Source organism: Pelodiscus sinensis, chromosome 5, assembly GCF_052426305.1.
Source record: "Pelodiscus sinensis isolate ZL-2025 chromosome 5, ASM5242630v1, whole genome shotgun sequence".
Classification (NCBI taxonomy): Eukaryota; Metazoa; Chordata; order Testudines; family Trionychidae; genus Pelodiscus; species Pelodiscus sinensis.
This window is the reverse complement of record NC_143056.1, coordinates 30,231,558-30,303,646: the sequence shown is the minus strand read 5'-3', so window position 1 is coordinate 30,303,646 and position 72,089 is coordinate 30,231,558. Positions and strand designations below refer to the sequence as shown.

The 72,089-nt window shown below is 43.1% G+C and overlaps 1 protein-coding gene across 2 annotated transcripts; it reads left to right on the top strand.

The window, feature by feature from the left end:
• The first annotated feature begins 14,084 nt into the window (after positions 1–14,084).
• On the top strand, positions 14,085–45,266 carry GOLGA5 (golgin A5). Of its 2 annotated transcripts, XM_075926685.2 has the most exons (14): positions 14,085–14,611; positions 15,102–15,226; positions 16,114–16,725; positions 20,752–20,973; positions 22,342–22,561; positions 23,444–23,567; positions 24,730–24,933; positions 25,974–26,144; positions 27,231–27,359; positions 34,451–34,549; positions 37,263–37,488; positions 38,434–38,539; positions 40,256–40,319; positions 42,936–45,266. In XM_075926685.2, the coding sequence occupies exons 3-14, from the start codon at positions 16,164–16,166 to the stop codon at positions 43,014–43,016; spliced, it is 2,208 nt and encodes a 735-aa protein (XP_075782800.2). In that variant the 5' UTR covers positions 14,085–14,611; positions 15,102–15,226; positions 16,114–16,163; the 3' UTR covers positions 43,017–45,266. The 2 variants fall into 2 exon arrangements, with proteins under 2 accessions (XP_075782800.2, XP_075782799.2); XM_075926684.2 differs by lacking the exon at positions 15,102–15,226.
• The last annotated feature ends 26,823 nt before the right edge of the window (positions 45,267–72,089 follow it).

Below are 72,089 nucleotides of genomic sequence, written 5' to 3'. Positions count from 1 at the left end.
CCAATAAATGCACCACAAAAAAACTAAGCATATGCTTGGGCGTGGGTGAAATACTCCTAGCCTCAGCTATCATTTCAACGAAAGTCTTCAGATGTTTGACAAAAGAAATACTCTCTTCATTTTGAGACCTTGCTATTTTTTTTACAGATCATTCATCCGTTTTTGTCCCCAAGCTTTTCTCTCTATCAGCATTTACAATGGCATACATTGTTTCCTGTTTGTGTGAATATTGCATCACTATTGTAATTCTCTGATGGAGAAAAGAAACTGGAAAGAGGAAATAAGCAGTGAAGATAATGCCAGAAAAGCGTCACCATCATTTTGGCAGGAAATAAAAGAAAGAATTAGTTGTAAAGCGAGGAAAGGAAAGAAGATGTAACAATAGCAACAGAAAGTTATACTTTTAAATATATTAAATTGATTTCTACTATGCTACAATTAAGTAAAGTACATAGGAGATATTGCACAACTGTTTTATTGCTTGAAACTGTAGGAGGTATGGCTTTGGAGGAGTCTTGTGACACAGGTGTTTTTTATCCTGCCTAATTAGTGTCATACATATTTTAAAACTCCACATTTTGCACCTAGCAAGCTGAGAAATGTTCGCTCTAACTATGGCCACATTTCAGCTAACAATCCCCATATCTGATTAGCTAAGGGCTGGAAGAAGAGTAGTCTCAGGACCAGAGACACTGCTACCTTACATCCTGAAGCAGTCATTTAACTGTAATGTAGCAACAGATAAAGTTGCCAGACGCTTTCCAAGTATTCAGTTCCTTATAATTTTGTCAAGCTTTTTGTCATTTAATTTAAAAATTTCCATGCTAGGTGTCTGCCTCAGATTGAATGTTTTTGGAAACTTCCAGATAAAATAGTTCAGTCATTCCTAAGCAGTGCTGGGCGATGAGGGTGGCCACTCAGGATGATGTGCTGATGAGGTCACATATGAATAGTCTCATGTGACCTTATCTGGGGCAACACAGCAGCCAGTTCAGCCAGGGTCAGGGAGGACAGAGGCACTCACTCACTTGTCTCCAGTAACTCCTCTGGTCTGGTAGGATAAGCATCAGTGTGGGTACCTGGGGGGCTCCCCATTCTCTCTGGGACAGACAGCCCCCTGTAGAAGCCATGGGGAGTGGATAGGACAGGCTGTGCTGGAAGAGGCTTGCGGTGGGTGGCTGAATTTGGTAGGGATTGAAGGTGTGTGTGTGTGTGTGTGTGTGTGTGTGTGTGTGTGGGTGGGTGGGTGGGTGGGTGGGTGGCTGAGTTTGGTAGGGATTGAAGGGGTGTGTGTGTGGGGGGGTGCGCGCAGTTTCTCTCTGGGTGTCCGGGGTTTGGAGCAGTCTTGCTATCTTGTGTGTGTTAGTGTGGAACAGGTCTGGGTCCACCCTCCCTTTTCTTCTCCTTTCCCCCCTAAGATGCACTTGTCCAGAAAAGGGCTTTCTCCCGAAAGTATCCTGAAATACAGGCAGTCCCCGGGTTACGTACAAGATAGGGACTGTAGGTTTATTCTTAAGTTGAATTTGTATGTAAGTCGGAACTGGTACATATTGTAGGGGAAACTCTAGCCAAACATTTCTCCAGAGCTCAGTTTTATTCTCCCACACCTCACTTCCCTCTGTCCTTTATTCTCAAGCTGAGGTGTCTGCTGAGAAAAGCCGCTCCGCGTCTCCCTGGTCTGCTGGGGGGGGGGAGAGGCGCTAGCTTCGCGTCTCCCTGGTCTGCTGGGGGGAAGCAGCTAGTGCGAGATTGCCTCACCCCGTTTGTAAGTAGGGATCCGATGTAAGCCGGATCCATGTAACCCAGGGACTGCCTGTAGTTACCCCACATCTTAACAACAAGCCCGCTATTTCAGGCTCGCTATTCCGACGTCCCTGTAAAACTCATTCCATGAAGAGTAATTGACGTTTTGGAATAGCGGGTTATTTCAAAATTTGGTGTTGTGTACACAGCGCCAAATTATGAAATAAACTATTTTGAAATGAGATTGAAATAAGATACACAATTTGCATAACTCAAATTACATATCTTATTTCGAACTACAGTGCACTGTAGATGTAGCCAAACTTAGAAGGAACTCAGAGGGACTATAAGCTCTGTCCCATATCCCCACCCCCTCTGCAATACTTCACCCCTGTTGCTCTGGCTTATAAATAGGCTTGGTAGAATGCACTTTTTATTTTAATAACTTTGTGTAATATATGTTTTAAGCTTTTTGTCTTTTCATAATTTCACAGTTGTGGGAAATTATGGGGGGAGGCCAGATCATTTTTAATGGCAGTAGAAGTTGAGATTCAAACAGTTCAAGCTTTAAAACTTTTAAAATACAAACAGAGTGAAAAGGTGGGTTAGGTCATATCTTTTTTCGTTTTGGACCAGCTTTGGTTGGTGAGCGATTAGCCCTTTTGAACTCCACAGACCTGGAAAAGAGCTCTTTGGAATTCCAAAGGTTGTCTCCTTCACAAACCATATTTGATCTAATTAAAGATTTTACTTCACTCACCTTATGACTCTCATCCCTGTACCAACATGACTACAACAAAACAGAAAAAACACTAAATGTCAATATCATATGTCAAGATGTACAAAATAAATATCTTAAACTCAGACATGATTAATTGATTTAACTAATCATTTACTCGTCCATTTGTAACCAGCCCAGTTCAGAAGTTTATATCACTAACAAGTTCTCAAGCAGCATTTTCCTTGCTTTCCCTATCTATAAATAATTAATTATTACTGATGGAAATATTTCAGGATCTGTGTGTACTGGGAAATCAACAGCTAATTTCTAAGTTATTTGCAAAAAAAAAAAAACCCCTAAAGATGTCAAGTGCCTAAGTATCCTCTGGAGACACAGTTAAAGTTGCCTCTCTCCCCCAAAAAATCTGAAATGGCAGCAGTGGTGAGTCGGAAGTGGAGAGAGATCTGTAGGAGGGTCATGGGTGAAGGCAAGATACAGCCCCCATCTGACAGCATGGAGGTCACCTTGAGCTAGAGGCCAGCACCCACATAAAGGGCAAGTGCAGCTATGCCAAGGGCAGAGGGCATAGAGGTTGAGAGCGGCTGGAAGCGGAGCCAGTTTGGTCAGCAGCAGCCTGTATGGGCAGCTTCCAGGGTTCTGGGGATCTCTGGGAGCAGCAGCCACCCTGTGCAGGGCCAGGAAATCCCGGGGGCAGTTACTGACACTGCCACACACACAAAGCTGAGGAACCCCAGGAGCAGCTGCGGGGTTTGGGGGGAGGGAACAGATCCACGCAAGCAGGCTGGAAGCAGCAAACCCAGGCAGGTGAGCCTGAGGAGATCAGGCCTCCTACTGGGGCAGCTGCCAGGAGGGGACCCCCACGAGAGCCCGGACACCTGACCTCCCCTGGGCCAGAAAATTCCCTTGCTCGGGACCTCTCCAGTCTCAAGGGGCTGGATAAGGGAGGTTTAACCTGTAGTATGTACGTGTGTTTTTATTGTTTTCACTATTTTTTCTCTGTAATGTTCTTACCTTAAGAATAAAGGTGCTTGCTTAAAAGAACTGTGTGATAAGTTATCTTTGGTAATTACACTCTTTGCTTTCTCTGGGGAGACAAGTAAAGTGGCCTGTTCAGGCTATATGATTTTGCTGGGGAAATCACAGTGTAGGCAGAGAGCTGTGAAGCCTGGAAATGCCTCAAGAGAGAAAGAGATATGTGTATCTGCCCAAGAAAGGTGACAGAAGGAGTCAGAAGCCTGTGGCTATGTCTAGACTGCCCCCTCTTGTGCAAAAAAAATGCAAATGAGGCAAAGTGTGGAATATTGCCATGCCTCATTTGCATAATGAATGAGGCTCCATTTTTGTGCAAAAAACACCCTCTTACACAACAACCATTCTTCCTCTTTTTTTCAGAAAGAACAGCTCTTGTGGAAGAGGGGAGTTTTGCGCAAAAAGGAGCTAAGTAGATGGCTCCTTTTCACACAAAAGCCTCTTGCACAAAAACGGAACCTAATTAATTATGCAAATGAGGCATGAAGATATGCCACACTTTGGCTCATTTGCGTATTTTTTTGTGCAAGAGGGGGGCAGTCTAGACATAGCCCCTGAGTGAATGCCCTTGCTAGACCACAGAGGAGGAATATGGGTGCAGTTACTCTGATTATTGGAGGCTGCTCAAAATAAAAGCAGAATAAGTTTAATCAGAGTTAGTACAAGCCCTATTCCCTTCACATGAAAAGGGATGATTACAAAGACCACTCACCACATCAGAGAAATTTGAAAGTTAGCAAAATTCACACTGTAACCTGTGTTGCAGTTTCAGAGTTAACTGCACCCTGAGAGTGATATGAGAGTGTATCAACCTTAGAGCAGATTGTTAAAAATTAGGTTATAAACCCCTCATTGGTTAGAAGATCTAAATTTAGATCAAGTCAAAGCAAGCGTAGAAATCCTTAGTTCCTTTGGTTTAGGGTTTTTAGCCCCCTCGTATTTATCAATAAACGAGGGAAATAGAATCTAGATGGGGCTACTATAAAGTGGGTGCATAAGTGGTTGGATATCCATTCTCAGAGAATAGTCAATGGTTCACAGTCATACTGAAAGGGCATAACAAATAAGGTTTCACAGGGATCAGTTTTGGGCCCCATTCAGTTCAATATCTTCATCAACAATTTAGATGATGGACAGTATGCTTATAAACTTTGTAAACTTTGTAAATGATACCAAGCTGGAAGGGGTTGTAAGTGCATTAGAGGATAGGGTCATAATTCAAAATAATCTGGAGAAACTGGAGAAATAGTCTGAGGTAAATAGGATGAAGTTCAATAAGGACAAATTCAAAGTGCTCCCCTTAGGGAAGAATAATCAGTTTTACACATACAAAGTGGGACGTGATTGTCTAAAAAGGAGTACTGCAGAAAAGAGTCTAGGGATCATAGTGAACCATAAGCTAAATATGAGTCAATATTGTGACACTCTTTCAAAAAAAGCAAACATGATTCTGGGATGCATCAACAGGAGTGTTGTGAGCAAGGATATGGCTAGACTACAAGCTTTTGTCGGAAAAAGGTACGAAAATGCGCTCTGCATTTTGGGTACTTTTTTCAATTCTTTTGTTGGAAGAGGCTTTTCCAACATTTGGCCCATCTAGACTGGGCCAAAAGTCAGAAAAAACCCTCTTTCAAAAGCCCCCTTCTTCCTCATAGAACAAGGAATACCAGGGGCTTCTGAAAGAGTGCATTTGCTCTTTCACAAAAAACCCTGAAAAACCGCCGCAGTCTAGCCATACCACAAGACACAAGAAGTAATTCTTCCCCTCTGCTCTGTGCTGATTAGGCCTCAGTTGTAGTATTGTGCCAGTATGGGCACAACTTTTCAAGAAAGCAGTGGAGAAATTGGAGAAGGTCCAGAGAAGAATAACAACAATGATTAAGGAGCTAGAAAACATAATTTATGAAGGAAGACTGAAAGAACTGGGTTGGTTTAGCTTGGAAAAGAAAAGACTTGGGGGATGGGGGGAACATGATATCAGCTTTCAAGAGCCTAAAAGGGTGTTACAAGAAGAGGGGAGATAAATTATTATCCTTAACTTCTGATGATAGGACAAGAAGTAGGTTTAAATTGCAGCAAGGGAGGTTTAGGCGGGACATTAGGAAAACCGTCAAGATGGTTAAACACTGGAATAAATTGCCTAGGGAGGTTACAGAATCTCCATCATTGGAGATACTTAAGAGCAGGTTACACAGACATCTGTCAGGGATGATCTAAGATGGTGCTTGGTCTTGCCGTGAGTGCAGTGGACTGGACTTGATGATTTCTCAAGTTCCCTTCTGGTTCTAGTATTTTATGATTTTATGTGCTCTGAGCTGCAGACTCAGTTGATGGGAAGAGACCACTTGTGTGACTCACCTTCACAAGGAGGACAACAGAGCAACAACAAGAGTTTGTAGTCCTCTTGCTGATGTGATGGTTTCTCAATCCAGACATAAGGCATTTCCAGTTGCAAAATCCAACCACAAACCATCTGATATCACTGAGTCACCTCTTTCAGGAAAGATGCAACAATTTCTGTACAGCTCTTCACAATACTTAATGTCCCTCTCCTTGATGGTGAATCGTATAGTCACAGAGGCTCACACTACTCCTGCCCAAATATTAAAAGGCCATTTTGTTTTCCATTTTTATTTCATTTTATTTTTTCCCAAAGCAATTTATCAGTGTTTATTACCACAAGAAAACCAGATGAAAACTGGTGGAAAAAAGCTATTATATTTTCTGGGTAAATATCAGGGATTATTTGGTGGGCAGAAAAATAAGGCAAAAAGTATTCAGTAGATTAATGCTTTGTATTCCATTTATCAATGTAGTTTGCTGCAGAATAAACAGAACTAAAAACACAAGGCCACTTCTGAGTTTAAGAAAACAATATATCTCTAATACCCAAATACATTTGAATAAAAAGTTTACTGTTGTAGACTTAGAACTATTATCCTCTAAATATTTACATTTAAGAGTTGGGCCACACCATTTGCAGCACATACACTCAAACTTCATCTTTTTCTCTTGGTTTTGTTTTAACTTCTGAATACATCTTTGAATTCTGAAACATATTCTGATACAGATTTTTTTTTCTTCCCGTTTTAGTGTGTAAAATCCTTAATCCGTTATCTGCTAACAGTACATTGTGGGTGTGGGAATCATCAGTAAGTTGAGTTGCACACCTATTTTTGTGAATACCTGTTTATTGTATCTATCTTCTAGAATAATACATAGCCTTACTTCAACAGGCAGCTTTGCATATACACACAGGGTACGTCTAGACTACATGCCTCTGTCGCCAGAAGCATGTAGATTAGGCTAACAGGTATAGGAAAATGAAGCGGCGATTTAAATAATTGCGGCTTCATTTAAATTTACAAAGCTGCCGCGCTGAGCCGATCAGCTGTTTGGCGGCTCAGCCTGGTAGTCTGGACACGCGGGTATCGACATCAAAGGCATTTGTCGACCACCCAGGTATGCCTCCTGGGATGAGGTTTACCTGGGTGGTCGACAAATGCCTTTGATGTCGACACCCGCGCGTCCAGACTACCGCGCTGAGCCGACAAACAGCTGATTGGCTCAGCTGGCATCCATGTAAATTTAAATGAAGCGGTGATTATTTAAATCGCAGCTTCATTTTCCTATACCTGGTAGCCTAATCTACATGCCTCTGGCGACAGAGGCATGTAGTCTAGACGTACCCACAGACTAATGTATTATCATAATACCTACATCTGATGCAATGTATTGTATTTTCCTGATTTAAAAAGTTATTTTTCATATATTTGAATGATATAGAAGTAGAATAAAAATAAAAAACATGAATAATACTTTTTGTAAAACTCAGCACATTTTTGGTAAAAATTGATTTAACTGAAAAGGAATGGCCTTAAAAATGGAATACAGATATTACAGGTAAGGTACAACTTTTTGCTCTAATCAAAAACTGCTTTTTGGGCCTAATACAATCATAATGACAAAACCAGAAATTGGGCAGCTTTGTCTCCTGTCCTGCTTCTAACCTTGTATGAGATGAAATGAAGTCCTTTTAAAATATTATTTTAAAGAATGTCTTGTAGTGGAATATAACATGAAAATTGGTTCCTCAACAGTCAGATCTTTTCCGTTATTTTTAGACACAATGAATAGGGTTGCCAGATGGTCTCCCAAAAAGTATCAAACACATGGGCTAAAAATTTGTAGAGAAAAAAAAACCCACTCACACTGAACACACATCCTGTGTGGCTACTACCAAGAGACACCAAGCTGGGAACAAAGGGGGAGGCAGCCACCTGCTATCCAAAGCAGAGAGAGGCAGACCCTGGGCCAACACAATGGCGGGGAGGGAGGAGGCAACCATGGGTAGGAAGGTGACTCCCTCATAGTCAGGTCTTTGGCTGTCCCAGTGGGAAGAAGCAGAAATTCCACCCCAGTCAGTTTTGGCTGAGAGCCCGTGGAAGGAGCCTAAACGCAACTACAAAGCACCTGCAGGCTTCTCTCCTGGACTACGGCACCACAACGCGCTTGAACAGCACTCAGGAGCAGGGATGGGGCTTCTCCTTCTCCCCAAGGTGTCACTCCTCCTCAGACACAATCAGCTGAGGACTCCCAGTGCCAATTGCGCCCCGCCTCCCAGCCACTCCCCCCACCCCTGCCCGGCTTCTGCACACAACCAGAGGCTCCCAGTGCCAATGGTGGTCCTGCCTCCCAGCCTGGGATTCCCTCTGGTTGCATGCAGAAGCCTGGCAGGGGCAGGGGAAGTGGCTGGGACTCCCAGCCACTCCTCCCGCCCGGCTTCTGCATGCAACCACAGGCTCCCAGCTGGGAGGCAGGGATGCTATCAGCGCTTTTGCACGCTACCACAGGCTTTTTCATGCTACCACAGGCTCCCAGCGCCGATCGCAGCCCCGCCTCCCAGCCGCTCCCCTCGTCCCCGCCAGGCTTCCGTTCAGCGGCCAGCCAGAAAAAGAGAAAATATCAGACATTGCACGTGTCCAGTATTTTCTGAATTTTTTTACTGGACAAAACCGCCAATAGAATACCAAACACCTGGCAACCCTAACCATGAAGACCTTTTTGATCCTTCAGGCAGATGAAAGATTGAGTTTTTCCCTGCTATCAGAAAACAGACATTACATTAATATGAGGGAGCTTAAACAAAACAATCAAACTACTTGAACACTTTTCATTTTTAAAACACTATTTATTCTCATGTATAAGACCCCAACATACTTAAAAGTGTAATCCTTTAATTCATTTATAGTCATTTACAATATTTTCCATCATGCTTCTATATAAGGTCTTGTACTCCCTATATGAAGAAGAAAGAGAACCAAAGCATTTGAAAAGTAGATACTGTAATGATTTAAATATCAAGAACATTTGTTAGCTAGTGAGTTTGGCAACATTAGGGCCTGATCTTAGAAAGCCTTAGTATTAAGAATAGGGCTTACTAATCAGTAGAGTAGTTCAAGTGACAGGGATAAACAAGGTGGGTGAGGTAATAACCTTTATTTGACCAACTTCTGATGGTGATAGAGAAAAGCTTACACAGTGCTCTTCTTCAGGTTTAGATAGGCATCTTGCCTGGATCTTGCCTTACTTTTTTGCAGAGGGCTCCACCACGTGTTGGTCCAATTATACTGTTATTACTACAGGGGACAAAATGGAAGACTAAGAGGAATGCGTTTTATATTTATGTGCCAAATAGGATTCTAAGTTCATTACAAACCTCCATGTTTCTCCCAGCTTAAAAAGACAATACAGTGGTTTTCATCTGTAAATCCTCTGATCTTAAAACCTATTAATTTCCCCCTTTTCAGTGATATTCTAGGGGTTTTTTTGCCGGGGGGAGAAGCTGTTTGTTCCATCAGGAGCAGTCAGAGGCCGACTGCGGCAGCTGGCACCCCAAGTGGAACGCGCAATCGGTGTTCCCACCTGCAGGGCCGTCAATGGACATGATGTCATCATGGGGTACCCCAGGCGGCAGCGCCCTAGGCAGCAGCTGAGTCTGCCTATAGCCACTGGCCACCCCCATGTACCATTACAATACACTATGGCCTTTATTGTGTACCCAGTGGAAAGGGCCTCTCTTTCCCTGGCCAGCGTTTGGGCCGGTAGCCTTCCCCTCTTTGCCAGGAGTTTAGCTTATAGCTGGTTTCTGGGATAAAGGTTGCCAGATGGTTTAACCAAAAATACTGAACATGCCTCCCCGTCTCCCCCGTCCCCCCAAAAAAAACACAGAGAAAAAATTCTGTTGAGAAAAAAAAAAGGGGGGAGACCAAAGTTCTTAAGAAAAAAAAAGACCCCAAGACTTATTAAGCAAAAGAAAAGAAAAGAAAAGAAAAGAAAAGAAAAGAAAAGAAAAGAAAAGAAAAGAAAAGAAAAGAAAAGAAAATCCATCATGGGCCCTTTAAGAAATGCTTATGAGGTTCTTTGGCCCTAACAGGCTGCCAGCAGCCATACACTATCTTGTCTTCCTGCTTTGGGCCAGACAGCTCCCCTGCAGAACCAGGTAAGCACCCGGTATTTTCACCTCCTGGCTGGGAAAAAAATCAGAAAATGCTGGACCCCCATCCGAACCCCCAGGCCAATCAGGTGAAGTCTCCTCCCACCCTGCAAGGGTCTCAGCACTTAAAGTCAACCACCAGCTGCTGCTCAGTGGGCAGTTGACTCTAAGTGCAGTGCTTTCTTGCAAGGCTGGGGCAGAGAACGAGAGACTTCACATGCTCCCCCTCCTCAGGCCCTGATTGACCTGGGGGCAGCAGGGGTGCACACATGAAGTCTCCTTCCACCACCAGGGGCACAGGTACCAGCTGTTCAGAACAGCTGGCGGTTCTCTCCGGGAGAGGGGGGGACAAGACTTCGTGCACTTCCCCACCCTCAGACCAATCAGGGTCTGTGGATGGGGAAGCAGGAAGTGTCCTGGCCCTGCCCCTTCTGCTTGAGGCCCCACTCCTTCCAGGGCAGCCCGGGGCCACTTCAAGAATTTCTGAAGTGGCCCCATCAAAAATTATTGCCTACCCCTGTGCTAGAACTTGCAAGCTTTGAAGCAAGGACCTGAAACATAGAAATAGTGGAATCTGGCTGAAAGTCCTTGTAATATTCATTACAGGTGAATTACACCCAAGTAGAACTAATAGATGACTAAATTTGGGGAAGATAAGTTGTGTACTTTTCAGACTGGGGTTGGGCAAATATATTTTGGGAATGACTGAAGGACCAGGAGAGTATGTATTGACCATGGGAATAAAGGCTGGTTCCATGATTAGATAGTGTCTATGATTTAGTAACCCTATGTTCAGTTCCCTGCTTTGCCAGATATCCCATGTGACCCTGGGCAAAACACTTAGGCCAGTGGTTCCCAACGCGGTGCCCATGGGCGCCATGGTGCTCACCGGGCCATTTCTGTGCGCCCGCCGAATGATCGGGGCCAACCCTGCCCCTGGGCACGTGGTGCATGGGCGGTGCCAGCCCCTGGGCGTGCAGCGTATGGGTGGCCTCGCCCCTGGGCGCGTGGCGCAAGGGCTGTGCTGGCCCCTGGGCTTGTGGCGTACGGGTGGTGCCAGCCCCTGGGCGCGCGGTACATGGGCTGCACCGGCTCCAGGTGCATAGCACATGGGTGCTGCTGGCTCCTGGGCGTGGGGCACAGGAGCGGCGCTGGCCCCAGGAGTGCAGCACATGGGTGGCGCCAGCACCTGGCATGCAGCGTATGAGTGGCCCCAGCCCCTGGGCACGCAGTGCAGGAGTGGTGCCGGCCCCAGGCATCTTGTGTAAGAGCATCCATGGAGTGTGGAATAGTGATAGAGATGCAGCCGTGTTAGTAGCACTTTAAAGACTAACAAGATGGTTTATTAAGTGATGAGCTTTCATGGGCCAGACCCACTTCCTCAGATCAATATGTGGAAGAAAATCAGCACAACCATATATACCAAAGTGATACAATCAAAAAAATTAACGCATGTGAAATTGACAAATCGAATTTTAGAACAGAGTGGGGATGAGAGGGGAAGGTAAGTTTCTGTGAGGTAATGACATAGGGGTGATAATAGGGGAAGTTTCTGTGAGGTAATGACATTAGGGGTGATAATTGGGGAAGCTATATTTGTAATGGGTGAGATAATTAGAGTCTTTGTTTAAACCCATACATAAAGTGTCAAATTTAAGCACGAATGACAATTCTGAAGCTTCTTGTTGAAGTCTGGAGTTAAAGCCTCTTTGAAGCAATATGCATGTTTTAAGATCATTAAGGGAATGATCAGTCTGGCTGAAATAGCAGGCAACAGCTTTCTCTCTGCGAGAGAGTCTTATATCTGTTTTGTGTGCATTGATTCTTTGATGAAGTGTCTGAGACATTTGTCCAATGTACATAGCAGACGGACGCTTTAGGCACATGATGGCATAAATTATATTTCTGGATGAACAGGAAAATGTGTTCTTGATCTTATAACTGGCATGGTTAGGTCCAATAACGGTATCAGCAGAGTAAATATGTGGACAATGCTGCCACCAGCGTTTATTGCAAGGGAAAATTCCAGGGTTGGTAATAGTGTGATATGTCCTGTGGTGGTTGGTAAGAATCATCCTGACGTTAGGTGGTTGTCTATGGAGGTATGTCTACACTACCACCCTAGTTCGAACTAGGGTGGTTAATGTAGTCAATCGAAGTTGCAAATGAAGCCTGGGATTTAAATATCCCGGGCTTCATTTGCATCTTGCCGGGTGCCGCTATTTTTAAATCCCCGGTAGTTCGGACGCCGTGCCCGCGGCTACACGCGGCACGGAGTAGGTAGTTCGAATTAGGCTTTCTAATTCGAACTACCATTACACCTCGTTCCACGCCTAATTCGAACTACCTACTGCTCCTGTGCTGTGCACCCGGGGCTGGCACAGCCCATGTACCGCGCGCCCGGGGGCAGGGCCGCCCACGTGCTGTGCGCCCAGGGGCTGGCACCACCCATACGCCGCGTCCCCGGGGGCGGGGCCACCCATACGCTGCACTCCCAGGGGCCGGCACCTCCCATGCACAGCCAGATTCCATTGTTTCTATGTTTCAGGTCCTTGCTTCAAAGCTTGCAAGCTTTAGCACAGGGGTAGGCAATAATTTTTGATGGGGCCACTTCAGAAATTTTAAAGGTGCAATGACCCTTTTTTTGGTGCGGGTTTTTTTTTTTTTTTTGGCTCAACCAATTTTTTTCCTGCTATGTTCAGTATTTTTTGTGAAAGTATCTGGCAACCCTAATTGCCTCCCTACTGGGTACATTACCAAGGCCGGAGGTGTGTGTGTACTGATTCCTCCCCATAGGATCATTTGCAGGAGCAAGTGGTGACATGCATCCAGGTCAGTTTCCCCAAGTGAGCTGTGTAAGAGGGCAGGAGAGTTGCTCTCCATACCTCAGGGCACAGCACAGCTGGGAAAACTGTCTTGGAAGCATAGATAGCTTGGTGTTGCTGTTCCCCTCCCAACCTCTAGGGGGCACAGAGAAATGTTGCACAAGGTCAGGTGCTCTGTGCAACCAGGTCTGTTTCCCCAATGGGGCTGCCTAAAAGAAGGGCAGGACAGCAGCTCCCGACCCTCACAGCAGAGTTCCAGCTCGGGGCCATGTCAGTTTTACTAGCTTATAAGCAGGGGCGGCCAGTCCATATAGGCGAACTAGGCGGTCGCCTAGGGCGCCAAGTTAAATGGGACGCCAAATGGAGGTGCAATATCATTGAGAGGTTTGGAAGTGGGGGCGCCGATTGCATGGTTTGCCTAGGGCGCCAGTTATTGGCAGCTAGTCTAGGGCTGCCCCTGCTTATAAGAGACTTGCCCCAGAAACGCGGGCCTCAGGACATAGGGGCCACATTTTAACCTGCATGGGAAGCTGCTTCCTGAGCACCCGTGCAGCACACAGCACTGACTGTCCAGCCCCCAGTAGGGAGAGTGAACAGGGAAGGTTCACTGGGAGGGGAACATGCAGAGGCAGCTGGGCCAAAGGAGCAGGTTGTGCATGAGCAATGGGGGTGTGTGTGGGGGTGGGCGTGCCCACACACTGCATGTTTGTGTGTCTCTAAAGTGACAATGATTCAGTTGCCTGAAAGAGTTTGGCGCTGTTTAGTCAAGAATGTGTTTTTATGCTGATGTTGCGTTTCAAGTGGCAGTGGTAAACATGACAAAAAATAAGGATTAAGTAACAAACGCCATTCGACGTACACTGTAATTTAAGCACCACAACCACAGCTGGTCAATCCGGAAGTTACACCTATCCCTATTAATTGTTAACATTATTGAGAGCCCGGTTACGCCTACGGCTCCCCAATTGTTTAGAGGCTGCAGGAGAGCCTGGGGAGAAAGAGCGGGAAGCGCTGGGGACCCGGGCGGTAGCCCAGACAGGCTGTTGGCGCGGTGTGAAGCCTGGAAAAGGAAGCGCGCAGCAAGTGTCGCGGTAACCCCGCCAGGAGTGTTGCAGCGCCAGGGCGGCACGATACTGCGCGGCCGGGGGCACCTAAGTTCTGTGAGTACAGAGCGTCCGCTAGAGGCTGCTCTGCGTCATGCCTCGTGAATGTGTGTGGTGGGGGGGGGACTGGCGAGGGTATATGGGCGTTAGACCTGTTGCCCTGAACCGAGTGGGAGGGGCGTGTGAGAGAGTGGGGTCACGTTGAGCAGAGCGGCGGGAAAGGGTTCAGTGCGCATGCTCTGTCAGCGCTGTACACAGAGGCTGACAGTCTGCGGCAGTTCCAGCTCCGCCCTTCTCGCTGGAAACGCTACGGAGTCTCTCTCTGACTGTCTTTGCCCCTCCCTTCTAGAAAGGGCGGGATCTCATGGCAAGGGGCGTGGCCTCCTTCTGACCCTCCTTTCCCGGGGGGGGGGAATTAGCCTTGGGACCTCCGAGCCTCCGTACCACAGGAGGCTGGTTCTGCCGCGCCTGCGCATCTGGCAGCTTGGTCCGGGGAGCGCCGGGTCCCTGTGTCCGTCGAACCACTGGCCACGTCTCCCGGAAGATGGAGTTGAGCTACCGAGTCCGGCCTGCGGCCTCTATGTAGCCACTGCGGCCTCCGCCACCGATTTATCCCCGCACCCGGCCGGCTGCTCCCTGCGGAGGCAGGGCGGGCGGCGGGCGCCGGGACAAGGTGAGGCCGGGGCTGTGTTGGGGCTTAGTTACGCGGGAGACGGGGCGCGGGCGGGCACTCGGCGGGGGGATGGGAAGGGCTTGGTGTGCGCGGGGGGGGGGGTAGGGTGAAGGGCGACACCCCATTCTGAGCCTCTGCTCCTTCCCGCGTGTTGTGCTGCGGTGCCGACCCTACCCCTGCCCCCTCACTCGGGTCCACAGCGCTGCGCCATGGTCTCCTCCAGGGTCCAGGCAGGGCTGTGGGCTCGTATTGGGCACGAAACACCCCCGCCCCTCGCAGCACTGTCATGGCTGGCAGCCTACAGGGCGTCAGGACCAGCGATGGTGCTAAAGGTAGTTGGGTGCCTAGCTAGAGCTGAGGTTCTCGCCTTTCAAAGTCCGGTTCTTTGTGCCCATATGGGCCCTTCTCTCCAGCACGGTTAAAGGGGTTCACGCCGTCCACAAGTTTAGGAGTTGCACTTAGTTCGAACAACAACATTTGTGTTGGGCAGGAATTCCTGCAAGTGCTTCTGGAGAGGTCTGCATGCCACCTCTGCTATAGATTTGAGAGAGTCTGTTTGTGTGTAGGACCACCAAATTCGGTGTGCAGTTTTCTCTTATCGTAAGTTAAAGCAAGGTAAGTTGGTTTTGCCAGGAAAATGGGATGTGCCTGGAATGGGACTGCTTCTCATTAAGCCATACAGAAAAGAGAATCACCAGACAGGTAAAAGGGGCTGGAGGGGCTTTTCACCTGGCCCCAAGCTGCTGTGGTGAGAGAGGACTTGTGTAGTCCTCTCTCTCCAAGGCAGCCTGCATACTGAACCCCTCATTCTCAGCCCCACTCTAAAGCAATGATTTCAATGAAGCCCATACCTTTTTTCATTTTATTTTCCAGCCTCCCTCCCCCCCAGAAAAAGATCCTGAGCAACACTGGATAAATCTTCTAGTGTCAAATAGACTTTTTTTATACTATATTCCTGTGGTTATCCACATTGCTTCATATTTCCCTCTCCAGCCAGTTTCTTATACTTTAATCTCCTACATTTCAGTTAGTCTATAAGGTGCCACAGGACTCCTCGCCACTTTTGCAGATTCAGACTAACACGGCTACCCCTCTGATCCTCTTGGAATGAGATCATTGGGGTTGCCACTGCTGCTAGCAGGTGTTGATGCCCTAAATGACTCTGCTGGTTTAGTAGCAAAAACTACTACTAGGAGGGGTCGTCCATAGGTAGTCCATAGCCCAAATCTGGATTGGCAGACTTTTTTTTTAACAGACCCCCAAAGTCTTTTTATTTACTTATTATTCATTATTATTTTTTAAAAGTACCTTGACCATGAAAATTTGAACCTTTACAAAAAAAATTGACTGTCCTGGGTCTGCATTTTCCTGTAAGAACATTTGATTTGGACACTCTAGTAATATAACATGGTAAAGAATGAAGCAAGGACAAAACTGTAGTTCATAACAAAAACCCAAATCAACATATATTTGTTTTGTAACCATTTTGTGTCTCTTTGCAGCTCATGCTTTTGGGGTTCAACTCTGTAGCTTTTGTCACTAGACATCCGTTATGTCTTGGTTTGCTGATCTTGCTGGAAAGGCAGAGGACCTTCTCAACAGAGTCGATCAAGGAGCTGCAACAGCTTTGAGCAAAAAAGACAATACAGGGAAAGTAATATATGATAATACGGATTTGGAGTCTGCTAGTGAATATCCTGAACTGCACCAGCAAACCAGAGAATTAACATATCAAACATCATCTAAAGCAGACTATATTTCAACTGCAGCTGATAATATTATACACCAGAAAGCTACAATACTAGCTGGAACTGCAAATGTAAAAGCAGCAGCCAGGACGCCTTTAGAGGGCTCTCCTCCAGCCGAGAGTGTTTCCATACCCAGACCTTCTTCCCAGTTTGTGAGAAGGAAAAAGTCTGAACCTGATGATGAGCTTCTGTTTGATTTTCTCAATAGTTCTGAGAAAGGAACTAATGGAAGGATGGACCCTAAAAAGGAAAAGAACAAGGCAGTTCTTCAAAATCACTCTCAGAATTCAAGCATTAATTCTGTGCCTATAAGTACACAAAATATAAAAACTACTGAAGACCATTCTATCAGGAGTCCAAGCCATGGTAGCTATATGGAACTATAGATGTTTATTGAACTTAGGCATATTTAAAAATCACATTATGTGAAGAGTAACAAATTTACGGACAGTAAATGGAATAGATTGTAATAGGAGGGAAAGGTGTTTTAGAGTAATGATAACATGGTTGGGGGTCAAGAACCCCTTAGTCCATCGTTTCCCAAACTATGGGCTGTGGCCGGGGGAAAAAATACTGGGCCTCAGCATGGCTGCTGGGAGGGGAGCGGGGTTGACTGGGAGGAGGTGTGTGTGTGGGGAAAACCAGCTGCCAGGAAGCAGGGTTGAGGGCAGCGGGACTGTCCAGCAGAGATTGGAGGAGCACACAGAGGAAGCAGGGGAGGCGGGAGCTGGCCGGAGGAGATCGGGAGGAGGAGGACAGGAGAACCAGCCTCTGAAAGCAGGGCTGGACAGGGGCAGTGCGGCCGGCCAGGGGAGATCGTGAGGAGAAGCAGGGGAGAATCAGACGGCTGGGAGGGAGTTGGGGGAGCGGCGCTGGTTGGGAGGGTTGTCGGGGGGAGCGGGGCTGGCCAGAGCAGATCGGTGGGGAGTCGGGGGGAACTGGCCGCTGGAAGCAGGGCTGAATGGGGGAGATTGGGAGGAGAAGCGTGGGGTGGGGAGTGAATCGGCCAGCAGGAAGCGAGACTGACCCAGGCACATGTAAACCCTGGCACACGAGTGAGTCCGGCTCTGGGGATTCCATTTTGGCCACCCCACCCCCTCCACCTCCCAATACCCTACCTCGAGTAGTTGCGAACTGCCTGGCTGGTAGACACACTCACGCAGCGTGAGCACATCTACCAGCCAGGCAGTTTGCAGCTACAGACTGATACACCTAATTATAATAAAACTTGCCTAATTAGAAAATACCGGACATTTTGTCTGGTATTTTCTCAATTTGTTTCCCAGACAGAGCCCTCAAACTGGACAGTCCGGTACAAAACTGGACACCTGGCAACCTTACCCCTCCTTGCACCCTAGCCAGATACCCTACCCCCAATCTGCTCCTGCCTCCTGCAGTGCCCGTGCGGCACCAGGTCCCTGAAGCCCTGGCCCAGGCTGGGCAGAGGATGCAGCCGGGTGAATCACTGAACATTTATTCATTTTTAATTATTTTTTTATATGCGTTTATATTTTTGGGCTGCAAAAACTGTACTGGAAAATAACCAGGTTCCAATTAAAGTAAAAAGTTTGGGAAACCCTGATCTAGCCAGCTTTCTATCCATCCTACTGTCCATTTATCCAATCCATATTCCCTGAACTTGCTGGCAAGAATATTGTGGGTGACTGTATCAAAAGCTTTGCTAAAGCTGGCACTGGGGGCTTTGGGAGGACCAGAAACAACTTATTTGAATATTCATCATTTGCTTAATGAATATGCAAATATGTTACCGGTCCTCCAAAAGCTCATGAATGGATTTACTGGTCCCCGTGTCAAAATGTTTGGGAAACCCTGCCTTAGAGCTAACCCCAGCTCTTCTGTTGATTCAAGACTCTTGGAGTAACCTTACCTATCTTCTTCCATTTCTCCATATGTATAATAGGAATAGTACATGCACTGCCTCATGAGTTATGTTAATTGATATCAGTATAGTTAATTGAATATTTAAAGTACTGTATGTGCATTTAATAAATATTGTAATGAAGTTGTTAAAGACTTAAAACCTATAAAGGGAGGGTTAATAACTTGGATATGCTTCTATTTAGAGTTCTTATGACTCTTTTAATGTTTAATCACAGCAAACTTAATATGTATTAATTGTAGATTTGTCACATAGAACTCTGATTATATTTATGAAATGTGGTGGGGTTTTTTTTTTTGTTTTGTTTTTTTGTCCAGTATAGCATCTTGAGTTTGCCAATCATTGGTCTTTTTAGTTAGTATGTCTCTTAGTGCACTGATATAAAAGAGAGCTAGGCACTAGCTTTAAATACATTTATATCTGCACACCTAATTTTACAGTTACTATATTCAAATTTATTTCAGTCATAAAACATACGTTTTATAACTTTTGTGCGAGCTAGTTAGCCCATTCCTATTTTATATTTGTGCATATTATAATTATTGGCATAAATCAAATGGTATTATCTCACAGTTCATTTATACAGTCTTCACATTACCAGATACTAACAGGAAGGGTATAATACTTAGAACATTTTAAGTCTAGGTCAGATGATTCGAGAGGTATTGGACAAATCTTGATTGGATTTATGGTGCTTCTTTCTTGGTGTGTCAGTATTTAGAATTAATGGCCCACCCCATCTCCCTAGGGCACTGTGTGATGTGGACTGTTGAAGGTGGAGCAGGCTTTGTTGGTGAGCACAAGGTGAAGTAAAGAGTGCGGTGACAGTTGAAAACACTAGATTCAAATGGACACCCTTTCCTTGTATTGATTTCAGTCTGCATTCACTGATTTTTTTTTTTTTATCCGGTTATCCATTGTGGATACACTGAATGTGAAATACAATTAACACCTGTAGATCAGGTGGGTTTTTTTTTTACACTCCCTGCATGTCACACTATTTCATATTGACTCCAATGCAAAGTTTTAAAGATAAGGCCCTGAAATGTACACTCATTTGTGTCAAAAATGTTAAAGACTTCAGTAACCCCATACTAAAAATCCAAATCCCAGTCTGTTTTTTTTCTGGTGACCTGTGCAGATGATGGTTGACTGTTGTTTTAGATTACAGTATTCGATTAAAATAGGTGCCTGCTGTATAAAATAGAATTGATGCTTAAAATCCCAGAATTGTGGGAACTATATGCAATTAGGATTTCTAGATTTATGAACTTTTGAAGGAATGTTATCACAGAATCTGAATAGTATTGCAAAGCCTCTGGAATTATGATATGAGGCAAGATTAAAGGAATATTCCACAGCCTACTGTAGTGCTTCAAACCATTGTAACTTCCAGTGTTCTTATAGTAAACATTTATATGGTGAAAAGTGCCTCCGCTTTTCCCCAAAATATTTTGTAATTAAATAATTTGAGGCCAGCTGATTAATAAGCAAGCTGGTGAGGTGATGGGTATAATTGAAGTAATCTTAATAGGCTATGTTATACAGCAGGGCTACTGAACACACACAGCCCACGGGATGCATTCAGCCTGCGTCCTGTTGGTTTGCAGCCTGTGGTACAGTTTGGATTTACGTGGGGCTCAACACACGGCCTGCGGGTGGGAACCAAGATAAAGTAGTCAATATAATGGTCTTCTGTTGATATGTGTTTTAGTAGTTAAATTCCTAGACTGTCATTGCTCATTAAAAGTGCAGTCAGAAGTGTGGAAATTGGATATTATATTGCATTTTATTAATATCAGCAGAACTGACTTAAATGGGGCCTGTGTGTTGTGTAGTCTTGCCTTAATCTTTGTATTTATGCTCATCAGTGTGAAAAGTTATTTGCATATATATTTACATGTATATACAGCCACACTTAAGTTGCAGCCCTCGGCATGTACTGTGATTATCACTGTGGCCCCTGGGGCTTCCAAAGTTGAGTAGCCCTGTTATATAAAGTGAATAAACTGCACCCAGCTATGTGTTTGGGGTAGATTTTTTTTTTTTAAGGCTTGCCACTGATAATATAATACATAAGAATTGAAACTGAGTAGCTCGTACATGACATTAGATGGAAAAAATTACTTTGGAAATATGTTCAAGTGTGTAAGTCTTTAGAAGTTGAACCCCTTGCCAGCGTGAACATAGTCATTTATATTTAAAAAATAACTTTATTTTCCCACCCTTAATATGATCTTTTTGTTAAACCTTTTGCTAAATATGACATCTGTGGCTATTCTCGTTGCACTTTACAAACCATCTGCATTATAGATGTACTAGAATATGGCACTATTTAGGTCTACTTTTTGTGAGTAGCCATTAAATAATTCACTTCAGTGGTGAAATGTCAACTTATATATATAAAATATGGATGTGTAATTGTATGGTTACTCACAATAAGTAGACCAGCAAACAAATATACTTGATTTAACTTGGATCTCTTTGTACAGAAACTCGTGACAACTCTGATTCTGGATTGGGTACAGAAGTAGATGTAACAAAAGGTTCATCACTAAATACAGCAACTAATCCCAACCTATCAGCTAATGAGGATTGCAAATCACACGAACTGTCCAATCTTCGTCTGGAGAATCAACTGCTACGGAATGAGGTTCAGTCTTTAAATCAAGAAATGGCTTCATTAATTCAGAGATCCAAAGAAACACAGGAAGGTAGTCTAGTTTGGAAGCTTATATTTCAAAATATTAACTGGCTTTGAGATTCCAATTCAAATAGAAGACTAGTGCTGCCTTTCCATTTGTGACTTGTGTTCAAATTCAAGCACTTCTAGTTAAATCTGTAGATGTAGCTTGTTCAGTATTATATTCCTTTGGATATTCAGGAATTGCTAAGCTGGAGGGAATGATAAGTATATTTGAGCTGTCCATGCTAAGCTCATTAAATCCCAATGCTTTTAGGACAAAGATGTTCTCATATGGTGGGTAACAGGGGCTTCACTGAAACCATCTGGAGCAAAAAATATTTACTTCAGATAGTTGGAAGGGATAGTCATTCAACAACAAAATAGTAATGTGACAATGTAATGTAAACGCTATGAATGTGAAAGGTTAACTGGTCAATGAGTTATTCAGCAGGTGATGCTTACCAGTTTCAGTTAACCATTAACCAGTGGGGGCTGGAGCAACTCCCTGCCATGGGCAGGGGGTTCCTCCAGCGATTGGGGGGGGGGGGGAGTGGAGGCCACCAGAGACCAGCTGCTCGGGTGTCCCTTTTAAATGGTTAACATTTAACTGGTTAACCAATTACATGGGATTTTACATCCCTAGTAATAGTGATGTTGAAAGGGACACAATCAAGTTTATTATACCTAAAAACTTAGAATGAGTAAAAACAAGATTTCGGAAAGGCCAGTGCTATTAGAAGTGTTTACATGTTCTAAAAAATATCTGTGACCATTTTGGGTACCTGCAATATTTGTAACCCAAACATGTATATGCAAATGTGTAAGACCCAGAAAGTGAAATCTCCGTCTAAAAAATAATAAAAATGTCAAATTGCCTAGACTATATGATCTGATCTATGCCTAAGTTAACTGACATGCAAAAACTAATTAAAAAGCCAATTCAATTTGTAATATTGTTTAATCAAAGCCAGTAATATCACAGGTCAGGGAAGTCTTTTTTAAATAGTACTTCATATGAATTTTGACCAAATAGTTTTAACTTTTACACAAATATAGTGTTCAATTTAAAAACAAAGTACAAACTCAAAAGATGTCATTTTAACACTGAATCATTGATTCTAGTAGTTATGCCTATGTACGTTTATTTTGTTTCAATAGTTTAAATTAAAATGAGTCAACTCTAGTGTCTTTTAAAGTGAGCTCTCACCTTTTTCAGTGTTATATAAGCTCAACTGGTTGAATTTAATTTTTTTTCCTTGTATGGATTGTGGCACAAGTGACATTGTAACCACATGGCATCTAATACTTTTTATTCCCCCGTCCCCAAGACAGTAGATTCGATTGTATGTATGCATATATAAATATCCTTTTTTTTTTTTTTTTTTTTATTTTGTAGAACTAAAGAATGCCAGAGCCAGGGTAGACAAATGGAATGTTGACCATTCAAAGAGTGACAGGGTGGTTCGAGAACTTCAAGCTCGGGTTGATGATCTTACAGAAGCTGTTTCTGCCAAGGATTCCCAGCTGGCTGTGCTGAAAGTGCGGTTGCAAGAAGCCGATGAGCTATTGAGTACTCGGACAGAAGCTCTGGATGCACTACAGAGTGAAAAATCAAGGTACTTTAAAACCCATTCCAAATAGTAGTACAGTAAACTTCCGATAATCCAACACCTTTGGAACCCAGGGGGTGCCAGATTATTGGATATGCCGGAGTATCAGGAGGTACTCCAGAAGGGGCGCTATGAAGGATTGGGGGGAGGAGGTGGCGGGGGAAGCCCTGCGCAGCTGCCAGCAACAGGCCAGCTGGGGCTGCAAGTGGCAGCGGTGACATGGGGAAGCAGTGGCCAACCTGGCAGCACCCCAGATGCTCTGCCCCCGGCTTCCCCAAGTCCGCCTCTTGTCAGTTTCAGCAGCAGCGGAGTTGGGGAAGCCCGGGGCAGAGCAGCTGGGGTGCTTCTGGGTTGGTCCTGCAGCGCTGCTCAGGTGAGGGGCGGCGCTGCGGGACCAACCTGGCAGCATCCCAGCTCCTGCCCCACAGCTTCCCCAATTCGGCCGCTGCTGAAACTGACAAGCGGTAGACTTGGGGAAATGGCGGGCAGAGCAGCTGGGGTGCTGCCCGGTTGGTCCCATAGCACTGCCCCTCACCCCCCTGCTCCAATTGTCTGGATGGCCGGAGCACTTTCAAGTTCCAGTTGGTGCCGGACTATCAGGGATGCCAGACAATTGGAGTCTTACTGTATGTAGGTTGCTCTTGATGAGCTGTACATTTTATTCTTACTATTCTATCTACTTTCTCAACGAATGTTTAAAAAATATATATTTGTAGAATTATTTTCTGCATTAGAAAAGAAAAACATTGCCAAGTGGAAACCAGGTGTACCACCTAGTTGGTGCTGTCTGAAATAAAATAGTTTGGAAGGATTACCTTACTGTTTCTAACTTGACAGCATAGTGTATATACACTTCATTTTCAATGACTTTCTGTAATACTCTTTTAGAATAATACAAGACCAACACGAAGGGAGCAGCCTACAGAACCAAGCCCTTCAAACTCTGCAAGAGAGGCTACGTGAGGCAGACTCCACACTGAAGCGTGAACAAGAAAGTTACAAACAGATGCAGGTTAGAAGTGAAAATGGAGGTAGATTGTGAGACTGCTTTTGGGTTCCTGAAATTCTGAGGTGCTAAGTGCCCTCAATTCCTGTTGACTTTGCCTGTAGTGGCCCTTTGATGAAATCTGTGTCCATTGTACACTAATTAATTTATTTAGCCCTTTGAAATTTTATTTTCAAGATTCAGTGGTGAAACTGTCCAGAAATTGACCACTTTTATTATACAGGTTGAACCTCTCTAATCCAGCATCCCAGGGACCTGGCTGGTGCTGAACCAGAGAATTTGTTGAACCACAGGAGATCAATGTTGTATAGCAATGTTACCAACACTGCTTCTGCTTACAGGGCTCTTACAGGACTGGTGTCTATAAACAAACTTTATGGGACTGCAGGAAACTTTACTAACTAAAATCATGCTAACTTTACTAATTTTACTAACTAAAATCATGCCAGATCACGCATGTTGCCAGACCATATAGTGCACAGCTAGAGAGCTTTAACCTGTAGTTTTGTTTTTAGTAGAATTTTAGTGTTTCAGTATAAAGCTCATTTAAATAGATTTGCAAACTCATGCTAATAATAGATTACCAAACTAGATCACTCAACTAGCTTTAGTCTTGTTTACTTTCCATAGTTCATACTTTTTGCTTATTACTTAATTACACTTAATTTGGACAATGGAATCCATTAATTCATTGTTTTCAAATAGAGTGAACATCAAAAACATACTATAGCAATAAGATATTAAATTCTCTTTGCTTCCCCAAAATATTGTAATGTTCATTAAATATTTCAGTAACGTCCACAAATATTTCTGTTAATATTTTAATTTATTTTTCAAAATCAAAATTAGGGTTCTAAACCCCAAGTGGTCTTTTCAAGGGGAAATTTGCTCATCTTTTCAGTCATAGAGTTTAAATAATAGGATGAATTACTTTTTACTGAGTAAAGAAAACACCTGTTGTTTGGTGACTTAGATATATCTGCTTTCTAGGATTTAGCATTCCATTTGAATTTAGTGTGTGTTTTGTCTGAGTAAAAAGTATTGATGATGATTTTAACCTGGAGGAAGTGGACTCTGTCTTGCTTCTTATGTAATTAGCAAAAAAAAAGACCTTTTGAAAGTTAACTGAAAGTTGGATTGTATTAATTGTTTGTTTTGTCACTAATAGAATGAGTTTGCAGCTCGCCTTGGTAAAATGGAAGTTGAGCAGCAGAACTTGGCAGAAGCAGTTACTGCAGCAGAACGAAAATATGTGGATGAAAAGAGAAGGGTGGAAGAGCTTCAGCAGCAAGTCAAAGTAACTAAAACCAACTTTGAGTCGGTTAAACAGGAATTGGTGGACTACAAAAACAAAGCTACTCGTATACTTCAAGTAAGCATGCAGTTCCCTACTGAGTATAAATGAGAGGAAATCCAGGTTAATCATAAAAGAAAACCATGCAGAAACATTGATACATTTTATTTTAAAATGGAATGGAACTATGAAGCATCATATTTAATTTTGTTCAATTTATGTTCACTATATGGCTATATCTAGACTGCAAGCCTCTTTCGAAAAAGAGCATCTAGACTACAACCAGTACTTTTTTTGAAAAAGCAGCTTGCTTTCTCAAGAGAGCACCCAGGCAGTTTGGATGCTCTCTTTTGAAAAAGCAGTTTGCATTACATAGCGCCTTCTTTTTGAAAGAGCACTTTCGAAAAAAGGCGTTCTTCCTCATAAAACGAGGTTTTCTGCAGTCAAAAAAAACTGCCGCTTTCTTTCGATTTACTTTCAAAAGAATGTGGCAGCAGTCTAGACTCAGGAGAAGTTTTTTTGAAAAACAGTCACTTAAAAAAAAAAAAAAAAAAAAAAAAAAAAAAACCCCTGTAGTCTAGACACACCCTATGTGATCAGTTATATACACTGGACTCTATAATATACTGCTAATAATATAAAATGGTGCAGTAGATCTTAAAATACGGGATGATAGAATTATATTTAGAAGAATCCCATGTGCCTGAAGACTGAGTTATCTTTGACCGAAAGCCTGTAATATAATCTCTGTTAATGAACCATTGTGCTGTTGTGGAGCCACACTAAAGTCAGTGGATTCTATGCAGGTGTCAGAGTTCATCTACATGGATCAAATTGCAGGTTCAGTGAGTGAGTGTGTGTGTGTGTGTGTGTGTGTGTGTGTGTGTGTGTGTGTGTATGAGAGAGAGACTGACTGACACACTATCTGATGTAATATTTATAAAAAATGTTAGATATGGTTTTAATTTTAGTTTCATGCCTAAAATTGTAGAGCCAAATCTTGCCAAGAGATGTTAGTATGGAATTCATATTATAGTTGAGAGTGAAACATATGTATTTAAGCAAAGAATTCAGTAGTTTGCATCTTTATTAATACAAAAGCACTTTTAATCTTTCAGTCTAAAGAAAAGTTGATAAACAGCCTAAAAGAAGGCTCTGGTATTGAAGGACTAGATAGTCTTACTGCAAGTACCATGGAACTGGAAGAACTGAGACATGAGAGAGACATACAGAAGGAGGAGATACAGAAATTAATGGGGCAGATACAGCAGCTGAGAACTGAGCTCCAGGTAGATACATTTATACACAGCCTTTGTAGCTAACTACATAAGTATGTGGGATTGCAGTGTCTTTCATACTGCTTGTATTGTTACTACTATAATTGTATTAGACACCTTATTGTGATTGGAATAGCTATTATGCTAATTTTAACATTTATTTATTAGGGTGATTTCTCAAGGGTGAGAAATGGTTTGTCATTGATACTTCAGTTTCTCTCCAGTCTCCTTGACCGTTCCAGTTCCTAGGCTGTCTGAGAGCATAAGTGTTGCCCTTCCTGCTGTCTGTCTGCCCTGCATCCCAGTCCCACATTGAAAGGTGGTGTTTTAGCCCAAACGACTTTCATCAATATTTCTTTGGAGAATGAAGGATATGCCTTTTTGGTCTTTTAAGCTTGTTGAAGTCCATGGAAATTGTAGTGTCTGGGCAGCCACTGTTGTTTTGGTTGGCTCCAAAGACAATGTGGAGGGAGAGGTGTGGGTCACATGCCTTCCCAGATTGCTGGGAAGGATGGGCCCCTTCCCTGCAGAGCATTTAAGTAAGGAAGCTGCCCTGAGCAGGGAGAAACGTGGACAAGAGCAGGACAACAGCCTGCAGCTGCTCTGAGTTGCTTCTGCTTTAATTCTGCCAGAAGACACAGAGAAACAGATGGGACCTGCACAGAATATCTGTAGCTTTTCAGAAGGGGGTGTGCTGTCAGGCACCGAGGACGTGACTCGAGTTATTCCACGGTTGTGTCCCTCATTAACAGGCAAGGGTTGTCTGTGGTCAGCCCTTCTCACCAGGTAGACCTGTACTTCATGGCAGAGAGATGTCAACCTGAGGACAGTACAAGAAAGGAGGCAGTCAGTTTGAGGTACCTAGAAAGAAAACACAAACAAATACACATATGAATATGAAGTAATATTTTTTTAATGTGTGTATTTGGTAATTTATTCAGGCTAAGGTTCATTTTTCTTGAGAGCATTGATGCACAAAAAAGAGAGCTAAATCCAACCTTTAAGATCCACTCTGCAGGAGTAGTGTTTGGTATTACTACAGGGCTAGGTCTGTGGCTTGATGTTATTGGAATGATAACATTTCTATTCTTTTTTTAGGATACGGAGGCTCAACAAGTAAGCGAAGCCGAGTCAGCAAAAGAACAACTTCAAGATCTCCAAGAGCAGATAGCAACCCACAAAATGGCCAAACAAGAAGTGGAGGCTGAACTGGAACGGCAAAAACAGGTAATAAGTTATTGAGAGTTGAGATGTTGTTTTAGGCCATATACAACAATTGCTTTAAAAAGCATTTTGGCTTAAAAGTTGCCAGAGTTACTATGGAGTCAAAGGAGAATGCGTCTATAAAGTTTAAAGAGAAATTGACAGCCATTTTTTCATGCATCAATTGTATTTGAAGAAATTTGGTTTTTAATTTAATAACATGGATGATTTGTGTTGTGGTCTGGGTTGTTGTGGGCCCAATGATTTCAATAGGAGTTATTTGCCATTGATTTAAATAGGTACAGAATTGAGTACTGTGTGTCCTGCAGTTTGATCTGTGCAGCTCTTTCTTCAGCTCTGGTGATTAGGGACTGGAGGTTTGTAGAGTTAATTTCAAAATAGCGTTGTCTACACAGCACTTATTTCAAAATAAATTGCTATTCCGAAATGTCCTTTATTCCTCATGGAATGAGGTTTACAGGGACGTCAGAATAGCGAGCCCGTTATATTTTGAAATAACAGGTGCTCTCAAAAGATGCAGAATAGCTATTTAACTCTGCAGTGTAGACCTAGCACAAGAGTTATGTCATTCCCCAGCTTTTAAATGCTTGAATTTTGTAAATGATGTGATAGGATTATGCAATTGCATTGTTACTTAATTGTTTTTCAAATACAAATATTTGTATTTGAAAGATTTATATAATATATATGTCATTTATATAGTCTAAAATTGAAGATACTTTGGATAGACTAGTGGAAGAGACTTGGATATACGGGATTAAAATACTTCTGGGTAGACTGGTGGATAGAGACATCTATTGGTATAATGAGATAATCCATCAACAAATTAACTTTTTTCCTATCTATTTTTTGCTAATATTTAAATATATTCCTACTTGCATATAAGTGTGTTCGGTAAGAAGAAGTGATGATAGAATGTCAAAGGTATATCAGAACATTACCCATCACAACAGTGAAGGTTGGAGGCTGTCAGTACTCTGAGAAGTTAAAACATTCCTGTTGTCGTCTTCTGACTTCACTTGAAGTTTTGCCAGAGTGTTGCTGGGCTGGTTCCATATTGTGTTTTTTAAAATGAATTTGATTGAGCAATGTTGCTCAGTTTATTCCATTGTTATGAATACATGTATTATGTTAAGCCTTCACTGCCTAATCAACAGGGATTCTATAAAACTGTTTGTAATGGAAAAACTCTTAATTTGCATTTTTTACAGAAATCTTTAGTTTCATGTTTTGTAAAAAAAAAAAATGTATGCAGTAGAACCCTGTATATCCAAATCTGTTGTTTGGCTTTCCATGTTAATCAAACCACAAGCCACCCAGGGGCTGACAGCAATGGGGCTTGGATGGTCAGCCTCTGGGTGGCTGGTGGTTCGAATATGGAAAATGGAAATATGAATATCCCAGATAAAGTAGGTTGGAATAAACAGGGTTCTATTGTATATAAATAACACATAGATTTCAGCTGTTATATGTATTGTAACTAGGGTGTTTCAGTCACAGAAAAATGTGGATCTTTATAGTTTATTGAAGAATTTTGGTGGTATTGTGGAAAATCTAGGTACTCTGCTACTCAGTTACCTTCTTTCCTTCAGCTGTTTTTGTAAATATGAATTAAGGTTATATAGTTTAGCATTGTTAATTAAATTTGGAAATAAACTAGCAATGATTCTAAATCATTACTCGAGTGTAGATTCCTATTCAAGAAGTCCTTCTAGACTTGCTTTGCTGTCAAGTTGAGTAACATTGATCTGATGGAGGCTAGTCTTTATTCTTCATACCAGTCTCTTCGAAGGGGGTAGATATTGTGAATGTAAATGGTAAAATTCTTAATGATATGTTTAAAATTTTTGTTCTGCACAGTCAGAATACACATTCTGTGACTTTTCTATAGATATGCATATTGATGTGTTTAAAATAACTAACAGAAGTTACAGGATTTACCTTCAGAATCTACAACTTATGTGCATTTGTTGTATTTCTTGGAATTGCAGAGGAAGGTTTATAAAACAAAATTTGACAATCCCAGATCCTTTTGGTGAACATTTGAATTACAAATCTAGAGGAAAAATAAGACACATTTCAGAAAAGAATAATGCAGGTGTAATTCTCAAAATTATCAAGTACAAGAGAACTAAGCACAATTTTGAATCTGCCTTCTTCAAATTTCAGAAGCTGTCATTTCAAACTTTTGTAGCCTGGTTTGGGAAATCCAACAGATTTGTATGCAGGAACCCTAGATGATCCAGGAGTTCCCCACTTATAGCTGTCTGTAAATGTATGTAAAAACAAAATAGCTTAAATTTTATAGAATGTAGTTGAAATGACAGCATAGATAAATAGTGTCTTTTTGTATGAGAGAGTTTGTGTACTATCTGTTTGCTCCTTTCATATTGCCAGTGAGATGGTTTAAACATTATCTAAAGAAAAATATTGAAGCACTTAAAAATGGGTTACAACAGAACTTTTGCTACCTAATTCATATAAAGGACTTCAGCAAGTTTTGATTACGTTAGCCTGTAGCAGTTTGAAAATAATGTGCCTACTTATGCAGACATTTTTAGAATCCTTTGTCCAAATATTGTCGGTCTTGGACTGCTTATTGTATGGTATTAATAAACTGCTAACACAAAGATTGAGATAATTGAGCCATATTACTCCATTAAACTTCAAGCAGAAGTCCACAGTGATTTGTGAGGAGTTTTGTTTTCAATTGAGGATGCTAAGAAGTGGATAATTGACTGTTTGTATACAATTTGTATCAACTACATGATTAATCAATAAGGGGCCCCACTGTGGCTCTGCAGTTTAAATGTAATAGTTGCTGGGTGCTTTACATTTAAACTGCAGAACCATAGAAGGTGTAAGTCGGGGACCCGGCACATGCCTAGACTGAGTAGTCTTGGCTCCTGCCAGGTTCCGGACTGATGCGCCTCTGCCTTTTAAATGTAGTAAGAGCCAGGCGTCTTATCGGGTAGTCAACTACTCAACTAGTTGCTTACATCCCTGCTTTCAATCATGGCATAATACAGCATGTTGTTAATGGCTAGTATGATTAGGCTCATCATTCAGTTGAACACAGATGAGTGTTTGTATCTTGATAGGAATTTTTGTTGTTATAAATAAGTAACCACTGTTAAGAGAGAAAATAATGAGGAAGGCTGGAAAGTGTACCATAGTGCTTGGAACAATTTATTTTATTTTGTAGGATTTTCTGTCCTTTAGAATTTACATTTTAATTAGCTGCTAGCTCTAACTAATTACAATTCAAAAGTTCAGGTCTGCTCTAGATGGATGACTAAATATTTATTATACCAAAGCAGATGGTAGAGTGTATCCTGTTACCTCTGTCCTTATGAGTGTGGGGGTATATCCTAAGGCACTGCTATATCAAGAAAGACAGAGGTGGATTGGAAAACAATATGGAAATTTTCTTTTATGTTCATTTAATAAATGGAAACTTCCATTTTAGGGACATTGTTGCAGGACTGATCTCTTTCCCAATCCTAAAGCGTGATTGCAGGAGGGGGGTTGAGTGTCGCAGCCCCATGGTTGAATTGGAAGGAGTGGTCTGTGGCTCAGAGCTACATGGATCAGTGCATGCAGTCCTAAATATGACCCTTGATAAGTGTGGTGCAGCCTAACAGCCGCAGTTAGTACTACAGCCCTTGTTGTCAGGAAAATGCAGCTCAATGTCCATAGTCCGTATAATAGTCCTTGCTCCTGGGCAGTGAGATCCAATAGCCAGAGTCTATATGATAGTCATTCCGTCAGGGTAGTGCATCCCAATGGCTAGAGTCATACTGTAACCCTTACTCTCACGGTAGTGAGGCTTAATAGCCAGTGTGAGAGTTACTGGCAGATTGGACCATTGCCGCAAAGTTGGTGGTGGCCAGAATAGGAGGATCTTTTCCACCAGGTCTCAACCCAAGGTTCTGTCAGTGGCAGGTTTATTCGCCACAAGCTCAGCATGGGTCCGACTAAAACATGCCACGCCTTGGCCCAGTTTGGCCCTTGTTTTCCCTGCAAAACTTCCCTGGGTCGCTTCCTCCCTGAGTCTCTGAAATCCTCTATCTCTGGCACTCCCTGGTCTCTCCATTCTCTGTAACCTCCCATGTCTGTATGTCAGAGTCCATCTCCATCCAGTTGGCCTCCATGTCTTGGAGTGCAGGCCGTCCCCTTTCAGAAGGTATCGATATACCTCCTTACCCTCCATTGGTCAGCCCAGACTGAACTGCTCTGCTTCTTTTTCTATCTGGGCTCCAATGGGTGCATGCCCATTAGAGCTGGGGGTTGGGTGGGGGCATAGTCTCCTTGGCTAAGAAACAAGGGTTAACCCCTGCTGATATACCTTGTCACAGATGCAATGTGTTATAAAACCCAAATTATAGGTAAATGTGGTGCTAAATGTGACTAGGTGCAACCTGGAACAAGGGTACCCTCTGAATCTTCTGACCTGCACAAGCAGAAGTGCTTTCCCTCTTTCTCCCCCCGCCCCCGTTACATGAATGCTTTTCCTAGCCACTCACAAATTAACAATAGAGAGACTCTAGCCAATTCCCTACAGCTTACGAGCCTAAGACCTCAGGGCTGTACCATCCTGCCTTGGTCAGAAGTCTGACTAGCATAAGTTTATAACCCGGTTCACCACTCCCTTGAAAAAACATGCACCAGCTATTGCTCCTGGGCAGATTTCCCAGCACTTCAACCAAAATGCACTGTTCTGTATAAACACAAGACAGACTAAAGAAAGATTTTAAGTGTTTGATCTGTACACTTAATACTTATGTTGGATATTGAAGAAATAAAAGTAGAGTCACATCTGAGCTCTGTAAATGAGACAGGATTTGAAACAAGCAATGTCTCACCCTGATGGAATTCTTCCTGAATACATAGAATTCTTCCTTCCAGTCTGGAATTACCTCTCCAGACATGTTCCGAGGTGGTGAGTTGTGGGGAGGAGAGACCAAGTTAAGAAGTCACTACTACTCCATTTATAGTTTTTTCCAGGTTGCTGGAAATATGGATCAAGCAGTCTCCATTTCCTACCTGCTATCTGAGAGGTCTCCACTATATAGGTTTCTTGTGCATGTGTATTCCCTTTAATGGCCCATTAACTCCTCTGTCCATTGTTGCTCCTGAAAGGCTGATACTGGGTGGGTACGTCTAGACTACATGCCTCTGTCGCCAGAGGCATGTAGATTAGGCTACCCGACATAGTAAAATGAAGCGGGGATTTAAATAATCGCCGCTTCATTTAAATTTACATGGCTGCCGCGCTGAGCCGACAAACAGCTGATCAGCTGTTTGTCGGCTCAGCGCGGCAGCCATGTAAATTTAAATGAAGCGGCGATTATTTAAATCGCCGCTTCATTTTACTGTGTCGGGTAGCCTAATCTACATGCTTCTGGCAACAGAGGCATGTAGTCTAGACGTACCCAGTGTTCCCAACCTCACAACATGTTTCTGTAATACACACATGGCAAAACTTCATAACCTTGTACAGTAAACTTCCAATAATCTAGTACCTTTAGGACCCAGGGGGTGCCGGATTATCAGATATGCCGGACTATCGTAAGGGGGGGCTATGAGGGTCTGGAGTGGGGTGGGAGGGGATGCCACCCCAGACCCCTCATAGTCCCCCCTTACGATAGTCCGACTCTGCCCCAGGCGTCCCTGATTCTGCTGCTGCTGGTCAGTTTCAGCAGCAGCTGAATCGGGGATGCCTGCAATAGAGCAGCTGGGGTGCTGTCGGGTTGGTCCCGCAGCGCCGAGGGGCGGCGCTACAGCATCAACCCAGCAGCACTCCAGCTGCTCTTGGGGACGCCTGGGACAGAGCAGCTGGGGTACTGCTCGGTTGGTCCCATAGTGCTGCCCCTCAGGGCTGTGGGACCAACCCGGCAGGACCCCAGCTGCTCTGCCCCAGGGGTCCCCGATTCAGCCGCTGCTGAAACAGATCAGCGGCAGATTCCAGGAAGCCTGGGGCAGAGCTGCTTTGCCTGGGGCTTCCTGGAATTAGCCGCTGATCTGTTTCCGCAGCGGCTGACTTGGGGACTCCTGGGGCAGAGCAGCTGGGGTACTGCCCGGTTGGTCCCACAGCGCTGAGGGGCGGTGCTACGAGAACAACCCCACAGCACCCCAGCTGCTCTGCCCCAGGCGTCCGGATTCAGCCTGCTAGTGAAACTGACGATGCTGGTCAGTTTCAGCAGCGGCTGAATCCCGATGCCTGGGGCAAAGCAGCTGGGGTGCTGCCGGGTTGGTCCCGCAGCCCCGAGGGGCAGCGCTACGAGACCAACCCGGCAGCACCCCAGCTGCTCTGCTCCCGGCTTCCCCGATTCAGCTGCTGGTCAGTTTCAGCAGCAGCTGAATGGGGGAAGCCTGTCCAGCTGCCCCAGCACTTCCGGGTTCCTGATGGTGCCGGACCATCAGGCGTCCCGGGGCATTGGATGCCGGACTAATGGAGTTTTACTGTATATAACAATAGTCCATACAGTCCAATAGGATATTTAAGTTCAAGCCTTTTAAAATGATACCTCTCAAGACACACTTTTTATATAAAATATATCCTAATTTTCACCCTGGTAATTATGTAGGGTACTGTTTTGAGCACAGAGTGCCATACTTAAGATGGTTGTATTAATGTACATATCTGTGGCTTTTTATCTATGACGATTGTTTATTTAAAGTGTGGTTGAGGATGGGTAAGATAAGGATTTTTTTTCTTTTTTCCTTGCATACTCAATTATTTGAAAGGCGAGTTCAATTATGTGCTGCTCTAACAGTAGATGACTAAAGACAGATTTTTTTTTAAAAAAAATCATTGTAAACATGCTAAGCTTTTAAATAAATGGGAATTTAAAAGTACTATACAAAAATGGTACTAACAAGCTCTATAGTAATTTTCACCATTCAGTCAGTTGCTCTTTGCTAAATCTCTTCCTTCACTATGCTGTCTATTTAGACAGTTTTTCAGAGTAAAGTACAGTCCTCTACTTGAGAGTAAAGCCTAAAATGGTGGCTAAAATGTCACCCAAAATACTTTCTAAAGGCTGTCTATTAATCCTTTATTTTGTAACTGGTTGCAATTAATTTTATAGGAGCTCCGTTATAATGAGGAAGAATTGTACCGGACAAAGAATACTTTGCAAAGCAGAATAAAAGACAGAGAGGAAGAAATTCAGAAACTCAGAAATCAGGTAATTTATTTGCTTTTAAGAATATTTAATTCTGTTAAGCCATTAAAAAGGTGATAACACTGAATTACCTCCTTTGGTTTAGTTCAACCAAAAGTGTAAATAAAGCTGTTTTTCATCTGTTTGTAAAGCTGTTAAAATGAAATTGTCAGATTTCATTTTACATATTTTGGTGTTTGTGCAATCCTTTTAATCAAGTGTGCTACTCAGATTCCAGTAATGAAACTGCACATTAGATTTGCAGAAAATCTATTCTACAATGAAAATTAACTTTTGAGTAAATATAAAAAGTGAACAATATAAAAATGTCTGTCTTTAGAAACATAACACAAGAATGGTCATAATGGGTCATACCGAAGTCCATCTAGCCCAGTATTCTGTCTTCTGACAGTTGCCAATGTCTGGTGTCCCAGAAGGAATGAACAAAACAGATAATCATCAAGTTGCTCATTCCCAGCTTCTGGCAAAAAGAGGCTAGGGGTACCATCCCTGCCCGTCCTGGCTAATGGCCATTGAAAGGGAATGTATTGTTGGAGGTAGGCCAAGGGCTGTATTGTCTGGTGAGACCCTGTATGCAAGCTGATAACTGGAGAATAAGATGCTGAATTCATACATTTTTTCATATGAAATAGCAAAGAAAGTTATTGGTGATTGTATGGGTAGTATGAATTTCGGAGCTGGATCCTGTTAATGTAACATTTACTGATATGTTTCTTGCAAATTATATATAAGGCCGCACAGTTCAAGGTAGACTATTCAAGGGGAAAAAGACAATCTAGTGTTAAATACTGTTTGCTGTACATATTGGATGTCAAAGGACTTGAAAATTAACTTGATATATTCTTTGAACCCAATGGGATTTGTTTTCCTGATGCTATCTCACTATTAAAAATCATGTGTGTGCGCACGCGCACGCACACTGTCAAGTACAAATTTGCGTTTGCCTGAATGTGAATAGTCCAAGGTCATTCTGGTATCTCACTTTAGATTTTGTTCTAACACTTGAAATCTATAATGAGAGATTCTACTTACAGCTATTTAGATGATTAGATCAATATCAGTATATTAAGACCTTTGTATACTAAACCAGGAATAATATCTTGTATTTAGCACCAGTTCTGATTCTGTGTAGGGGTTATACTTACATTTAGTAGTCCAAGGAATGCACAGAGTTTCTTAATGCTGGTCAATATTTAATACTCAATGTTTTGTCTCTTAAAGAATTTAATTCCTTCATCAGTATCTATATAATGAATGGTTTTAATTTTCTGTCTCTGATAACTAGTATGTAACCTTGTCTTTGTAAGGGGGAACATAAATCCATTACTTGTTACTACAGCTCTATCTGAGAAATTCAAGATCTCTTGAGTGTAAACTGTCAGATCATGTTTGTTTACCAAGACTTTGTAGATGTTTGAAGCCTTTCTGGTGGTAGTTGCCTGAAGTGAGAAATCTGGTGCTCACCCCCTTTTAGAGGCCACATATTGCATCTTCAAGGAGAAGAGAGGCAAGGAAGATGCACACATTCTTTTTCACCACTCTAGTTTGCACTGAATGGATTAAACCATCAGGAAATACTCTGCCAAGCAGACAAAATTTGGCTGATTTTTTTTTTTTCCTGGACAGCCAAACTTAGCTAGGTTTCCACAATCCTACGCAGTTTACAGAATGAATCTTGAGTGTTTAAGTCATACCGGTCCGGTAGAGGTCAAGGTGATGTCTTGCACCACCGTCAACATAGCAGTTGTGTCATTGCATGTCATTCAATACATGTCTTGAATTGTGCACTGAATCCAGTTAGAATCTGGATAAAAGCTTTAAAACAGAATCATTTAGAAAAGATCTACATCAAGTGTCTCCTCCCTTGTTTTCAAAAAAATCTCTGCAAATTGGACCTTGTGGATCATATTGCCTTAGGCTTGGTCTACAGTACAGGCTTATGTCAGTATAGCTATATTGTTCAGGGTTGGTGGAAAATACTGACTGAATTCCAGGTGTAGACAGGAGGGCGTCTCCTGTTGCCATCGCTACTGCCTCTTGGGAAGATGAATTAACTCTGCCAATGGGATAGGCATGTCTTCACAAAGCAGTGCAGCTATGCCATTGCAGTGCTGTTTGGATAGACAGACTTAGTCTTATTCTTCTCCCTCTGCTGTTCATATCCAGTGCCCATGAGCCTTACCTCTTCCTAATTCTCCTTCACGTATGTCCAATTTCATGCTGCCTTTCACGCTGCCCCTTAAACTTGTAACAGCCTCTCAGTTAACTAGCACCACGTTCCCTCACATCCCTCTTCAATATATCTTTTTAACTGTCTATTCTATGCTGCTTGAAGATGTAATGGTCATGGGCTGATCAGAAATGTATTCCTACCCATTCCAGTAGACTGTTGGGCTAGAATTTGTTGTTAAATGCAAATTATCTATTATGCAGCAGTGTTCACATGGGGGTAGCACTTTATATTTACTTATTTGCCAGGAACTTCCTGGTGAAAGCAATAGTCAAAGCACAATGCTTCTACAATTAAATTTCTCTCCTTTTACATTTGTTAATGATAGTAGTAGTAATAGCTATTACATCATCAAAATCCTAAGGCATCCCACTTCTCACATCAAACTCTCTCCTGTAGGACTTTGGAGATGAACTATTTCAAAAGCTAGATTCAATTATCATGTTTAATCTTCTAGCTTAGATTTTGCACTGACTCTTTTTTCAGCTCACGAACAAGGCTTTGAGCAGCAGCAGTCAGTCAGAGCTGGAAAATCGGCTTCATCAGTTGACAGAGACTCTGATTCAGAAGCAGACCATGTTGGAGAATCTCAGCACAGAGAAGAACTCCCTTGTCTATCAACTAGAACGCCTTGAGCAACAGCTTAAGACTATCCAAGGCAGTAGTACTAATGGACCTACGATTAATATGTCAGGAATTGACAGCGGTGAAGGTAAACATAGAAGTGTGTGTGTGTGTGTTCGTTCATCTTAACTAAGGACTCTTACATTCCCTATTGATTTCCCTATTGATTTCCCTAAATATTTCTGTATGTAAGAAAAATATTATAATTGAATTTAAGTTGATCTTTCCCACTATTACTGGTACAGTTGAAAATACCCAAATAGAGACAGCTGTTTGTTATAAGGGCAACTTTTTAAGTGAACTTAACAAACCAAAACTTCATTCTTAACCCTCATGCATGCGCGCGTGCGCACACACACACGCACTGTGATTGATATTATAGCAAGCATGGTCTTTTAACATTAGTTAAAAGTGCCAATCCAGGGACTTTGCTGGACCACGGGAGGTCAATATTGTCTAGCAGCATTACCAACACTTCCAGTTTTGACTGGGCTCTAACAAGACATTTAGGAGAAAATTTGAGTTAAATAACAGCACAAAACACTGAGAGCCAGGACTAATGGCTGTAAACAAACTTTTATGGGACCACGGGAAACAGCCTATGATAAGTGGACATCTGGCCAACTAAAATCATGCCAGACACGGATGTTGCTGGACCCAGAGTGTGCCGGACTAGAGAGGTTCAACGTGCACTTAAGAAATTACAATGAAGCAAAGAAATTATTTTGGAGTATAAAACATCAGAACTGGTTACTAAAAATGTGTATTTAGATACAGAAATAGAATGAATAATTCCTTTCTGGGCTACATTTTTACTGAACTATAATCTTATCCAACAATTCCTGACACAAGACATGCCTTTTTAAATACACAAAATTCATCTTTAATTTTCCTTTGTGCACTGAAAATCTTGAACATTTCAAAAAGCTGAAATTAATTATGAAACTATATGTAAACCCTGTATAGACAAATAAATAATGTACCTGGAAAGTCGTCTTTAGCTTAATCAAATTTGTTTATTTGTTTCATATAGGTGCTCGCATGCGAAGTGTTCCTGTCCTTTTTAGCGATGTAGATGCTAATGTAGCAGGAATGTATGGAAAAGTTCGCAAAGCTGCAAGTAGTATAGACCAGTTTAGGTAAGAGTACATAAATCTTAAAGGAATGTTTCTCCTCTTGAACTAGTCCTTTATACAGTTTTCCTCTTCAGTACACCTTTTATTTTTTAGTTGTTTCCAACTGTATAGAAATAACTCTACAATTAATATGGTACAAATTCATATTAAATATTGACATGGGAAATTCCTATTAATTTTATTTCCGTTATATCTTGTATTTTACCAACTTGACTGATTTTTTTTTTTTCCCCCTAATAATCAGTGGCCCTGACTGAAAAAAGTTTCCCACTCCTGCCTTAGGTCAATTTGTACCTTGATATCTCACACAGAAACAATGCTGGTAGACCTACTATATTAAGGATATATTAACAAAGAAAAGAAATGAGTTATTTGCAAGATAAATCATGCAACATATGAACAAATGAGTTAGTCTGTAACATACTACCATGTACAATGGATCAGCACTAACAACATGTGTTAGTTGTTGCCTTTCTCAAATCCTTTTAATTTTTTTTAAATATCAAAGAATAAATCCATGCTGTGAACTAAGTGTCCTCACAGTACGTGCCTAGAATGAGTAAAAAATTGCTCTGGAACCACCAACCAAGTTATTCTGATCTCTTGTCTCAGGAGCTATTTTGGGAATTTAAGCATAAATCATTTTCATTTGGGAGTAAGAGTTTTAAACCAGTGGTCAACAACCAGTCGATCGGGATCTATCGGTAGATCTTGGAGGCTCTGATAGGAGACCCTATCTAGTTTGGCTGAGGGGCAGCCCTGCTGGTCCTGCCCAGAGACTCAGAGCTGCCCCCTGGGAGCCTCCTGCTTCTTGTGCAGGGTGGGGGAGACAGAAGCAGGGAGTGCTGATGTCACTCTGTACCCCTCCCCTGTACCCCATCTTCACAAAGTGAGGAGGGCAGAGCCTCAGTGAAGGGGCGGGGCAGGGGCAGAGCCTCAGCAACGGGGTGGGGCAGGGGTTTTTGGGTTTGAGAGAGATCCTGGACTGACTTAAATTTTAAAAAGTGATCTTGTGCTTAAAAAGGTTGGAGACCACTGTTTTAAACCCTTGAAAACCAGGATGAATCTGGTGCACTTCTGTAGTGATTTTAATGTTGTAAGGGTTATAATATCATTGCTTCCTTGATTAGCCTGTTGTATTTGACACACTGATTCAAATGTTATTTCTATATTCGTATTGTCACTTTCCCACTAGCATATTTTTCTTTTACTAAAGCATATTTTTCTTTTACATCATGGCCTAGCAATCTTCTGATATGATGATCTTCATGTTGCATTAGTATTAGAATTCTACAAGGCCGTTCAATTTCTCATTTATAACTAAGTGTAAGAATGATACAGATCTTTCACTAAGACTTTCAAAAGAACTTACAGCAGTTAGTCAACTAGATCTCATTGTAAGTCAGTGGTAGTTAGGTGTCTTAACTCCCTTAGGATTCTTTGAAAACCCTAGCCCTTGTTTCTGACAAGGTGTAATGTGACTGACTTACAGCAACAAGAGTACTGGCTTTTTATTGTCAGAAAAAGCATCTGTTTTGTGTTCTGACTAAAGACTAATTTCTCTGAATCCAGTAGCTGTTAATAAAAAGTAAAGTTCAAGAGGCAGAAATGTGGAAAACTATATGTATAATACCAGTTAGTGTTTACAATTTTATGTGGGTTTAAAATAAAAGAATAAGAGTATTTTTCTGTTCTAATATGTGTATTATACTTGCACAGCATTCGACTAGGAATCTTTCTAAGGCGATATCCCATAGCAAGATTATTTGTAATCATTTATATGGTGAGTACATTGTTGTACAGAATTTTTATAGTCAGTTTTAGCTAATATCTGCCTTCATCTGAAAAGTGTTGAATCGTGTATAAAAGAAAAAGGGTATATAAGGGTGCAGGCTGCAGCACCCCCCAAAGCAGGCTGGGTTCTTGAGTCATGTGGCTTGACGATATATACATTCTTGCTTTGAGTTCATAGTGTCTTTAATGTGCATTTCTACGTGACTAATGGTGATTTTAATTTGTAGTCTCATTGGTAAAATATAGTACACTAGAACAAGGGTGGGCAGTAATTTTTGGTGGGGGGGGCTACTCCAAGGCTTTGGAACGTGGTCAAGGGCTGCAATTTTCTGTGGAGGGGGTTAGGTGCAGAAGGGTGCACGGGGTAAGGTACTGGGGTGCAGGAGATTGTGTGGGGTCTGAGAGGGTGTTTGGGTTCAGGAGAGGATTCTGGCCTGGGGGAGGGCGTATGTGTGGGGGGGGGTTACAGAGTCTGGGATGGAGTTGTCACCTGGGGCAGGAGATGCAGAGGGTTTGGATGGTGATCTGGGGGAAGGAGCTGGGGTGCAGGAGGGGTTGGGGTGCCAGTCAGGTGCTGGCTGGGAAGAGTTTACCTACATGTCTCCTGGCCAGCAGGCTGCAGCACCCCCCAAAGCGGGCTGGGCTCCCTGCTTGCTGTAGTCCCAGTCTGCTTGAAAATACAGGCGGCTCCCTCCATGTGGCGCTCAACTCGGTGTGAGGAAAGAGGCTTGCGCTACCTGAGTGTCTCAGGCCAGTATCTCCGCTCTGATTGGCTGGCTGTTTCCAGGCAAGAGAAGCTGAGCAATTGGCTGAGGTCTTATTGGCAGGTTGTTTCTGGCCAGTAGGAGCTAAGGAATGGGCTGGGAACGAAGCCTCCCTCTCCCTGCAGAGCAGATTGTGGCAGAGACAGTGTTTGAAACTATTGCAGCTGCTGCCTGAGGGTCCTGGCAAAGTGGTCTGTGGGCCAGATCAGGTGGCATGGTGGGCTGGATCTGGCCCTGGGCCGTATTTTGCTCAGTCCTGCACTAGAAAATTTACTTGGCATTGCTCAGGTCCTTAACTCTAAGTTTTGTTTTTCTTCATTTAAATTATTGTTCTGGGGTTGAAGGGTTTGGTATGCAGGCTGCCCTGGGGAGAGAAGACAACCCCAGGCCTCTTACTACACAGCTTGAAGCCTGGTGAGAAGCACCTGTCCATGGTCACTGCAGCGGGCACAGCCGGGAAAAGGGTGCATGTTCCCAGGCAGGAGGACAGACAGACAGAAACAGATAAAAACAAATTCTCTGAAATGTATAGTAGCTAGCTGCCCCTTTCTGCACTTCTTTCCCCTGCTTGCTCAATGGGATTATAGCTGTCCCCCTGTGGTCATTTTGCAGTATAACTCCCTCCTGTCAGACCCATCCATTTTCATTTTATGAGAAACAGTCAAATTCCTTGCACGTTGTCTTGGCACAACCAAACCTTGACCTGGCTTTTAGTTATAAGAGTAAGCTGCATACCAAATTTGGTGGTCCTGTCTGTTGTTTTGGATGAGTTATTGAACAAACAGTCTCAGACAGATGCACATTTCTAAAATATATAGTAAGATTTTTATGATTTAACTAGCTTTCATTAAAATAACTTGGGAAAATGATGTTTTAATAACACTTTACCTCATCTCAGTGGTTAATAATCATTTAGTTCAAATAGCTATAAAAGCAGTGAGCATGATTTTTGTCTAATCTTGGGCTACGGAAGGGAAGTTTGTTCTTCGCATCTTGCATGATTGTCAGTGAAATTTCTCCCAGTTCCACTAGAGGGTTGATGTCTCTGTCAGTTGATGTAATCAGTAGTTATATAAGAAAGCCCAGCTGCTGTTTAAAGATTTTAGTACTCTACCTCCATATTTCATGAATATGTTGCTTGAGAAAGCATAATGAAGTTTTTTAAATAAATCCCTGGGTAAATAGGGGTGCCACTCTTTGGGGATACAAAGCAACCATACCCTCTCACACCACCTCTCACATATTTTGAGTGACAGAAGGAATTTGGCTATTTTAATTCCCCCTTTTCATGTAACACTGCCATTGCACTGTTCAATAGGTGAACAAAATGCTTCATAATGAAACAGTTTAGAAACTTATTGATTGATTAATATGGCTCTGAACCACTTTCTAAGCTGGAGCTGAGTCAGTATTGTCAATTAGTCTTATATGGGACCATCTGTAATGTCGAATCAGAACCAGAATGGATCTCTCTAAGTCATTGAATCCATTCTCCTGCACTCATGGTAGGACCAATCCCCCATGTAATTCTTTTTCATCAGAGATGATCCATGCCTAGCAGGAGACACGTTAATTGTAATTAAAGTTTTTCATAATTTGCTGTAAAATACTTTTTGCCTTAGATTCTGACACAGCGTTTCTACTGTGCAAATCAGAATTTCTTTCCTTTGCTAGATATGGATTAAAATGGGAAAAAACCTTGAAACCAATGTTTCATAAAGGGAATTTAGCCAAAACATGTCTACAAAAGTAGCTGCTTCTGCTTATATTCAGATTTACAACTTTTGTAAATGATGGATGGTAGTCAGCACTGTATGATAACTCCTGTTTTCTTTTGCCAGGCATTGCTTCACCTCTGGGTCATGATTGTTCTGCTTACCTACACCCCAGAAATGCATCATGATGGTCCATCTGGAAAATAAACTGAGACTCACTTTATGCTAATGCTCACTGTATTCTGGATTGGGTGTGTTTAAAGTGAACAGTACTGAAATAAGGGAAATCTCTTTCCTGGCATTATCTATGGAAGAAAGACAACTGTCATACCTATTTTATCACTGCTTTTAAAGACTTAAATTATTGGACTAATGTTATTGCATAGCTCCTTCAGTTTGTTTAAAACAGCAGCGGTTTCCAGGGAAAAGGCAATTGTTAAGCATAGCCTTTACATTTTACATACATTTTCTGATGGTTCATGTATAATAATTCACACCTGCATAGAGGTATGAAGATTTAAAAGATAACAGCTGTATATGGTACATACTAGATCATACTGGGCATGGGCTATAATCAGGGAAACTAACTGTACTTAACAATTTAAATAAACTTTATTCTTTCTGTTATTCAGTCTTTTGTATTAGCTTTTGATTTTGTGAACATAGATTAGGTTTCCTTTAATCCCTTAAAATACTGGAGAACTGACTAACTGGTGCAATATCTCTTTGTAAATACCCTTTAAAAAATAAAATATGACTCATTCTTTGTAGCTTTGTCCATTAGTACAGCAGAGATGTATTTTACCTGATATGCTGAAAAGTGTTTTTTTTTTTTAATATGGTAGATAGGAGAACTTTTACTCTTAATTTGCAATTAATTCAGACGAGGTCTTCAGCTGCTTGAAAAGTGCAATTTGCTTTTGCACTTTGTATAAGTAACTATGCTGTTAATTTGTATATGCATCTCTCATAATACATAAGCTGTCTTAGCAAATTTTAAATTTATGTGGTTTCCATCTGAAATTTTAGGCAGTTGTTAACCAGATTAAAACAATATTTTTATACAAGTATATAATCAGACATGATTTCAAAAACTCCCTATACATAATCACTGAGGAGATTCATCACTAAGCAACCTCATTGAATAATGATGATAAAAACAAAAACTCCCAAATCAAGCCCACGGTAATTTGCTTTCACATTAGATTGTGGCATCTTGCATTTATTGATACATCGGTATTAATATTTCCCTGCATGGTGCTCAAGACTGAGTAATGAAAAGATGACTAAAAAAATTTGTCATACATGCCTACTCTGGTGATTATGTTCAAATGGAATGAACACAGACTAAGCATGATATGTTCTGGCTGGCAGGTAGTGGTGATAGTACAGCTACCACTAACTACTGGAGACAGCCTGTTGGGATGAAAGGTTAAGGCTGTTTTAAATAAATAACATGATTTTGCAAGTGTGTAGTGGTGGTTTTTCTCTACATAGCTTTACAAATGTCAATGAGCCAGTCACCTCCCATGTGCTTCTTGCTCTGATGTCATCTGCTTGTTTCCATTTTTTTTTATAGTGGAATCAGTAGATCCTTGCTTAGGTATGCTTCTGAGCAACTACAGGGATATGGTTCTCTATTACAGACTGCAAAACCTCAATGTCTATTTCAATAACCCATGAATGTGTCCCCTGAGTATTGTCCAGTCTGAGGCTATGTCTAGACTGTAGGCTTCTTTTGGAAGAGCCTTCTTTTGGAAAAGATCTGCTGAAAAAACTTCTTCCGAAAGAGAGCATCCATACACACAAGCACATAGAAAAAGCAATCTGCTTTTTCAAAAGATAGCATCCACACTGAATTGATGCATTTAAGCTGTGATTACTATGGACGGAGTGGCCTCCAGGGCACCTGTGTTTTTTCCTCTTTCCTTTTCTTTTGAAAGAACTCCCTCTTCCCCGTCCACACACCTTTTCCCTCATAGAGGATTACAAACACTGGAAAAACCCCTCTGTTCTTTCACATTTACTTTCGGACGAACGCGATTGCAGTGTGGATGTAACTCAGGTTTTGTCAGAAAAATGGCCATTTTTCTGACAAAACTGTAGTGTAGACATACCCTGAGGGACAGATCCTCAGCTGGTGGAAATTCATAGGTTTATTGAAGATGATCAATTAAATCAGCTGAGGACCCTGGCCTCCATTTTCTGTTTTCCTGTTCCTCTGATTCGTGCTGGGGTTGTCTATGTATCTGTTCACCTTATGTTGTTTACAAGGATTGCCAAAGTGGTATTTATATCATTCTATGCTAGCATACTTTTTAACCCCTTACATACATCATGTAAAGTTTCTAGCCTAATCTGACACTCATTGAAGTGTATTGAAAGACTCCCATTGACTTCAGTGGTCATCTGATTAGACTCCTAGGTTCTAAGCCTGCATTAAATATACAGGCAGTCCCCGACTTACGCGGATCCGACTTATGTCGGATCCGCACTTACGAACGGAGCTTTCTCGCCCCGGAAGTCGGGGCGAGAAAGCCCCGTTCGTAAGCTGCTCCGGTGCCCCTGGTCTGCTGGAGACCGTCTCCAGCAGACCAGGGGCACCGGGCGGGTTCCCGCGCTTCTGAGGCTTTGCTCTGGCAGAGCAAAGCCTCAGAAGCGCGGGAACCGCTGCTGCTGCCCCTTGAGACCCGGTGCCTGTGGTCTGCTGGGGACGGTCCCCAGCAGACCACAGGCACCCAGACTGAAGCCGCAGCCACGGGGGGGTCCCGCGCCTCTGAGGCTTTGCCAGAGCAAAGCCTCAGAGGCGCGGCACCCCGCTGCCGCTGCGGCTCTGCTCCCCGTGTCCCTGGTCTGCTGGGGGGGGGGGGGCGCAGCTAGAGTGCTCCCCCCCCCCCCCCCAGCAGACCAGGCTTTTGTTTTGGACTCTGGGGCAGAGCAGCTGGGGCGCTGCCGATTGGTCCTGCAGCGCCCGTGGGCACTACTGGACCAACCCGGCAGCACCCCAGCTGCTCTGCCCCAGGTCCTGATTCAGCCGCTGCTGGTCAGTTTCAGCAGCGGCTGAATCAGAACGTCTGGGGCAGAGCAGATGGGGTGCTGCTGGGTTGGTCCAGTAGCACCCCAGCTGCTCTGCCCCAGGCGTCCCCAAGTCAGCTTCTGCTGAAACTGACCAGCGCTGACTACAGGAAGCCCCAGGCAGAGTTGCTCTGCCCCGGGCTTCCTGGAATCAGCTGCTGATCAGTTTCAGCAGCAGCTGACTTGGGGACGCCTGGGGTTCTTAAGTTGATTCTGTATGTAAGTCAGAACTGGCCGTCAGTTTCAGCAGTGTCTGAATCTGGACGCCAGTTCCGACTTACATACAGATTCAACTTAAGAACAAACCTACAGTCCCTATCTTGTACGTAACCCGGGGACTGCCTGTACTATCATTGACCTCATGCACAGTCTCTCTTATTTCACTCTGGGATCCATGGTAGTAGATCCTGATGCAGACACAGAGCCACATGTTTTAATCCTCTCCTACATATACAGACAGTCACGTGTATCTGATAAAACTATCAACTTTTTGTTTAATTGATTTTTTCCAGTGATGCATAACAATACATCTTTCAGCTTGGTTGCTATCGTTTATCTTCCTAACACATCTCTCCTGATGGTGAGAAGGGGTGTAGCAGATAGTACAAAGGAACAATCCAAGAAGCTCCCATTTAATTAAAAAATAAAAAATTGCAAATTAATCTTGTCATTCTGTGCAAAAGCCTGGAAGCTTTTAGGCAGTGGGTGGAAAATGTTCTAGAGACAAGGAATTATTCCTTGTACGGAACTGACTACAAAAAGTGTTTAGGAAACAATATTTTTCTTTTCTAATATGTCATTTTCATCATGTACATTTTTATGGTATTCTATGTAAACCCATTTAGAGTCTACTTATAAATCATCTTTGGAATCTATACTAAAGAATATGAAAATCTTGATAAAACTGTTCATTCCAAAGCTGGGTGCATATACAAATGAAAAATACTAAATACTATGCCAGAAAATTAAGGGTTACTGTTAAAGTGGACCCTAACATCAGATGGTTCATCTCAGAAATTGTAAGTTCTCAGCACCTCTGAAAATTCGCTTTGGCTCCTAAATCCATATTCCAGTACAAACTTTGTGGGAGGGAAGTGATGGGAATCAGTCTTCCCATCACAGGCCAGTGATTTCATGACTAAATGGATTCACAAGTCATTACCCTTCCGAGGTGCGTGAGCAGTAGTAACAGTGCAGTCCGCTTCTTCCCTGAGTTTGACAACCTAGCGAGGGTAGCATCCCTTCCTCACAGCACAAATTCTTAAAGCATAGCCCAGATTTTTGGGCTATGTGCTAAAAATTAAATTTAGGCCTATGTGAATAAGGGCTTGGTGTGAATACTGATTTTTTTTCTACCTGACATGGCATCCTCTGCTACTAATAGGCCTATGTGTTCTAAGAGTGTCTCCTTCCTTGCCGCGTTGATTTGCTAATATCTTGATTTGCAGTATGTTACTGTAATACATGAAATCAGCTATATGTTCATTAAGGCACAGTACAAAGGAAGTGATTTCTTTGAATAACTCTTCAAATATCTGCTTATCATTGGGGGGAAATCCAGAGTTACACAATCAATATATGTATTGCTTATCAGGGTGGCTGAGCAGCAGCTGTTGCTTTACCATAGGCATCAGATTTGTTTGCTTCTATTGTTTCCTCCTGAAGGATCAACTGCAGTCTAACGGAAAACGTACCTTAAGTCAGATAGAAGGCTTGAGGGGGGAAAAAAATCAAGGATAATTTTTTTAAAGGGGTTCTGCAACTGCAAAGAATAAACTGTAAATTACCACCAGTGTAACACGGCTTAATATGACTTCATGTTCTTGTATCTCTGGCTAAAGAGCAGTTTTTGTGGCATGTTCATGTATATCAAGTTAAATGTGACAAAAATGTTGGTGGAGAGAGAGAGAAGTAAGATATCTGAAGATATTTTTAACAATAACCGCAGAAAAGGAGTAAAGAAACAAACCTGACACACAACTATATTTTCCTTCTATCAGCAGAGAATCTGTTGCAGTTGTTCACTGCAGTCATCACATCTCTCTGAAAGAAACATATGACATATTGGAGCAAAAATGTATTCAATACATGAAAATATATCAATTTCTGTCTTCTGTGAATATTGTAAAATTCAAATGCTTAGGACTCAGGAAATAAATGGTTCTGAAGTAAGCTATTCATCTGTTGGTGGTCACATCTGCTTTCTACAATCTTTCAGCCATTCAGATGGTGAGTGATGCCCTAAGGAACAGACCCAAAACACAAATGGACCAGTTTGGGGAGAATGCTATAGATGCACAGGTGTGACTTCAGGATTAGGCACAAGGCATGAAAGGAAAGTTGGAGGTGTTCTATAAGGGTTACATTCTCAAAAGTTTGCACGGGGTCATTTTGGAATGTGATTGTAAGATCTGGCTAAGTCTACACTTCAGGCTTCTTGTGCAAGAATGCATCCACACCGCCACATGCTTTTGTGCAAGAGTGTCCATGGCGGTGTGGATGCTCGCTTGTGCAAGAAAGCTCTGATGGCCATTTTAACCATAGGGGTTTCTTGCACAAGAAACCCCTGTTGCCCGTCCACACTGCCTTCTTGTGCAAGGGGAGAGGAATAACTCTTGAGCAAGAATTCCTCTTTTCTGATGCTTTACTGTAAATTTACTTCCACAAGATCACGCGTGCAGTGTAGACGCTCTGCAAGATTTTGCGCAAGAGCGAGCATGCAGTATAGACATAGACTCTGTGTGTGGAAAGGACTGTAGAAATACCAGCTATTCTTATTCAAGGAGCAGAAGATTTTCAAGTATCAATGTGGTGGTAGCAATGCTATGAAGAAAAACCTTATAAGACTGAGATCATGCAACTGATAGCTGATAATGGGGGAAAAAGGCGGGAGGGGAATCTTGCAAAAAAAAGTGTTTAAAATTGTGTTAAAATAGTTTGATTTTTTTTCAGCAAAACCAAATGATGTTGAAAATGAACATTTAAATTAAGAAAAAATGTTGACCAGTTCCTCCATATTTTTTTACACAAATTTTGACCAGCTCTAATCATAGGCATATTTATAAGTCGGTTCATTGTTAGACAAAAATGTCGTATTTGTGGTTATTAACTGACTATGCTACTCAAATGGTTCAAATTCTGAATGGGCAAATTTTGAGAGAGAGTAGGGAGCTTTTAATTAGAAGTCTGAGTATAGAAAAGTCAGGATCTTTTATGTTTGTGATTTAAATTTCTCTAATCAAAGAAAAGCAAGACCAAACAGTTGCTTTGGTATAAATCTTAAACATCATCAATTTTATTTGTGTTAAAATTTAATTCTTATTCAATAGAAAGCTAAATTCTCACAATTTGAAAATGCTACTTGGTGGCTTAAAATCAAATTGGTCTAGAAAACTCTCTTGTTTAGAGCCAAGTTCATTCAAGGCAAATTGATGCAGGGGATTAATAGCATTCTAGATTCCATTATGTCTCATAGATGATTTCAGTGACACAAACACACACATCCTGCAAATTGACAGATTTTTCTGATGGATTTTTTTAGTTTTGAAGTCAGGAAGCTAGTAAGACTTCAATCTTGCTTTTGACATCCAAACAAGTACTTAGTCTCCAATGGGACACAAGGACTGAAAAAAGCCTCAAAATGGAGAGAGAGGGGAAGAAAAATTGGGCCAATTTGGGGTCTAATATGCCAAGGCTTAAATCCAGAGTAACTCTAGTGAAAATAACAATTTCTCCTGGTTTGTGAACATAGCTGATACCAGAATGTGTCCTGTTGTTCAATATCCTATTAAGAAAAGGAAAATAGCACCGTAAAATTAGATTTTTGTGCAACTTTGGATTGCTCTATACTACACAGAGTACGTCAAAGGGATAACTAAATCCTAAAGTGCCTTATTTAGAAAATGAAGCTTGTTTGTGAGCATTTGTGTTCATATATTCTGTGGTTACTGACTAAAATTATTATAAAAGGATACCATCAAGCAGTGTGGAATTGCACCAGATAGCCTTTATCTTTGCTGCTGGGAATCAGCAGGCTTTCTTCTTCTCTTCCCCACTGAAACTGTGGGGCTGTGTTTACTCTGGCAAGTTTTTCCACAAAAGCAGCTGCTTTTGTGCTATAGCTGTCTACACTGGCCGCTTGAATTTCCTCAAGAACACTGACGATCTCATGTAAGAAATCAGTGCTTCTTGCGGAAATACTATGCTGCTCCCGTTCGGGCAAAAGTCCTTTTGCGCAAAAGAGCCAGTGTAGACAGCTCAGATTTGTTTTGCGCAAAAAAGCCCCGATCGCAAAAATGGCGATCAGGGCTTTCTTGAACAAAACCGCGTCTAGATTGGCACAGATGCTTTTCTGCAAAAAGTGCTTTTGCGGAAAAGCGTCCGTGCCAATCTAGATGCTCTTTTCCGCAAATGCTTTTAACGGAAAACTCTTTCGTTAAAAGCATTTGTGGAAAATCATGCCAGTCTAGACGTAGCCCCCACGAAACAAAGAGTAGTAGGAATTAGTATTTTCCTTAGTGGATCACAATCATGTTTAAAGATAAATTACATGCTAAACAAAAAAGCCAAGACACCAAAATTGCCTATTTGTCTCTACCAATAAGTGAAAGATACTTAAGAGAATATTTTCCAAAATGGTCATCTGATGTGGAACTCTACAATCTGTATGTAGATATTTTAAAAAGTGGCTTGATTTTTTTTCAAACCTAGGCAAGTACTTGCAGCTCTTATTGACTTCAGATCAGTTGGCATGAATGGAAATCAGGTCATATATGTAGCTATTTCAATATGACCTGCTGTGACCTGTGCTCTAATCTGTCACAAGGCATGCATACATCTCAGGGGTATGACCTGCTCCAGCAGTTGGCATTTGGGGAACAACCGGAGAAGACAGAACATGAGATGCAGTGGAGGGTGTGAAACTTTCATGTCATCACATTTTCTATCTTTTATGACTGTTAAGGTTATGAGTGGTTTGAGGACTGTATGCCATGCCAAGGGTAGAGGCTTGCTTTAAGTGGGTGTGATTAAGGTAAGTCACTCAAGTTATCACTTCTAGAGAGGCACTGCCTCTTGGAAAGGCTTGTATATACTGGTTCAAACTGAGTTTTCCAGAGAGACCAACAAAGAAAGGGCTTCTGGCATAAAGTGGCTTCATTTAAACAGGCCTTCTTTCTGATGCCACAAACAGACTGGATCTTCTATTCAAAGGGGGCATCGACCCTTGTGGAAGGATGAGGAAAGACTTTGGCCTATAAAGGCCTTATAATGCTGCTGAGTGACCTCTGGCAAGTTTTTAGCATGCATATAGGGACTTGTATTGTTTTTTATGTGTTTTTATCTTAGGGAGTGCTCTGTGGCAATTTTGTTTTTATCTTAGGGATAAAACAAAACACAGGTACTGGCTTTCAGGCAGATTGGCTTGCTAAGGATATCACAGTGTAAGGCATGGAGCTGTGTAACCTTAAAACCCTACTCAGGAGTGGGAGACACACAGGTTTCCGTGCAAGACAGGTGATGTGTAGGAGCCAGAATCCTTAAGGACTCGAGTAATCTTACTTTATTAAAAGCTTTGGTTTGAGCCTCCTTTTTGCCCTCGAGACCATGGGTGGGGGGGGGGGAGAGGGGCCGCGAGAGATACAAGTGCAGTTACCCTGAAACAGTAACAGCAGGCATTTCAGCATTGGCTTCTCACTGAAGAGGCACTGGCATGCTTTGCTGAAGTGCTCTAACGAGCTCCATGCAGACATGATGGAATGGAGCCAGCTGAATGCATGTCAATAGCTGTGGAATACCCTTGTGTGGACCAGTGGTCCTGGAACGTGACCAAAAGTACAAATGGGACTAAACACTCATGCACACTTGAGATGATATCAGTGGCTCCAGAGCTTTCGCATGAAGGACACCTCAGCACCAGGATGTGCCCATGAGAGGGACCATCTCAGCCTAGAAGCATGTAACTATGATCACCTTGGAACTAGCTACCCCAGACTTCTACAGTCAGTAGTAAAACAGTGTGGTAGTGGCAAGATAACTGTTGGTGATATAGTGGTGGCATTTATGAAGCACTTACTACTCTGGTTTGCCCCAGGTGGTGAAGATTGACAGTGTCATCAGAATCATTACTGGCTTTGAGAGAATAAGATTCAAACTGCAATGGTGTCATCAATAGAACAACATTGTCCCTTGCCTGACCTCCATAAGGTGCATGTGAATATGTCAAACAGAAAGAATACTCCATCATCATGCAGGCCTTTATCAACCATGGAGGAAGGCTCATGAATACCAGTGTGGGATGCACCAACAGGGTACATGATGCCAGGATATTCTGGAGATCTGTCATTTGCATATTTAAACAGTGAGGGCATCTGTATTCCTGGTTATTTTAGAGGCTCCCCCAGCGTGCCCTACAGTGTCCTGTCTTGGAAAACACAGATTTTTAATTACATTTAAAGGACTTGCAAGGTTATGGTAGAATGTGCATTTGGTGGACTGGGGGTGAGATAGTATTGCCTCCAAACTTGTTTAGATGCCATGTACTTAATGCCATTCATGTTATCACAGCATGTTCTGCACAGCACAACATATGGAAGAGGAGGGAATAGAATTTTCACCAAGAATAGGTCAGACAATGCCAGTTTACAAATCCTGTATTTGCAACTGGAAACACACTTGGGATGACTGGGGCCAGATTTGGGGCAACAAGGAAGAATGGGATGCCTCTTGGGCTCACATAAATGCGTATTACAAGGGGAAGTGCATGTGAAAATGTCCTAATGTGGTGCATAGGATTCATCTGTGCTATGCCTATCAATAATATGTATCAATTTATCTATTGTTAATCTTACTTTATTAAAAGCTTTGTTTTGAGCTTCCTGTTACTTTGTTGTTTCCCAAATACACATACAGATTGATTATGCAGCCAAATAGTTCATTAAAAACACCACAAGCAGACCAGCTGCCGCTGCATTAGACAAAGTGCAATACGCAGTCCAAATCTATACTGAGCTGTAAATGGAGCAGACAAAGCCCACTGGTGCACTGTAATAGGAAAATGAATTGCATGTTGCCAATGTACCTCTTATCCTTCCCCTGTGAATGCATTGGCATTGATTGAACAATGTACATCTGTCCAGATACACTTCCACCACTGGAGTGCAGTGGTTGGCGCATTCCACAGCTAGAATTCTCCAGTGGCTGCAAAATGTGGTAGCAGGCCAGGGAGTCCACTAGAGATTGATACACCAGGGAAGTCTATGCAGAGGCAGGTGCTAGGGCTTGTGTCTGCTGCCTGTTGGCCATCATGAAAAGTAGCTGCTTAAACAGTTCCCTTTCCTGTTGACAGTCCTGCTGCCTCATTGCCCTGTCACTCTTGACGTGCTGACTTATAAGACTGGTTTCCCCTAGGAGGTTAGGTCGAGGTATTCAGCACAAGATGGAATTTGTAATAACAAGTGTGTTTACAATGTTGAGTCCCTCCCATGGACCTAGAGGGCTTTTAAAATTGACTCCTGTACTCTACTTCAACAAGCCCTGTAAAGCCAAAGGTGATAATCACACCTCAAATTAAGGGCAGGGTAAACACTGTGTATAGTAATTTGGAGTTACTGGCCTTCAGGTGGTGACCATAGAGTGCTCCAGAGAGAATTTTGAAATCCAATGGTCATCAGCCAGGTGAGCAGGAAAAGCCCCAGGAGCTTTTGAATATTGATTTCCCATTGGAGTGGCACAGAGAGCTCACCAGCACAGCTGAGCGTGCATGGCCAGAGTCACAAAGGCTTCCAGCATGAAGACACTGGATCTGATTGCTGTGGAGGGCCCAGTAATTGATCTGATCAGGCAGAGCTCTGAACCAGCAACAGAAATGCTGATATCTATATTAAAACCAAACAGGGTGTGGTGGATAAGGGCTACACCAGGAGGACACAGCAATGCTGTGTGAAAATAAAGGTGCTTAGACAAGTGCACCACAGGACAAGGCTGGTGAACAGCCCCTCTTGTTCCGAGCCACAGACACAGCAGACTGATAACGTGCATCCATAACCACCTGCAACCATGTTTTCATCTCATGAGGCATTGGGAGCCACCCCACAATTCCAGTCTGTTGCAGGAATTGTGGGATAGCTACTCATAGTGGGTGCAACCCTGGTAGTGAGGTGTGCTCTGTCAACCACAGGCACCTCATTTTCAAAAAATCCAGTAAAATGGTTTTTGGAATAGGGTGACCCAGGCCACAGATCTTTTTACCAGTGATGGTCCTAACACTCTCAAGCAGCAGTGGCATTGGAAGATGTAAATTTGCTGGAGATTCCAGATTAGAAGAGGGAACAACTTTTCTAGGTCTCTCATAGAAGGCCCTCTAGCTGTGCCCCAAGGACATATTTAATTCCTTGATGGCTGATCAGAAAAAGAATGACTAGTGATGTCTAGTAATAGAGTGGGGAGAAGGTTATGGAAAATTTGTCCTGCCCAGGAGCTTTGATTTTCTATGAAAAGCTCACAAGCATCACCAGCCAGAAGTGGTCTAAAATTCAGGTGAATGTGAAGAGGATACTGAACTCGAGAGCAGAAACTTTCTTGAATATTTGATTTGCCTTTGAAACCTCTCCCATTGTGATTCCACCCACAACAAACAGGCCATGTGCAGACCCACAAAATAGAGGACATTTTGAAGTGCTCTTATCTTTATACAGCCATTGGTTATACAGTAGCACTTAAAATCTGAGGAGAGTGAGAACTCCACTGTGGCATATAATAATAGTACCTGGCTCTTATAGAAAATCTGATGAAAGTAATAGTTGCAGGTTTACATTTCCCCCCTGCTTAGAATCTATCTGTGGGAGGGAAAGAAAGGCAACTAGGGAAATGGCATTTCTTATGCTCTCAACTGAAACAAACCCCACCTGGAAGCATATTCTATACCCCCAAACAATAGTTAGATTGGTTGTAAACCAGGAAACCTATCCCACCAATACTGTAATATCCCCCTTAACAATAACAGATGACACCTTATCAACCTGCTTGATGGCTTCCTCCATTTTCCATTCTCTGGCTTCCTCCCAAACAGTTTCTGGGAATCTCGCTGTTCCCCAAAGGAGCCTATCAGTTCAGTCTCTTCCTCTGCCCCTGGTGTCTGTTCAGGCTTCTCCAGCCCTTCTTCCCCTGTCAAGTAATAACTCTGCTCAACATCCAAAGCCTGTGCAGCCCAGCAGTGAGTTCTGTGCTTGGGGTAGGGATGAGAACCTGACCAATCGTTGATAGTGAGCAATCAGACTTGCCACCACAGTTTGTGATTGTCAGGAGTTTTGTTTTTATTTCCTTCCTTGTGCTGAATTGTCATCTGCCTGGTCCCCACTTTGCATGCTATGAAGAAATGAAGCAGGCCATGTGGAATGTGGCATTTAAAGGCAAACCGGGTGTATGTAAACTGGTAAGTGGTTTCTGATGAGGAGGAAGGGAGTAGGTAGTAGGGCAGGAAAATCGAGTTTTCAAGGAGTTGTGGGAAGGCATTGGAGGACTATCAGAACCTGTTCAGTAACATGGGTTTACAGCCTGGGTCTACTGCAAAGGGCGTAAGTTAAAACTTGACTTGAAATGAAAGGCAGGCTCTAACCTCTACTTCTAGCTAGGTAAGCAAGCCTGAATTAAAAGCACATGTAAACCCAGGTAAAAGGTTTTTGTAGCATATTCAGTTGGAAGGAGTAAGGGCTTATGATTATAACCAGGTAAGAGACCAAGTTAACTCTGCCCTGAAGAAATCCCCAAAGATAGATGTGAATTTTCATTCAGTGGCAACGAAGTGTGAGCTCAATTGTGTTATTTTATTGTATTGCTGCAGCTAATGAACAATGAAATAGCATTATAAGTTTGATTAAAGGAGCTTAGTTTATTAAGTTCTGTTTCCCTAAATGATTGTATTATTTTTTTGAATAGCAGTTAGGCCTATTGGCCCCAGACATGGATTGTACTAGGCATTATATGCAGATAAAATGTAAAGGCAGACCCAACTCTGAGAACTTACAACTGTGGTATGTTGGTGCCATTTTTCCTAAGTTTTTTCTTTTTATGGATCGTTACCATAGATCAGTGATTGGCTCAATACAAGTAATAACAACTTTGCTTCATTAACTTGGCATCTTTCCAATTTGTTATGATTAAAATCTTATACTTGAGTGATCTGTATGTGATTATGAAGAGTCATCAGATCTGATGCTGAAATGAACACTGTGTTTTGTCACTTTATTGTTCTACAAAGGTCAAAACCAGATCCCGGTTGTAATATATTTAAAAAAAATACTTTTTCAGTCTCTTTGACTTTATCACATGAATGATTCAGCAGTCCAAGAATCTGGGCATGCATTGATTTCTCAGTACATTCTGGAAATAAAGTAAAATGGCAGGATTTAATACAGTCACTTTAATTGCTGGAAGTATCTACTATACATTTGAGAGAGTCTATCTGTCAGTCTGTCTATTCAAGAACTCCTCTGAAATGGTAAGAGCTAGGACCACCAAATTCAGCATAGAGATTCTTCTTATGATAACTTAAAGCAAGATAAGGATTTGGTTGTGCCAGGACAGGGAGATGTGCCTGGAATGGGATTACTTCTCATAAAATGGAAAGGGAAAACTCTGCTATATGACCATTGCCAGGCAGCAAGAAGCCAAGAAAATGGGATGTGCTTGAAATGAGATTACTTCTTATAAAACCACAAAGAAAAGAGAGCATAACTAGGCAGGTGAAAGGGGCTAGTAGGGGCATGCATCTGCCCCTGCTTTGCCTGCTGCAGCAGCCATGGAGAGGTGCTTTTCATCTCGCCCCAAACTGCTGCAAGAGAGAGGGGTGGGGCAGTCCTCTCAGCCCCAGGGCAGCCTGCACACTGAACTCCTTATCCCCAACACCACCCCAGAGCAATGAAGAAATATGTAGAAAATCAAAAATTGATTTAAGGACCTGAGCAACATTGGGTAAATCATCTAGTTATTTAAATAGGATACAGTCATAACACCAACTTAACTCTAAAATGCCTTTATTAAATCTAATGGCTCAATAGTACATGTATGATTGCTTTAAACATGTCTAAAACAGCCTAAGCATCAAGCTATTTACGATATCCAAACAGTAATGAAACATAAGAATCTGATTTAAAATATTTATCAAGGGACTAGAACCAGGGGTGCTTAGCAGGCCGAATATAAGGCAGGGCGAGTGGGGCGACCGCCCCAGGCCCCACGCTTCAAGAAGCCCCGTGCATACACCATGGCAAAGGGGGGCCCCATGAAATTGTGCTGCTCTGGGCACCGCAAAATGGTCATCTGCCCCTGGTGCTTAGCCCATTTTGGTTGGCTCCTACTTGATCAGGCAGGTATAATAATGAATCCTTTAAGAGTTTATTGCTTATACCCTTTAACAAACAAGGAAGGTCTTTGTCAATTATTAGAGCTTAGCAAAGGCCAGATGCTGCAGGTTTTTACAATGTATTGAACAAATTTATATAGCTAATTATTTACTGTACCCAATTAACCACCTTTTTTTTTCTATTTCTGCCAGTACTTTAACCATTATAACACTGGTATTTTGAAGGTCGCTGGAAGTTTAACACGACTTCTCTTCTTTCTCAGTACCTTGATCTTATGCTTTGGGACTATATCTAATGCTACTACCAACCCAATTTAAATCAATAGTTTACCCAGGACTAATGTGGGCCTATATTCCTACACTGATTCTATCAAAAAAAATCTTGCTTTAACTTAAAAGACTACTAAGGTATTTGTCTTTCACCTAACCTATTATGTAGCATGAGGGCACAATTCAAATTTTTATCATGTGGTATCATTCTAGATGAGCCAAGAAATACAGAATTTTGTGTATTTGGCATTTCATTGATAAATAGTTTGGCATTTTGTCTATTTGGCATTTCATTGATAAATTGATAAGTAGTGCAAAAATATTAGTTTGTATATCTACATAATTTTGTTCTGAAATCTTTCAGATAAACCCTTGAGAAAATATGAATGTAAATAGCTACACATATTTTAGTCTACCTTTCTATGTCTGCTGTATTCTCTATAGTTGATGTAGTAAGTGCTTCTGTGAAAGTGGATTGGTTAATACGCTATATGACAGATGCCTTTGGTATACAGGTTGTGCTCTGATCTCACAATGTGCAGAGCTTCATGTGTAAATTTCCAGTCCACAGGGATATACTTTACTTTACTCTACTCTGCATACTACTTCCTTGTCTCTTGTGATGGTTGCCCTTGGTAGAAGCCAGATCTTGCAGGTGCTGGGTGCTGAATATTTCTGGAAATCTGGTCATCTATATAAATGCCTACATGGGGGATGATGTTGCATGCTGAGCTCTTTTGAATATCACGTCCTTGTATTTTAAATCCAAATTTTAAATCCATCACACAGACTTTTGTTTTAGAAGTCTACTTCATAAATGCAAAATTGTGAAATAGAGGTTATAGCAACTCTTGTTTATACTTTGGCAACAAATGCCATGCCATTTAAAACTAACCTCAGTATTTTTAGGATGGTTTCTATGTCTGAGCCAAGGGACTATGAGGTTAAGGGGTAGGTGCCCCTAGATCTCTCTTGTCTGAGCAAGTGTCACATCTGTGTGACACTTGGTATATTGGCTTGCCACAGGTACAGTATTGCCTGTCATTGAATGGGGCTGGATAGTTTTTAATCTGGTACTAATTATGATGAGTCCTTCACAGAAAGAATGAGACTCAAGGTTGCACTCAGACTAGTATATTTTGCTTTGCAGCAGAAAATGCTCTCAGTATACAGCTCTGGAAGGAACAAAGGAGATATGGTAGCGGGATATTGCCAAGATTATAACAGGATTAAAAAAATAACTAGATAAATTCATAGAGGAGAGGTCCATCAATGGTTATTGGGATGGGCAGGAATGGTGTCCCTAGCCACTTTGTCAGGGCTGAGTATGGGTGAAAGGGGCCCATTTCCTCTGGTGCATCTGGCATTGGCTACTTTTAGAAGAGAGAGGATACTGAGCAAGGTGGACCATGGGACAGCTGATCTAGCTCGGAGGGTACTGGGGTTAGATAAAGGGGACCTGGGTTCACTTCCTGCTTGTTACAGACTCACTGTGTGACCTTGGATAGATCACACACTCTACTCTGTGCCTCAGATCCTAGTTTTTCAGAGGGGGAAAATACTTCCCTACTATACAGGAGTGCTGTGAACATAAAGTCAATTCATGATTATAAATTGGTGCTCTGACACTACAGCAATTGAGGGATTGTTGTGTTAATTTTGATGGAATAAATGGGCCCAGAAAGTCACAGATACTTGTGTGAACTTGTCACAGTAGAATGCTAAATGGTTACACGCAATTCAAATTGATCTGGACAAACTAGAGAAGTGGCCTGAGGTCTGTAGCAGCGTTTCCCAAACTCCAAAAAAATACCAGGCCTCGGTGTGGCTGCTGGTAGGGGAGCAGAACAGGGCTCTGGAGGAGGTGGCAGTGCGGGGAAGGGAGAACCAGCTGCCAGGAAGAAGGGCTGGGGGCAGTGGGGCTGTCCCACGAAGATCAGAGCAGGCAAGTGGGTTACGGGTGGAAGCAGGGTTAGGGGTAGCAGGGCTGTCCCACGGAGATCCAGGTGGGTGGGTGGCAGAAGCAGGGTTGGAGGCAGCAGGGCTGTCCTGTGGAGATGGTGGGGGAGGGGGCGAGCGGGCAGCAGAAGCAGGGTTGGAGACAGCAGTGCTGTCCTGTGGAGATGGTGGGGATAGGGGAGAGCGGGGAGTGGAAGCAGGGTTGGGGGCAGCGGGACTGCCCCGTGGAGATGGGGGGGGGGCAGGCAGGCAGGCAGGTGGCAGAAGCAGGGTTGGAGGCAGTGGGGCGGTCCAGCAGAAATCGGGGAGGGCAGGTGGCGGAACCAGAGCTGGACAGGGGCTGGTGGGGCTGGCCAGGGGAGAACAGGAGGAAGAGGACCGGAGAACCAGCTGCAGGAAGCAGGGCTGGACAGGCGCAGCGGGGCTGGTTGTGGGGGGTCATTGGGGGAGCAGGGCTGACGGGGAAGATTGGTGGGAGGCAGGGGGAACTCGCCGCTGGAAGCAGGGCTGGATGGGAGCAGCCGGGCTTGACTGGGAGGTCGGGAGGAGAAGGGGGGGGAGCGGGACTGACCTGGGCACATGCAGACCCTACAGACCCTGGCAGAGGAGTGAGTCTGCCTGGGTATTCTATTCCCCCTCCTCCCCCATACCTTCCCTGGAGTAGTTGCAAACTGCCTGGCAGGTAGACACACTCAGGCAGCGTGAGCACATCTACCAGCCAGGCAGTTCGCAGCTAAGGACTGATACACCTAATTATAATAAAACTTACCTAATTAGAAAATACCAGACATTTTATATGTCTGGTAATTTCTCAATTTGTTTCTCAGACAAAACCCTCAAATACCAGATTGTCCGGTACAAAACCAGACACCTGGCAACCCTACCCTTCCTTGCACCCTCCCTCCTAGACAGCTACCCTACCTTCCGTCTGCTTCTGCTCCCATGTCCTGGAGTGACCATGCAGCGCTGGGTCCCCCAAGCCCTGGCCCAGGCTGGGTGGAGGATGCAGCCGGGTGAAAACTGAAAATGTATTCATTTTTCATTCTTTTTTTACATGTGTTTATATTTTTGGGCTGCAAAAAACAGTACTAAAAAAAACGGGTTCCAACTAAAGTAAAAAGTTTGGGAAACCCTGATCTAGCCAGCTTTCTATCCATCTTACAGTCCATTTATCCAATCCATATTCCCTTAACTTGCTGGCAAGAATATTGTGGGTTACTGTATCAAAAGCTTTGCTAACGCTGGCGCTGGAGGCTTTGGGAGGACCAGAAACAACTTATTTGAATATTCATCATTTGCTTAATGAATATGCAAATATTCAAATGAATGTTACTGGTCCTCCAAAAGCTCGTGAATGGATTTACTGGTCCTCGTGTCAAAAAGTTTGGGAACCCCTGGTCTATAGGATGAAATTAAATGAGGACAAATGCAAAGTACTCCATTTAGGAAGAAACAATCATTGAAAATGAATGCCTAGGATGAAGTACAAGATAAATATGACTCAAGCTTGTGATACTGTTGGTTTAAAAAAAAAAACCACATCATTCTGGGATGTATTAACAGGAGTGTTGTAAGCAAGACACAAGGAGTAATTCTGCTGCTTTATTTCAAACTGATTAGGCCTCAAATAGAGCAGTGTGTCCAGTTCTAGGTGCCACATTTCTGGAAAGATGTGGGAAAATTGGACAAAGTCCAGAGAATAGTAACAAAAAATAATAAAGGTCTAGAAAACATGTCCTATAAGGGAAGATAGAAATAATTGGGGTTGTTTAGTCTGGAAAAGAGAAGACTGAGGGGGGACATGATAACAATAGCTTTCAAGTACCTAAAAAGTTGTTACAAGGAGGGAGAAAAAATATTCTCCTTACCTGTGATGATAGGACAAGGAGCAATGGGCTCAAACTGCAACAAGGGAGGTTTAGGTTGGACATTAGGAAAAACTTCATAACTGTCAAGATGGTTAAGCACTGGAATAAATTGCCTAGAGAGGTTGTGGAATCTCTGTCACTGGAGATTTTTAAAAACAAGTTAGACAAATACCTGTTAGAGATGGTCTAGATGGTGTTTGGTTCTGCCATGTGTGCAGGGAACTGGACTTGAACTATCAAGGTCCCTTACAGATGTATGATTCTGTGATTTGGGGTTTGAGTACAGCACATGATCTTATCACAGTTGGAGACTTGGCAAACTTGTACCAGTATTAGGCTTTGAAGGCATTGCTTTAGCTATATTTTAAATTATGGACTCACCACAGTGTTGGTCTGTCTATGTGTGGCCAGAATCAGGTTTATGAAGTCACAGTGAAGTCATGGTGAATCCAAGGTCCCAGAAAATGGTGAGGAAGGAAGCCAACATGGTAAAAAACCACTCTTTCCAGTGCACCAGGCAGTAAGTTAATTTGATCATTGTGCTTCAGCCTTTTTTCTTAAGGTTCCAAAAGAGGATAATGAGCAGAACATCCCATCCTCAGGGTTTTTTTATCCACCCACTGATCAGGCCTACTTTCTGACATACCACTCTTTTGGTCCATTGATTTCTGGTCCCACTCTTCTCTTGTTTACCAAACGTGACTTCAACAAAGTCCTTGAGTTATATCCATTTGCCCAATCCCGTCTTTTTTTAAACTTGATCTGCTTTCCCACACTGTTACAAGAGGCCAAATAAGTAGATATGTACAGACCCCTCACACTCACGGGCAAAGGCAGGGGGAAGCAGAGCAATGCGGCCCCAGCCTGCTCTGCTACCTGGGCTGCATCACTCTCCTTCCCAACAGTCACATCCCCCCTCTTCAAATGATGCACCAGGACCGCAGAGCAAGCTGGGGTTGCATTGCTCTGCTTCCCCCACCACTGCTGGTGAGCGCGTGTGGGGGAGAGATGGCTGGATTCCCTGCTGCAGATGCCAGGCCCCCCATTGGTCCTTTCAAGTGCCCAGATACTCTGCCTGCTAATGTCCCCCCATTTCACCCTTGGATATGTAGTAGAGGAAGGAATTAGATGTGGGTTTTTTTCTTAATATATTTCCCTTCCTAAAGCTGACTAGAATGCAGGCACGGTAAGCCTATTGGAAAATGTATTCATTGTGATGGATTTGGACCCAGGTATCACACCATCAGACTGGCTCTGTGATCCAGTTTCAACAACTAACTGAGAACAGGACAGAAATGTGTTATAGGAAAGGGGCAGTTTGTAATCAAGCCTCTGGAGTGTTTTGCTAGTTTAATCTTTTTGGTTAGTTAAAACCCACAGTCAGGCCATGCCTTTTAAAAATAGGGTGATGTCCTAAATTGATGGTAGGTAAATGCTATTTTCTTGTCTAAAATAAAAGGTAACTGCACATTTTATCTAGCTAATTTATCGGGGAGATAGAGCTAACTTGTTTACTGTGTTCTTCTTGTCCTTGCTCCCTGCCAATAGGGCCATGTGGCATAAGCCTTTATTAAAAAGACCTGTTTGCCAGCAATCAAGGTAGGGATATTACAAGGAAATGGATGATCATTTCAAACTAGTACCTTTATACCTCTGTTAACAAGCCGGGAGCTGGCACGCTGCCTTTTTACTGTCTGCCTCACTATGTAAAGTTTGTTCATTAAAAAATAAAGCTCTTAAATAAGCAATGAAAAAGGGGCAGAGAGCTCTGTAGAATCCAAGGTGCTGATTTATTTTCCTTCCGTGTAAGAACAAACACCTCTATGTCCCTCTGTCCTTCATGCTAAGCCCTTTTATTAATATGTCAGAAAACATGATTCAATCTGTGTCTTTGTCAAGGCACAGACAGGAAATTTACATGCCTGCGTTACCAACTGCCACTGTTTGTTAATTTTATTTTCCCTTTGATCTCAATAGCTCTTTGCTGTGACAGTGTTTCTTTGCACATAGCAACTAATAAAAGAAAAGAAAACAGTCAGACTTGCCTTGCCCATAAAGCTTATGTGGTAGAAAGATAATTTCTTGATGAACAAAGTAACTTGATGGTGCTGAATGCTGAGGCAAATGAGATAATGGACCACTGATTCAAATCCAGGCCATATCAGTAGTAGTGATCAAACGTCATTTTCCAGCCATGTCTGTTTCAATCCCGTTTGATTATCTCAGTCCTGTTTGTCACGCTGTCTGGAGTGGCTCACAACTGGGAGTGTTTAACTCACGGCAGACAGGGCAGAATCCAGGGCAGCCATCTCAAGCTTGTAGTGTGTTCTATAATTAGATTTCACCAATGCCAGTCTTACTATGGAGTCACAGACCGTACCCTCAGGTTATTCAGCCTATCTTGCCACTGGACTTTGAGAAAACCCCACTGCATCAATTGCTTCATCTCCCAATCAACTGGCACTCTGGCTCTTATGCCAAAGACAAAGCTGGTAGCCAATTTAATACTAAACTATTTGTTAATTAGCTAAGAAAGGAAGTGAGAATTATTGAGCACTAAAGCAGTTAAAACAGATGCATAGGTGACTCAGAGTCTATAATTCCAAATCATAGCAAGTGATGTAATACATTGCCAGTTTCCCAAAATTCTCTTCGGGCTACAACAAATCTCTCTGGAGAGCTCTGTCTTCTCATTCAGTCATTCTGCCCTGTTAGAATCCAAACAGTCCAGATATGAAGGTTCTTTCCTTGAATCTATTCTTCTCACAGAAAACAAGCTGACAGTCTCACTACCCATGTGGGCTTTGGTGTTATTTGGCTCTAACAGTTTACAATCTAAGTGTAAAATGAGAGACAACAGGTAGATTTAACAAACATGGAGCTGTTTGTAACAAAGTGGGGCAATTATGATTAATATGATTAGCAGCAGTCACAGCGCACCAAGGCCTGGTCTACACTAGACCAGGCAGGTCGGCCTAAGGTACGCCATCCAGCTATGCAAAATCCGTAGCTGGATTTGATTTATCTTAAGCTGAGCCACTGCAGCATCTATGCTGCAGGAGGCTGATGGGAACATATACTTCCATCGGCATCCCTTTTTCCTCACAGAATGAGGAGTATAGGATGCTAGCGGGGGCTGCCCTCAGCATTCTATTTGTGAGGTCTACACTTTGGGTTGCCAGATGGTTTCAGAAAAAAAAAAACATGCTAGGATAAAGTTTGTTATGCAAAAAAAACCCCAAACCAAAAAAAACACCGTGGCCCCTTTAAAAACCATGTGGTGAGGCTTTTTGGCCCTAACAGGCTGCCAGTGGCCAACCACCATCTTGCCTCCCTGCGCCGGTCCGGACAGCTCCCCTGCGGAACCCAGTAATAGCTAGGGTTGCCAAGCTGCCTCCATATTAAGGCAGACAGCCCAGGATTTTTGCCTCCTGGCCAGGAAAAAATCAGAAAGTACCGGACATTTTAGGTGTCCAATATTTTCTGAATTTTCTTTTTACCGGAGAGGAGGTGAAAATACCAGACTGTCCAGTTCAATACTGGACACCTGGCAACCCTTTCTACACTAGATCCACTATATCCAACACTAGAAGATTGAACTCCAGAGGGAGTCTTCTGTAGTATAGATATGCCTTAACTGCATAGCCATGTAGCATCTAGAAAACCCAATCGATTAGCCCCAATGGGTAACCTAGGAATAGTGTCTCTGGGATCCATTATAGCACTCCAATGCCATTTGATGTCTGAGGGCTAGAACCTAGGCTTCAGCTTAGCCTGGAAATTTACACTGCAATGAAACAGCCCCACAGCCCAAGTCCCACAGTCCAAGTCCCACAAGCCTGAGTCAGCTGGCATGGGCCAGCCTTAGGTGTCTAGTCACTGGGTAGCCATATACCCATGCTCTAGTTTCACTGTGCAAGCTACAAAGTGAAAAAGCTGAAAACAGAAGGAAAAATTACTGGGGGAGGGGAGTTTTATTTTCTTTCAAAAATAACCCCAAAGTATTTCAGTGTAAATAATCCAGATGGTTGTTTGCAACACAGGTAAGGGAGGTGATCACATCTGAGTATTTTTAGCCTGATAATCAATGCCCATATAGTTCTACAGCTGCTTAGTTTGGATAGCGACCAGTTCCGCAGTATTTAGGGGGAAAAATAACAGCTTCTGGAGACAAAGTCTGCCACCGACTACCTGTTTAGTCTTGGCCAAGTCTTTTAAGTTCTCTGTGCCCCTGTGTGTAAAGTGGAGGTAATACTTCCTTTCTTTCACCCTGGGCCTACTTTGATGGTAAATGCCTCAGATTAGGAATTGTAATTTTACTACAAATCTGCACCACAGGCCCCGATCTCAGTGGAAGCCTCAAGGAGCTTTTTATAATATTAGCATTAATTTTCTGGTCATTTCCTCACCTAAGGTTTCACCTTTTATATTTCAGATCACATCATCTACCTAGCAAATTGATTAGGTGCTAAACAGTCTGGGCTTAAACAGGAGAAAGGCAACAAAGAAGTGCACTGGATTGCCTATGTTTTTAACGGTACTAACTCAACACACAAAATTCCGGGGCTCCCCTCTCCTTTTATGTTTCAGTAGATGTAATCTCTTTTCAAGAATTGATTCCCTGGAAATTGTGAGAAACTAATAAAGACTTCAAGCTCTAGCTCAGGGCTACTCAACTCTGGAAGCCCCAGGGGCCACAATGATACTTGTAGCACATGCCGAGGGCCACAACTTAAGTGTGGTTGCATATATATGCAAATAGCTTCTTTCACACTGATGGGCATGAATACAAAGATTAAGGCAAGACTACACAACACACAAGCTCCATTTAAGTCAATTCTGCTGATATTTATAAAATACATTATCTACCTGATTTCCACCTATATAACAGCACTTTTAATGAGCAGTGACAGTCCAGGAATTCCTACTTAGGAAGGCCAGCCAGGTGTGGCTGGCCTTCCTAAGCTCTGCTTTCCTGAGGATGCCGCTCTTAATACCCTTCCAAAGGATAGGTAGGTAGGTAGGTAGGTAGGATCGCTGACTGCAGCTATAGAATTCATTTGAAACCAGACTGAAAAGAGCTCAGTCTGGAAAGCTGTTTTTTTTGTTTTTTTGCTAGATGATTAATTGGAACAATAGGGAAAGCGCGAGGAGTAGGTTTATGAGGAAGATGATGACACTGAATTTTCATTAGTACAGGGTGGCAGCAATGTGAACAGTGTGCAGGAGTTCCCGCTATGCTGTGCACCAATGCAGCTGCTCATTGAGCCCCACAGAGGGATTCAGGCTGCTGCGGGGAGAGATGCCTCTTTCCGCCAGTCTCAGCATGGAGCTGCCACAGCCATGCTACAGCCCCCATCTGGCCTAGCCAAGATGTGCCGGGGCCACAGAGTGGCACCCCTACCTGTCCCCATCTTCTGCGGTGAGAGAGGGCTGGAGGTAGTCCTCATTCCCCAGGGCAGCCTGCACCTTCTCCAAACCCCTCATCCCCAGCCTCACCCTACAGCCTGCACGCTCTGGAGCACTTCCCCTCCTGTATCCCAAGCCCTGCATCCCTGGCCCACCCCAGATCCCTCTAGGGATGTGAAGGACTAGTTGACAGGATAGTCGACTAGTTGCTTCCCCCCTCTATCAGATAGAGGCAGCAAGGTGGGGGAAAGAGGGGATACTTCAAAGCAGCAGTGCCACATGGAGCCTGGGGTCAGCTGCTCTGTGTGGCACAGCCACTTGGAATGCCACAGGGAGCCCAGCGTCAGGCTCCTCATGGCATTTCAAAGCGGCAGCACCGGGTAGAGTCTGGGATCCGCTGGGGACTCCACAGCTGATCCTGGGCTCCAAGCGGCGCTTCCACTTTGAAATGAGGTGAGGAGCCTGATTCTGGGCTCCCCACAGCATTTCAAAGTGGCAGTACAGCACAGAGCCCGGGGTCAGTGAGGGTGTCCCCAGCTGACTCGACTAAAGCACTTTCACTTGTGAAGTGTAGCATATAAAAGATGGAGGTACCCTATCAACTAATCAAATAGTCGATGCAAAAATGTACCGACTATTCAATTAGTCAATTACCCGATACTTAACATCCTTAGAGCCAATACACTGAGCCAGAGTCTTCTACCCTCATACCCCAATCCCTCTGACCCAGCCCTGAGCCCTCTCCCTTGCCCTTAACAACTCGGCTCACCCTCACCATAAACCATACTTGTGTGGAATAAGTTTTGTGATATGCAACAATATGCTATTACATGTCACACATCACCTCCTTATTGGTGCACATAACAAAATTAATTCCTCATATGGACATAAATTTGAGCAAATATGTAGATTAAAAAAATTAAAATACCGTGGTACCTATAACCTCAGGCTATGCTTTGTCTCCCATTACCACCCTTTCAGGCTTGATGGAAGGAGAGGATTGTTAGTAGGTAGTGTTACCATGAACCAAGACCTGGAGCAGTTGCACTGTGAGCCAGCTCCAAATGTTTGTGTCTCCCCAGCTTTGTGCATAGACGGAATCATCTTACACCTGGCATTTGAGATGTGTGAAAACAAGAAAAATGACACCCAAGGAGAGTCATGGTTTCTTTGCCTGCCTGGTCCATGGCATTTAATTGCAACACATGTATTTATGGCCAGAGAAGTGGCACCAATGTCTCTCAGCTGGACACTATTTTACTGTTCCAAACAACCCAGCAAATGGCTTGACAATTGACAATGTTTGGATTAGTGCGATGCTCTTAGCATTTGACTTGTAATATTCCAGAGAGGAAACTAAAGGAGGAAGAGCTAAACTAGCAACTGCAGTTATGAAACTGCTGCCAGGTGCACATCACTGAAGTCCCCAAGAATTCCTAAATGTCCTTGTTTCCTGCTCCCCAGTACGGTAGGGACACTAGGGAGGAGTGCAGTGCAGATAGGGCAAGCGAGTGAATCAATACAAGCTGCTTTCACATGTCTCCCACTGGCTGGATCGAACAGCTGCAGAACATGTGGCAGAGAGGGGTGGGAATTTGTCCGCATTTCAAAAAAGCTTTTAAAGCCAACTGGCTGGATGAAAATGTTGCCACACAGTCTGAGCTTTTTGTTCTCTCCTTTGGGCCTGGCTACAATAAGAAAATGCAGAAGTCTGTTTCAGCCCTAGTCTAGAGGTTCTAGCTGTAGCACACACTGTGCCGCTGTTTCTACCACAGAGACATTGCCTGACATTGGAGTGGGGCAGTCAATGTCAAACAATCCTATCCCGGTGTAAATGACATGGGAAAAAGTCCTGCCCTAGGGCTTACCCCATTAGTAACAATAGTGCAACCACACCAGTGCTGATAAATGCTTACTCAGTTTCCTGCTGTAGAAAAAGTCAAAGAGAGGTCAAATAGCTCAGCTTCAACACCCCTCCCCCCAAGCACAGCTAGTTTGGCTTCTAAGTATCCTTTCTTTCCCCAAAGCTGAAAAAGGGGCAGAGCAGTAGGGTGCGTCTACACAGTAGGGCTTAACTCAAAATAAGCTACTCAAATTGAGCTACGACAGTTGCGTAGCTTATGTTGAAATTGAGAGTATCTACCCATCACTTATTTCGAAATAGAGCACTCTTCCTACAACTTCCATTATTTATAATACAATGAGGGTTACAGGAGTTGGAGTAAGAAGCTCTCCACAATGACAGTATTTGAACGTTATTTTGATATAACTGTCTTCTATGTAGACGCGAGCTAAGTTATTTAGGAATAATGCTAGTTATTTCAAAATAATGTTGCTGTCTAGACGTACCCGTAGTGTCTGGACCTAATGGCAGAGTTTTCTTCAACCTCTGTGGGTCCTTGGCTGTGTGATCTTGGGGAAGTCACGTATCCATTCTGTGCCTCCAATGTTGTTGGTTTTTTTTAATCTGTCAGATACATAAGACGTGGGGGGAGGTCCAATATCAGGGAGCCAAAGACCACAGAGTAAAATGTTGGAGTTTAAATCTACCAGATCTTCCCAGCCTGAGAGCTGGGAGCTGCAGAAATAAAATTAACTGTGCTGCCTTTTGCCAGGCTGCTGCCTCTAGCTCTGCCTATGGGAAAAAATAAAAACACCAACCAGGTTGAAAGGTAATGCTGTGGAAGGGTCATCGATTAAGTCTGCAGCCAGTTGTTAACTGAGGATACAGAAGCTGTGCCTGTGTGAGAGAACCAAACCAGCGCAGTAACTAGGTATTTTTGCGCCTGGGGCAAAATATTAATTATGCGCCCCCTCGCCTTAAGGTTAGCACCCACTGCACTTTTTACTTTTGCAGCTTATTATTTTTACTTACTGCATCTTTGTGCTCCAATTCATGATGTGCCTGAGGCAAGTGCCTCGCTTGCCCCACCCTTCTTATGGCCCTGAATCAAACTGTCCCTACCCGAGCTAGTGATGTTGCAGCCAGCTGAGTATAAGCAGTTCAATGCATCCGCTCTGGTGACGCTGAGTCCAGTTCTGCTCTCATGCGGGTTTGCTCTGCCTTCGCTCTCCAGCATGTATAAAGGACTTCAGTGATAATGTCATCTGAGCACTTGTCCCACATTTCCTGGCCCAGCTCCCAGACACTGGGGTTGTGAGAGACATTGCAAAGCCACTGGTATGCTGTGGGACAGGGGAAGGGGAGGCAGGTACTAACCCATCCATCTTTCAGCTCCTAGGGACCAGGTTTGGAGCTTAGGAAGTGGGAGGCAAAAGCAAAATATTGAAGCATCAGCATAAGCATGAGCTCATTAGCAGCTTACTGCTAAATAGCTTGGCCTGCCATGGAAGGAAGGTCAGTGACCCAAGTGTGGCCTTAAAGGGCCACACTGGCATGCAGATCTTGTCTGAAAGATGAAGTCCATGGTGCCCCTGGTAAAGCAATGCTGTGATTTAAGTTCCATGCCTTACTCCTGCTCGCATGGCTCACCCCAGTTGTCTCATTAAAGTCAATGTGGCTACATACGCAAATAAGATGACTGAGATTTGGACATAAATGTGTGTCACTCAGCATTGATCAGAGTTCAGCACCATTAGAGAAACTGTCACAACAGCATGTCTTCCAGAGGTCATTAGCTGGTCAGAAATCTGGCTTTAACCCATTATAAGCACAATATACCCATTGCAATGTAATGTTAACGCAAAATGTTGCTTTGTTTTAAATTGTGGGTTCGCAATAGACTTTCATGTCTTGGTTGATAGGACTTGAGTGGGAGAAAGGATACTGATAATGAACTGTCACCTGTATATACAATAGGGAGTCAAAATACTTGATTTCTGCACCTGACTGCCATTGACTTCCTATGTCAGGCCAGAGCAAAATATGGCCCTCCAAGTCGCTAGATCCAGCCAACAGATCCAGTGGGGAGCCCCAGGCACAGGGCTGGGCGAACTGAGGTGACCACCTCAGGTGCTAGACTGTGGAGGGTCGGGGGGGTGCCACTAGGACCCAGAGTGTAGAAGTTTTGGCCCAAGCGAGGAGGCATGGGGGTGTCATTTGAGCTCCCCACCTCAGGTGCCAAAATGTTGTAGGCCGGCCCTGCCCAGGCAGGCTCCCTGCTTGCCTCGCACGTTGCTCAGAAACGCGGCTGCCAGGCTGTTTCTTGGCTTCAAGCACTGCCCCTGCCCCCAGCACAATCCCATTGGCTGGTTTCTGGCCAGAAACTGGTCAATGTGAGCTGCCTGTTTGAATAATAGGCAGCACATGAAGCACCACAACTCCATCCCCTCCATCTGGTAGTTACTCACACATGCATATGGCCCTGCAGCCTATGCAGGGGCGGAGCAGGCTGGCTGCCTAAGAAACATGTTGGGCTGCTGGCCGGAAGTCACCCAAGTAAGTCTCCTGACCAGAGCCTGCCTCTGGCACCCCAGCCGCTCCTGCACCTATACCCCCTTCCAGATCCAGCACCTCAATCCCCTCTTTGTCCTAGGTCACAACCCAAACCCCTGTACTCCAGTCCCCTGCCCCAGGTCACAATCACTCCTTCACCCAAACTCTCTCCCAGACCCCACACTCCCTGCTGCATCCCAGTCCCTTACCCCAATCTCCCTTCTGCACCCAACCTCCATCCCAGACCCTGCACTTCCTCCATTAATATCATGGCACAGTGTAGCCCTTGACCACTTATCAAATTCTTGGAGAGGCTCTCCCCCCCATCAGAAATTATTGCCCGCTCCTGTCCTATGTCCTTGGGCAAGTCATACAGGGCAAAAGCTGTTACTGATTTTGGGTGCTGTATGTAGAAAACTTGCCCATGACTTTTGCTAGTTACCTACAGCAACCAGTGACTTATTCTAGGGTTGTGGGGGTTTGTCTCTTCTTAAAATGAGACCCAGCAGGTGCCCAAAGTGAGCACCCAAAACCGGATCCATCCAGAATCAGTGTCAGCTTCTGAAAACGTGAGTCTCAGCCTCTCTGTGCCATAGTTTCCTCATCTGTAAAATGAGAGTGATGCTTACTTACCTGCCAGCCGTATTGTTATTTGTTTAATTTTGTCAACCTCTTGACTCAAGTGATTTCTGGTCTTGTGGGTTATTTCCAATGGGGTAAAAGTAAATGTTCCGAGTCTGGTATTTCTTTGATGCAGCCCTGTTTGTAAAGATTGCACCCAAACTCTAGTCTCCCTGCACCCAGTGGGAAACAGTTTCTTTGCTCACGGTTCAATAACTTTTTGCAGCTACCCCTTAGCCCACCTTTATTCAGGGTTATGCTCCAATTGTTTCTCTGGTGCTTTCTTGTTGCCTGCTCTGTGTGCTTCTGTGCTGTTTTCTGCT

Coding starts and splice junctions, on each gene's coding strand:
- GOLGA5 (XM_075926684.2), top strand. CDS start 16,164: ATGTCTTGGTTTGCTGATCTTGCTGGAAAGGCAGAGGACCTTCTCAAC. Junction 27,360..34,450: donor AACTGGAACGGCAAAAACAG/GTAATAAGTTAT, acceptor TTAATTTTATAG/GAGCTCCGTTATAATGAGGA. Junction 37,489..38,433: donor AGGAATTGACAGCGGTGAAG/GTAAACATAGAA, acceptor TGTTTCATATAG/GTGCTCGCATGCGAAGTGTT.